This window comes from Oncorhynchus mykiss, chromosome 6, assembly GCF_057628025.1.
Source record: "Oncorhynchus mykiss isolate SJ-2025 chromosome 6, ASM5762802v1, whole genome shotgun sequence".
Lineage (NCBI taxonomy): Eukaryota > Metazoa > Chordata > Actinopteri > Salmoniformes > Salmonidae > Oncorhynchus > Oncorhynchus mykiss.
In genome coordinates, this window is record NC_143027.1 from 66,448,354 (window position 1) to 66,520,442 (window position 72,089).

At 43.5% G+C, this 72,089-nt stretch overlaps 1 protein-coding gene across 1 annotated transcript; it reads left to right on the forward strand.

Moving 5' to 3' along the window:
* Nucleotides 1-321: 321 nt before the first annotated feature.
* LOC110526392 (copine-7) lies at nt 322-42,281 on the forward strand. The gene is made up of 16 exons (XM_021607339.3): nt 322-462; nt 2,172-2,811; nt 12,584-12,766; nt 13,029-13,103; nt 17,164-17,238; nt 21,883-21,966; nt 22,062-22,151; nt 22,305-22,403; nt 22,614-22,700; nt 23,394-23,453; nt 24,570-24,703; nt 30,391-30,445; nt 31,663-31,714; nt 32,038-32,171; nt 36,179-36,415; nt 37,256-42,281. Exons 2-16 carry the CDS (start codon nt 2,638-2,640, stop codon nt 37,427-37,429), a joined length of 1,713 nt encoding a protein of 570 aa, XP_021463014.2. The 5' UTR covers nt 322-462; nt 2,172-2,637; the 3' UTR covers nt 37,430-42,281.
* Nucleotides 42,282-72,089: the final 29,808 nt, after the last annotated feature.

Consider the following 72,089-nt stretch of genomic DNA (forward strand, 5'->3'; position numbering starts at 1 on the left):
TATAATATGTAGCCCATTAGTGTTGAGGAAAACAACATTTGTGGTTGTATATTTGTAATCTGTATGCTTTTAATTGTCTGTTGGTCACTGTATTTTATTTGATCAATAGCAGATTAAATAAAAAGGCTAATCAACAAATGCATAAATGCTCTGGTGGTCAATTTTAGCTAAGGCTCATGTGAAAATGAGCAGAAAGGTGAGATAATTAGTGTGGAACAGCCGCCAAGAGAGTGTTCTTGTATCGCTATTGTGAACCGCTGTCGCACCTCTACGTCTCCCCCTAGCGGATTCTGGTGACATTGCGAGCTTTATCGGTGTCGTTTGGCAGATCCACTCCCTCGCTCTGCTATCACACACCCCTTGCTTCTACCACTTTCCCTCCACTGTTCCTGAGTTTCGGAAAATCAAGCAGTGTGTTGAAGGAAAGGTAACAACAAGTGTAAGTTCAGGGGACCACGTCAGGTAGGAACAAGCAGCAAGTGTTTGGATGTATTATTTTGAAGCATGTGATGCAAGTTTCTGAATGATTGAGGTAATCGAACAAAATAATGTTATTGCAGAGTATTTTTGGAATAGTATACGTTCATGTTGTATTGTTATATCATTCATTGTGAAATGCTTGGATTCATTTAGGGGTTGTGGAGCTGCATTGATAAACGACCAGTTAAGCCAGTAATGTAGATCAGTTTATATATATTATGTGACGATAATTGAATGAATAAGGCAGTCGCGCTTCTCTCTGTCACCCTCAACAAATCATGCTATAGTTATCGTAGGAAATAATTTAGGTTGAGACCAAAGTTGAGAACAAAATCTGTATGAGTTGCTTAGTTGGATAGAAATCATGGCAATTACAATTGGACAAGTCTTGAGTAGTCATTTACCAAGCTTAGCTGTCTATAACTGACTCTCTACCAGATATAAGACCGATATATACTAGATAGACACAGTATATATGAAATTCACGTGCTACGCCCGGTTTAACATGACCAGGGAGGGGTGTGTGCCCATGCAATTGTTGGTTCATTGGTCAGACAACAGGCTGGAGATATATTGCTGTTCAATAATAGGTTATGAGAATCTCATCTCCACATTTTATTTTTTATCTGTAACATTTATAGATCAGCACTCTTATTTTTGGCATTTATGTTCCACCATCATATTATATGTCATTGCAATATATTACAACAAATATAAGAACATGGAACCAACTGAACGTTACAAGTGTTGGGCAGATTATTTCGAACTAATTACAACTCTCGGTTATTGGTTGTTTTATAGTAGCCAATAATCTCAATATGTGTTCTATTTTATGAGTCATATGAACCCTTATCATTTGTTCTTATTGTTTCTAACTACCTCGTCAAACACTTATGATTGCTGCCAAGGGCGCCTGATCTAATGTAACATAATTGCTTCAACCGAGCCTCACCCCACTGGAGAGCAGCAGCTGAATGACTGAAGGTCGCTGTCCATTAGCGGTGGTGCTGAAATAGGGCAATGTGGACTCTTGCGCCTGGGCAGGCTTTGTCAATATTATAATTTTTTACTGAGTAGTAATTCACCTGTTATTATTCAATCACCTTCATAGCCTACCTCATATGCAAACTTCTTCTGGTCTGAACTTGGATTCTGCTACTATTTATTTGGGTATCTGTAATTTGCCCCTTTAAGATTAGGATGATGGTAAGGTTCAATAACATGTTGTTTGTGGATATATGCTATTTTGCAGATATTTAAAAGCCCAGTGCAGTCAAAAACGTGATTTCCCTGTGTTTTATATATATATATTCACACTATGTTGGAATAATACTGTGACATTTTGAAAATGATTATGCCATTTTAGTACAAGAGCTGTTTGACAAGACTGCCTGAAATGTCAACCTGTTTTGTTGGGATTGAGTTTTGGCCTGCCTGGTTACATCACCAGGTGGTAATTAGCCCAATAAGAAAGACAGTTCCAAACCTCTTTGCCAATAATAATCAAGTTTTCAGTTTTCCCCATTCAGACCACTCCCAGAGTCCTAGCAAAATGATTGCTTGAGAAATTACTTTTGACCATTTTAATTGAAAACAATCACAGTAAGGTACTTTATTGTTAGTCAGAAATGATTTGATAATGAGATAAAAACAGCTGCATTGGACCTTTAATTTGTGTTTTCTTTACATAGGTACAGTACCTGTGTGGAATTTGAAGAGAAGGATGATTGGGAGCACACACTTTTTTAACCTGTTTCTGATGCTCATGGACAACTTTTTCATGAAGAACACATGAAAACACACTTTGGCTGGTCCTGAATCGTAAATGACCCTCCACAGCTTTCTGGTCATCTAATCACGACTCCCCAACCTCCATCCAGCTCGGCCCACCCTGTCTGTTATCTCTGCAGACATTAAATTACACCTGCCTTCATCTCAAATACAGACCTCTGCGAGAACTCTTTTCCCTTTTGTAACATTCACTACCAAGTCCAAGGATCCATTCTTCTCTTCTATGTATCTAACTCTGTGAGATTTCAGTGCCTCGCTCGGTTTGAATCCCTTAGCCATCCCTAGTAGTTCCCATTACTCTGAGCTCTCGGCAGCACCCACCCTCTCTTGCTCCTTACTGGTTGACTCCTTGGGTCCTGAGCCAGGATGAATGACGTCCAGGATGCTACCTCTCCAGGGGCCGCTCTAGGTGGCCCTGTCGCCTGCGTCTCCAAAGTGGAACTGCGCGTCGCCTGCAAGGCCCTGCTGGACCGAGACACATTGAACAAGTCTGACCCATGTGTCATACTCATGGTGCAGAACCAGGGACAGTGGACAGAGGTGAGTACCCCCCATCGCCTGTATGTCCCCAACCTACTGGCCTGGTAAAGTCTTAACTAACATGGTTCGCTCCATAATGTACTGATTGTATGAACAATAAGCAATGGATGTTGATGCTAAAACAACTAAGCCTGTGAAGCGCAAACGCCAGTAATGAGCTGCATAAGTATCTCTATGATGTTGACATGTAACATTGGGTAGTATGACCCCAGTTTATTAAAATAACAATGATTCCGTGTCTGACAGAGTTGGATAGCATGAGGTGAACCAGAGTGAGTGCTTGTTTCTACTGAATGGAAGGCATTGTCACCTAGCAGGATATAGCCGGCACAGTGGGAGGGGCAGCCTCTCTCCCCGCCCTCCATTTCTCCATATCAAAGCTGAGCCATATTTAGAGAAAAAAAGTATTATCTGGAACGGCAGCTTGAAGACAGGAGTGAGATTTAAGGAGTGAGCTGTTTGTGTGAACGTGTCAGACTGAGGATGAAATCTTAATCTTGCTCCCATTATCCCAACAGCTGGGCAGTGCACCAGATCACAGAGAACAAAGTAGAGCCAGGGAGAAGTGACATATCTGGTGCTGGCTTGGTGGTATTGTTGCCATCTTCTTTTCTTTTGAAATTGATTCTGATTTATAGAGTAGCTACCTGAAACTGAATTGAAATTCTCAAACAGATCACCGAGAACATTGTTCATAGGAGGAGGGACGGGGACAGGAAATCTTATTTTCCTTTTCACGCTTCTTCCTCTACTCGCCGTATCTCTTTCTCACTATCTCATTCTAAGTTGCGGATCATAGTTTCTTGTCTGCCTTGGAATTACACTGGTACTCTATCTGTAATATGAGCTGGGGGTGTGTGAGTTATGAATAGCATATTTCCCATGATGCAGTACTCCATTATATATGACTGATATTCTGTATATCTATAAGGCAGTTCGAATAAAGGTGGCTGCCAAAGAAATCCATCCATCTTTGTTCCTTCAGCCCATTGCGTTCCCATTTGAGATGGGATGATTTTTGAATGGATGATTTGAGATGGGATTCCAGCCTGGCACTGTTCCAGCCTGGTACTATTTTGAACAGAAATGCAATGGTTCATTGGATCAGTCTAAAACGTTGCCATCTCAGTCTAAAACTCAGTCCTACACTGCTGCCAGAATCTAAACTGTGCCTAGATTCCTAAGTCATATATTGGCCTTTCTCTTGCATTTCAAAGATTGAAAAAAGAAAAAGAAAGAAAACATGTTTTTTCTTTGTAGTATATTTGACCAGCTCTAATGTGTTATATTCTCCTACATTAATTTCACATTTCCACAAATTTCAAAGTGTTTCCTTTCAAATGGTATCAAGAATATGCATATCCTTGCTTCAGGTCCGGAGCTACAGGCAGTTAGATTTGGGTATGTAATTTTAGGCTAAAAAAATGTTTAAAAAGGGTCCGATCCTTAAGAGGGAAGCCCTGTTCTTCCATAACATAGACTGACCAGGTGAATCCAGGTGAAAGCAATGATCCCTTATTGATGTCACTCGTTAAATCCACTTCAATCAGTGTAGATGAAGGGGAGGAGACGGGTTAAAGACAATTGAGACATGGATTGTGTATGTGTGCCATTCAGAGGGTGAATGGGCAAGACAAAATATTTAAGTGCCTTTGAACGGGGTATGGTACTGCAATGCTGCTGGGTTTTTTACGCTCAACAGTTGCCCATGTGTATCAAGAATGGTCCACCACCCCAAAGGACATCCAGCCAACTTAACACAACTTTGGGAAGCATTGGAGTCAACATGGGCCAACATCCTTGTGAATTTGATTTATTTATCCTTATTTTACCAAGGTCTCTTTTAAAGATGACATAAATGACAGAAAATAGACATTAATATAAATATATAATATATAATATAAAGACAAAATGCCGAAAGAAAAACCCAGTCATAAAAAAAACACATACATCAGTAATACGGTCCTCAATCAGCTTTCTGAATCGCCCTAGAGGCACCAGAACATCACATTCATCAGTAATACGGTCCTCAATCAGCTTTCTGAATCGCCCTAGAGGCACCAGAACATCACATTCATCAGTAATACGGTCCTCAATCAGCTTTCTGAATCGCCCTAGAGGCACCAGAACATCACATTCATCAGTAATACGGTCCTCAATCAGCTTTCTGAATCGCCCTAGAGGCACCAGAACATCACATTCATCAGTAATACGGTCCTCAATCAGCTTTCTGAATCGCCCTAGAGGCACCAGAACATCACATTCATCAGTTATACGGTCCTCTATCAGCTTTCTGAATCGCCCTAGAGGCACCAGAACATCACATTCATCAGTAATACGGTCCTCAATCAGCTTTCTGAATCGCCCTAGAGGCACCAGAACATCACATTCATCAGTAATACGGTCCTCAATCAGCTTTCTGAATCGCCCTAGAGGCACCAGAACATCACATTCATCAGTAATACGGTCCTCAATCAGCTTTTTGAATCGCCCTAGAGGCACCAAAACATCACATTTAACAACATTTTGAAGATTGTTCCACAAATAAGGTGCAAGAACTAAAGAACTAAAAGCTGATTTAGCTAAGTCAGTAGAGACCAAAGACATTTCAAGAGTAAACCATCCCTGAGAAACCTTGTAGAGTCCATGCCCTGACAAATTGAGGCTGTTCTGAGGGCAGAAGGGGGTGCAACTCAATATCAGCAAGGTATTCTTAATGTTCTTCATTTTTTTGTACACTCAGTGTATGTTGCAATTAAGCCCCAATGTTTTCGCCTCTCTTCCAGGCATTGCCAGATAATGATTAACAGTGACAATGCCAAATCGTAGTGTGTTGAAATGGGAAGCATTTATTGAGGCCCAGTTAATGTTTATGAATGAGAAATGTGTTCCGAGGCTTTGGCAATAATGACGCTTGGCTGATAGTGTTGAGCACACACTAATCAATTTGTCGCTGTGGTAATGCAATAAAACAACATTTCATGAGGAAATTAACCTGGGTTCTCTGCAAGCTGAGCATTTGAGTAGTTTACATAACTCCCCTAAATTCAGCTTGAGCATTAGGAGGTGATATAATTGATACAACCTAATGCTCCGAATAACCATATCATCCATGTCAGTGGAGAATGCATCTCAAATGGGAACGCAATGGGCTGAAGGTGGGCTGAAGGAACAAAGATGGATTTCTTTGGCAACCATCTATAATTCAAACTGCCTTATAGATATACAGAATATCAGTCATATATGGCAGACTTTCTAATGAGTGAATTCGGCTATTTCAGAGGTATAAAATCATGCACACAGCCATGCAATCTCCATAGACAAACATTGCCAGTCTAATGGCCTTATTGAAGAGCTCAGTGACATTCAATGTGGCATCCTATGACTCATAGGATGCCACCTTTCCAACAGTCAGTTCGTCAAATATCTGCCCTGCTAGAGCTGTCCCGGTCAACTGTAAGTGCTGTTATTGTGAAGTGGAAACTTCACAGCTCAGCCACGATTTGGTAGGCCATACAAGCTCACAGAACGGGACCTTCGAGTGCTGAAGCGTGTAAAGATCGTCTGTCCTCGGTTGACACACTCACTACCAAGTTTCAAACTGCCTCTGGAAGTAACATCAGTACAATAACTGTTCTCTGGGAGTGTCATGAAATGGGTTTCCATAGCTGAGCAGCCGCACACAAGCGTAAGATCACCATGTGCAATGCCAGCGTAGGCTGGAGTGGTGTAAAGCTCGTCGCCATTGGACTCTAGAGCAGTGGAAACACGTTCCCTGGAGTGATGAATCACGCTTCACCATCTGGCAGTCCGATGGACAAATCTGGATTTGGCAGATGCCAGGAGAAAGCTACCTGACCGAATGCATAGTGCCAACTGTAAAGTTTGGTGGAGGAGGAATAATGGTCTATTTTTCATGGTTCATGCTAGGTTCTTTAGTCCATTGAAGGGAAAACTTAATGCTTCAGCATACAATTATATTCAAGACGATTCTATGCTTCCAACTTTGTGGCAACAGTTTGGGGAAGGCCCTTTCCTGTTTCAACATGACAATACCCCCATGCACAAAGCGAGGTCCATACAGAAATGGTTTCTCGAGATCGGTGGGGAAGAACTTGACTTGCCTGCATAGAGCCCTGACCTCAACCCCATTGAACACCTTTGGGATTAATTGGAATGCCCACTGCGAGCCAGGCCTGATCACTCAACATCAGTGCCTGACCTCACTAGCAAGTTCCCAACACGATGTTCCAACATCTAGTGGAAAGCCTTCCCAGAAGAGTGGAGGCTGTTATAGCAGCAGTGTGGGGACCAACTCCATATTATGCCAATGATTTTGGAATGAGATGTTCGACGAGCAGGTGTCCACATACACTGCATGACTAAAAGTATCTTAACCAGAAGCGGTGCGTGGGTAAAATCACTGGGGAAGCCAAGGCAGATAAAAATCCTTATTACAACCTGTGCTGTGATAATTGTGTTGTTCTCTCTATAACCTGTTAGTTTGCTTGCCTTGCAACTGTGATATATAGGCCTATGGCAGAGACAATAAGAAGACACAGTGGCAGGACAAATTCAACCACACCTTTGTTTCACCACAAACCCAGAGAGCAACATCTGTCTGGTGAAGTCCACAGAACATATTGCATGTAACAAACAGTTACATGACCTACAGCATGGTCAAGAAAGTTCATGTTTCTGACATTTTCAGACTACTAAACAACTACAATTTAGAACCACAGAGAGGTACTGCAAGTCGCAAAGAAAACAGGAGCTGCCTCCACTATTCCAGCACCATTTCAACTTCAGCATTTCAACATCATCGAATCACCTATGCATAGTCTAATACAGTGACAACTAAAAGATATCAAAAACGATTTAGTCCAATCCATGTAAGGTACATATGATGTGGCTGTACATGGTTCTGATTTATTTGTGTGTGTGTGTGTGTGTGTGTGTGTGTGTGTGTGTGTGTGTGTGTGTGTGTGTGTGTGTGTGTGTGTGTGTGTGTGTGTGTGTGTGTGAAAGTATTTAATGTTGACCAAGTTGTCTATGACTGTCATACAGTACATTCTTATTTTTTTGTTGTCCTAGTCTACCTGGCTAAAATAATTGGCGCTAGCACAACTTCCTTTCATGGGCAATGTTAGCCTTCTACATTTAGCTACATCTTGAACTTCCATCCTCTCAGTCCAGGGGCACATTGTAGTTTATGGTTGGTTCAGAATTGCCTTTATAGTTATTGGCCAGTACAGAGAACTAAGTAAAACCACAAGTCCAAATCCCTATCTCCATCTAATTTAGGAAAGGGGCAATTTTAGCTAGCTAGCTAGCCACCAGAAGACAACAACAAAACGAGATGCAACAATTCAAGTTGTTTCTATAGATGCCGTATTTCTCTATGATAGGACTGAAGCCAAATCCAGACTGGCTTCCCTTGGCACTTTATTTTGGTACGCCAGGACCATTCACAGTTGAGCTCAATTCTGATTGGCTATTATTTTATACTTTATACTTTTAGACTAAACACTTGCTGGTTTCCCTTGCGTTCAATGCTATGGGCGGCAGCAATATCGTACTCTTTATGACCAGACCACATCAAATAGATGGCCTACACATACAGAGACAGAGGGGCGCTGTTTCTCTCGCTCTGATGCTTTCTCCGGTGAGATACATTCAGCCTCTTGCGAATTGAAGGTCAATTATGAAAACACATAGAGACGAAAGATGCATTATTTTATGTTTTTTTCTTGGTAAATTATTTGGGAAAGCCTGGCTTCCTTTGGCATCCATCAATACATGCCACTGATCTTAACCATATCAGTGCTGTTGATATACAGTGGCTGAAGTCACTTCATGGTTTTACTACAGATAGAATTCAGCAAAACAGAGAGCTGTGTCGAGATAGTTGGGCTGGGGAAGAGGCCTTTGAATGAACACTCCCTTGGGATATGATGTCTTGTACTACTCTGTATTTGAGTCTTTGGTGGCCCACTCCTTTGCTCTCATCCATCTGAACAGGGAAGCAACATTGTCATGCAAATAATTAGCTCATCCTGCCGAAGGCTGAGAGAGAGCGGGTAGCTAAATCCACACAGATCTCGCTTCTCTCTCTCCTGCCGAACGACTGCAGCACATTATTTATACATTTTATTCAATATTCTGCCCATATGAATGAATGTATATACAATATCCTGCCACCAGCCAGCCGTCGTTCCCCAGCCAATCACGCACATGTGGCGGGTGTGTGTTGCAGCGGTGCTTCCATGGACACAAGGGAACAAAAAAAAACTCATACATTTTTAGTTGAAGATGGGATTATACTTATTTTATAAAAGTTAGGTATCAAGAAATCGACTCACATTTTTCCTCTCTGAATCCCCCTCCACCTGTAGCGGTTTTGCATTCTGGTGTTTGTCACTGATACCACCTTCCCTGTATGAAAATGAGTTAATGAGAGTCCTCTGTTCTCAGTTGGGTAAAAAACATGGTCAAATCATGACATCAGTTGACATCTTGACATCTTGACATCTTCAGGTCGGGAAGTCGTAGCTCTAGAAAGATGCCCGAGTTTCCGACTTGGAATACCGAGTTGGATGACCGTTCAAAAAGATTTATCCCAGTTGGAGCTAGTTTTTTTTCTGGAGTTCACAGTTGTTTTGAACACGGCATTACACCCCTACTCTTACGATAAGTGCCAAGGAGTTTTTTTATGCCCACAGAGAGTCAGGACACCCATTTTAAAATCTCATCTGAAAGACCCTACTCAGTGCAATGTCCCCTTCACTGCCCTGGGGCATAGATCCCTACAGTGAGGGTGTCATAATACCCATAAAACCTAGCGGTCAAACAGGGAAGTGGTTCATTTTTCCACCAGACATTTTTCCCGTAGGGAATTTTAGAATAAGGGCTGTGTAGTATAGGCTTACCCTGGGGTGACTTTTTGATAACCATGTAAATCTCTCTCAGACAAGGTGACTTATCAATATAGTTAGTCTCTATTTACTCTCAGATTCGAAAATCCTAATTAGCATGAAAGTAGACGTAATGCAAGACTACAAATACAAGCTCCTGCACATCATCTCTAGCTGACACCTTTGCTAACAGGTATTGTGTCAATTTAAAACTTGCCCAAGACAGTTCACAGAATTGTCAATTTAAAGACATTTTGCTAAGTTATTAATTCCTAAATTTAGCTAACATTAGATATGTGTTTCTTATTTAACCAGGCAAGTCAGTTAAGAACAAATTCTTATTTACAATGACGACCTACCCCTGCCAAACCCTCACGACACTGGGCCAATTGTGCGTCACCTTATGGGACTTCCGATCACGGCCGGTTGTGATACAGCCCAGGATCGTACCCGGGTCTGTAGTGACACCTCTAGTACTGCGATGCAGTGCCTGAGACCGCTGCACCACCCCAAATGATTCTTACATTTACCTCGATCTCGGTCTCGTCCAGATCATCATTGCAGTTGTAGTATTTTATGATAGCCACATTAGCAGCTAAATAGCATTTCATTTTGTGGAGGTAAATACAGGCAAATATATTGATAAAAGTCACCTTGTCCATTTACACGGTTATCAAAACTTCTCGCCAGGGTAATCCTACACCAGACACAGCCCTTATTTCAAGTATTTCTAAAATCACCTATGGGAAAAACAATTGGAACCATTTTCTTGTTTGTCCGCTAGGCTTTACAACTCATACTGTGGTACTCTATTGGGAGCTCCTTTGGCCAGAGTGCCCCCTACTGGCCCTCCAACCTCACTTCCAGCAGCATCTGGTCTCCCATTCAGGACTGACTCTGCTGGCAAGTGGGAGAGAGTGAGGAGAGAGGGAGCTGACTCCCTGGGACCTCAGAGATCCCTCCATACGTCAGACAGTCACATCTCTGTAGACTTTCCCTACCCCCCCAGATGAATGGGCATCACAGGGGTAGGCATCACACAGACACAGCCCTTCCTCTGTGGCTCTAGGTAGATTTCTTCACACACGGAAATGAACTTGTCCGTGTTCACAAATATGTCCAACCAGATAGCACAGGAAGAGATGGAGAGAGAGAAAGACTGAGAGAGATGGAGAGAGAGAATGAGAGAAACAGTGAGAGGAGACCTAGAGAGTCTAATTAAAACATGTCTCAGCTGTTATCTCCTGAGAAATTAACCACTCGTACTGTTTGCAGGGTCAGTAATGAATAACAAGACAACCCACCCCCATTCCTCAGGTCACCTGTATCAGTATACATAATAACATTGTCTTTAACACTCTTGAGGTGTCGTTAATTAGGACTGGCAGACTAGACACTTTATTCCACAGTGATTGTCAGTGAGAAAAGGTGCATGTTGCTTCTGTTGCTTCTCATCAACCATTGTGAGTGTGTGCATATGTGCATGTGTGTGTGTCTGTGTGTGTTCTCGTCAGCTCAAGGCCAACAGCATGAGGCAAAGCAGTAGGATTAACTCCTGAATATCTGAATGTTAACGTGGACGTGCATGTGTGTACTATAGTGTGCCATGTATGTTCATGGAGTTTGGTGTGTGGGGCCCATGTTGACTCTGACTTTAGAGAGCTTTGACAGAGCTGCTGATCAGGGAGCTTCATTCTTGATTTGCGCTCTATGGACAGGTGGGATTTGGCTCTGCTATGGTAAGGTTGTTAGCGAGATTGATGGCTAGGCCTGTATTGAGATTGATGGCAATCTCTAGACTATTTCTTTTTTAGATCAAACTATGGAGATTATGTCAATTTGCCTATCATATTTAACTATCTGTGTTTGACGACTTTCTGACTTTATCGTCTGTTTTACCATCACAACTTTTTCCTCAAATGAAAAGAAATGGAAAATGAGTAAAACATTTATGGCATTTTAAATTTCTACCAGATGCCTTAGGCTTGAATTATTTTTCAATATGCCTTTTCAATACCTCCAGTTTGAAATCCATTGATTCACTTAAACCATGGTTCAAACACAGCTTTTTAGGTCACTTTAATTTACTGATAGCATCTTTAGGGGGAACATACGCTTTTGATGATGAGTTGACTCCACTCAGAATACCTAGCTTGGAGAAAAATGACCAATCATTTATCTGGTACTGGACATAATTGGATGCTGGATGCTACTGGATGGGACATCATTTGTCTGGGTGCTAGATGGGTACACTCTGGCTGCGTTTACATAGGCAGACAAATTCTGATATTTTACCCAATTATTGGCAAAAGAGCTGATCTGATTGGTCAAAGATCAGAATCGGGCTGCCTGCGTAAACGCAGCCTCTGTGCTCCACTGAAAGCAGGTGGCAATGTGGAGAGTTCAGGCATGAACCAGGTGTATTAGATAAACAGGTGTATGTCCAAGCATGGCAATGGATGAGCTGTGTGTTTGCTGAGCTCTCAGCCCTCAGTCCACTAAAATCCTCTCTGCTGTCACTGTCTGAACAAGATCTTCACAAGATTTACATTTTGGTCTAATCAACAGGAAAACAAACAAGAACGCCAACAGTGGCTGTAGCGGTGATCCAGGTGCAGATGGGTATTTGGCTGTAGTTCCTGCATTCCCATGTGCCCATTAATGCATCATCATGTCCCATACATTAATTAGCATTGCAAATGAACTGATACAATGTACATTGCATATAAAACTGCACTTTTCATTTTTAATTGGTAGGAAGCTCTCATTAGAGAGTTGAGTTGGAGGTCCGAGTTTCTCCAGTAATATCCAACAACGTGTCCACATTCTAACCTTTTTCTCCCCTCTTGTCGCTTCAGCTTGACAGGACAGAGGTGATCAAGAGCAACCTGCACCCGGTCTTTGCCAAGGTCTTCACCCTGGACTACTACTTTGAGGAAGTGCAGAAGCTGCGGTTCGAGGTCTACGACATCCATGGCACCCACAGTATTGGCACCCGCGACGACGACTTCCTGGGCGGAGTGGAGTGTACGCTCGGCCAGGTCCTGTACTGAAAGTCTGACCCTTCCACTCAGTTATCCAATGTACCATTTCTTATGTCTAATCAAATCACTCACCACACATAAACTGAATGGAACAGTGTGCCGAGTTGCTGCTCACCAACAACAGAGGTCAGAGGGTAAAGGTTAGAGGTCACCAGTCCTCGTCACACTGCTCTCAAACTGCTTTCGTACTAATTGTCCGGTAATACTTCTCCCTGCTTCACTAGTCACCAGTCCTTCATAGTTTTCCTGTGTTCCACAGATTGTAGCCCAGAAGAAGATGGTGAAGCCTTTATTCCTAAAGTATGCGAAGTACGCTGGGAAATCCACCATCACGGTAGGTTCCCCCTATTCATCACCCTATTGATCTCGCTCACCATTGGCTCAATGTTGCAGTAACAGTGGCAAGCAAAATCAAATGCAATGACTTGTTAAATCAATTCAAGCAAGTAGATGATGTGAATCCTGTGATGTAAGGATGCTTCTCTGTACAAAGAATCATGACTCATATACAATATCTGTCATGACAACGAGAGGGGGACGTTAAAGCACAGAGTGTTGTTTCAGTTGGATGGTCTCAACACCATCTGCCAGGCCAACATTACATTGCCATACAAAAGGGAACAACACAGAGAAACTGTGTTTAACAAGCCTGCAAATCTGACCTTTAGTAGAGTGGGAGGAAGAGTCAGCATTCCTCACTGCTCCTGTTAAGTCAGAGGTGCAGAGTCTGTGATCTCTGTGCCTTCTTATACTGCAGAGATGAGAGGAGAAAAGAGAAGGAGTTTTAACCAAGGAGTGAATCCGATGTCAACAACAGACCTTTGGCCTTATTGAGACCTATCTTTATTGATTTTACCCTAACAAACTACGCATAAATTGCCCTTGGAGAGAAGGGCTGAGAATGAGTTGCTTGTGATGGAAATGGCCAAAGTACAGATGAAATTTGAGGATCTTTCCCTCCGGGCTAGTGTTGCCATTATGGCCATTGATTGGGTGCGATCACATGACGGCAGCTTGCTGGGAGGCGGTTTTGGGGGATATAATGGGTTTGTTTAAGCACGTCCTGTAGCAGTGTGGGCTTAATGCATTCTAGTGAATTAGCGCTAACCTGTGTCATGGTGTTTCTGAAAATGGCTTTTCCTGATATGATAATGGACCTGGGCTTTGTTAGGTCTGTCCGTGAGATGGATCCCAATGACATGGCGTCTGCCTGGAATGTGCCTGCAGGCTAATCTGGAAGGTGGCAGAACAACAGTCAACTGTTTTTGTTTTGTGTGAAAAATCCCTCCCCAGTCTTTGTAACACATCTCTCAGATATGCATATGGGGACATGGGATGTGGAGAACAGTTGATAAAATGGTAGGGATTAAGTTACCGTTGTATGCCGTTAGTCAACAGATGTTGTTCATTATTGTAGTAGTCGTGCATTTTAACACAGATAAAGTCCTGTTAGATAGACAGCACTTGATTCACTGGCTTACCGGCGTATAATTACACTTATTTAGGAGATGAGGGGCAGTAAAGGGCCAATACAATTTGTCCTAATGTGTTGAGATGACTTGTAACCTTCTAATTGTTCGTCAGGAGTGGTTCTGAAGGTGAGCAGCACTCACTGTAATGGGCTCATTGTAGTGATCTGGAACTCTTTGGGCTCTGACCACACCATTAGCTATGCAACACTGTGTCACCTTTTAGTGTCTCCTTTTAGAGTGCTCCCTTCTCCCTAAGTTCCTCTCCCCTCTCATCTCTCCTTTCTCCCCTCTCCCCTCTCATCTCTCCCCTCTCATCTCTCCTTTCTCCCCTCTCCCCTCTCCCCTCTCATCTCTCCATTCAATTCAAATGGGCTTCATTGGCATGGGAAACTTGTTTACATTGCCAAAGCAAGTGAAATAAACAATAAACAAAAGTGAGAAGACACAAAACAACATTAACCAAAAACGATTAGAATTTAACTGAAAATATTGAACTCAAAAAGGTTTAAAAAAGATAGACATTTAAAGTGTTATGTACAGTGTTTTAGCAATGTGCAAATAGTTGTAGCATGAATAGTAGGGGAAGATAAATAAACAGATAAATATTGGTGGTATTTACCATGTTGTTTGTGCTCCACTGGTTGCCCTGTTTTCATGGCAATGGGCCACAAATGTTGCTGATGTGACTGCACACTGCAGTATTTCACCTAACAGATATGGGAGTATATCAATGTGTGATTTGTTTTCAAATTATTTGTGGGTCTGTGTGATATGTGGGAGATATGTATTTCTAATGTGGTCATATGTTTGGCAGAATGTTGGGAAGTGCAGCTCAGTTTCCACTTCATTTTGTGAGTAATGGGAACATAGCCTGTCTTCTCTCGAGAGCCAGGTCTGCCTATGGTGGCCTTTCTCAATAGCAAGGCTATGAGTCTTTACATTGTCAAGGATTTTCTTAATTTTGGGTCAGTCACAGTAGTCAGGTATTTTGCCACTGTGTACTCACTGTTTAGGGACTGATAGCATTACAATTTGCTCTCTTTTTTGGTCACAGCAAAAGTGTGTCAAATAGTTCTCTTAGTGTGTTCTCATAATTTGGTTGGGTCTGATTGTGTTGCTGTCCTGGGGCTCTGTGGGGTCTGTTTGTGTTTGTGAACAGAACCCCAGAACCAGCTGGATGAGCGGACACTTCTCTAGATTCATCTCTCTGTAGGTGAGGGCTTTGTGGTGGAATGTGTGGTCATCACTTCCTTTTAGGTGGTTATAGAATTTAACAGCTCTGCATGCATTGTTTGGGGCTTTGCGTTGTACACAAAGTATATTTTTTGGCAGAATTCTGTATGTAGAGTCTCAAGTGTGTGTTTGTCCCATATTGTGAATTCTTGTTTGGTGAGTCGACCCCAGACCTCACAACCATAGAGAGTAATGGCTTCTATAACTGATTGATGTAGTTTTTGCCAGATCGTAATTGGGATGACTGGTTGTATATTCATTTTGATGGCGTAGAAGGCCCTTCCTGCCTTATCTGTTAGATCCTTCACTGCCTTGTGGAAGGTAACTGTTGTGTTGATGTTTAGGCCGAGGTAGGTATAGTTCTTTGTGTGCTCTAGAGCAACGGTGTCTAGATTTCATTTATATTTGTTGTCCTGGTAACAGGAGCTTTTTTTGGAACACCATTATTTTTCTCTTTACTGAGATTCATGGGGGCCCAAGTTTCACATAATCTGTGCAGAAGATCTAGGTGCTGCTGTTGGGCCCTGCTTGGTTGGGGACAGAAGCACCAGATCATCTGCAAACAGTAGACATTTGATTGAGTCCAGAAGGATGTGGCCGGATGCTGCAGACTGTTCCACTGCCCTCGCCAATTCATTGATATATTGTACACTGATTGTACAAAACATTTCCTGGATAGAGACTGACCAGGTGAAAGGTATGATCACTTATTGATGTCACTTGTTAAGTCCTCTCCAATCAGTGTAGATGAAGGGCAGGAGACAGGTTAAAGAAGGATTTTGAAGCCTTGAGACAATTAAGACATTGACTGTGTATGTGTGCCATATATAGGGTAAATGGGAAAGACAAAATATTTAAGTGACTTTGAAAGGGATATGGTAGTAAGTGCCAGGTGCACCGGTTTGAGTGAACTACAACACTGATGGGTTTGTCATGCTCAACAGTTTCCTCTGTGTATCAAGAATGGTTCAGCCAACTTGACACAACTGTGGGAAGCATTGGAGTCAACATTGGCCAGCAACCCTGTGGAATGCTTTCAACACCTTGTAGAGTCCATGCCCCGATGAATTTAGACTGTTCTGAAGGTAAAATGGAGTGCAACTCAATATTAGGAAGGCATTCCTAATATTTTGTACACTCAGTGTATATGTTGAATAGGGTGGGGCTCAAGCTGCATCCCTGTCTCACCCCATGGCCCTGAGGAAGGAAATCTGTGTGTTTATTAACAATTTTCAACTGAACACTTGTTGTTTGTGTACATGGATTATATGATCTCTCTCTCCCTTTCTCTCCCTCTCTCTCTCCCTCTCTCTCTCTCCCTCTCTCTCCCTCTCTCTCTCTCTCTCTCTCTCTCTCTCTTTCTTTTTCACAAAATGTAGCATGTCTGTAATATTCCTTTAAATATGCAGAATAATACACTTTTTAGCTATTAGTGCATTCCTTTTGGGGGCCAACCAAACAGTCTTGTGGTCTAACTTTGGACCCAGCTGCCATGCAGTCGTTTGGCCAGCTCTGCATTACAGTAATGGGACCACATCCGTTTCTGGGCTTGAGTGAGCTTTCTGTTGAAGTTTTAAAATAATAACACTCTTGGTCCTGTCCACATGTCATACAACAGGCTGTCTGCCTGCGGAAAATAAAATATTCTCATTGGCAAAAATGGGACTTACTAAAAAAAACTTTTTTCAGGTACACGCTGAAGAAATTTCTGGCAACAATGGATATGTTGAACTGTTCTTCTGTGCCAAGAAACTGGATGATAAGGTAAGGGATTAGGGGCCTTCTCCTGATGGAAATGTCAATATAGTTCATGGGTGAATTTGTGTTTATTGCTGGCTGTTGAACCTCTTTCCTGTAATTGTGATTTCAAGATTGGATCTCTCTTTTTGACATAATCAGTCATTAACAAGACAAAAAAGATATACAATGATGATATGGATTTTCTACACTTATAAATGTAACATTTATTTAGATCCATATGCTTTACACTGTATTTACTGGAGGATATGACATATAGGCATCCAACATACAGTGGGGAGAACAAGTATTTGATACACTGCCGATTTTGCAGGTTTTCCTACTTACAAAGCATGTAGAGGTCTGTAATTTTTATCATAGGTACACTTCAACTGTGAGAGACGGAATCTAAAACAAAAATCAAGAAAATCACATTGTATGATTTTTAAGTAATTAATTTGCATTTTATTGCATGACATAAGTATTTGATACATCAGAAAAGCAGAACTTAATATTTGGTACAAAAACCTTTGTTTGCTATTACAGAGATCATACGTTTCCTGTAGTTCTTGACCAGGTTTGCACACACTGCAGCAGGGATTTTGGCCCACTCCTCCATACAGACCTTCTCCAGATCCTTCAGGTTTCGGGGCTGTCGCTGGGCAATACGGACTTGTAGCTCCCTCCAAAGATTTTCTATTGGGTTCAGGTCTGGAGACTGGCAAGGCCACTCCAGGACCTTGAGATGCTTCTTACGGAGCCACTCCTTAGTTGCCCTGGCTGTGTGTTTCGGGTCGTTGTCATGCTGGAAGACCCAGCCACGACCCATCTTCAATGCTCTTACCGAGGGAAGGAGGTTGTTGGCCAAGATCTAGCATCCTCCCCTCAATACGGTGCAGTCGCCCTGTTCCCTTTGCAGAAAAGCATCCCCAAAGAATGATGTTTCCACCTCCATGCTTCACAGTTGGGATGGTGTTCTTGGGGTTGTACTCATCCTTCTTCTTCCTCCAAACACGGCGAGTGGAGTTTAGACCAAAAAGCTTTTTGTCTCATCAGACCACATATCCTTCTCCCATTCCTCCTCTGGATCATCCAGATGGTCATTGGCAAACTTCAAACGGGTCTGGACATGCGCTGGCTTGAGCAGGGGGACCTTGCGTGCGTTGCAGGATTTTAATCCATGACGGCGTTGTGTTACTAATGGTTTTCTTTGAGATTGTGGTCCCAGCTCTCTTAAGGTCATTGACCAGGTCCTGCCGTGTAGTTCTGGGCTGATCCCTCACCTTCCTCATAATCATTGATGCCCCACGAGGTGAGATCTTGCATGGAGCCCCAGTCCGAGGGTGATTGACCGTCAACTTGAACTTCTTCCATTTTATAATAATTGCGCCAACAGTTGTTGACTTCTCATCAAGCTGCTTGCCTATTGTCCTGTAGCCCATCCCAGCCTTGTGCAGGTCTACAATTGTATCCCTGATGTCCTTACACAGCTCTCTGGTCTTGGCCATTGTGGAGAGGTTGTAGTCTGTTGATTGAGTGTGTGGACAGGTGTCTTTTATACAGGTAACGAGTTCAAACAGGTGCAGTTAATACAGGTAATGAGTGGAGAACAGGAGGGCTTCTTAAAGAAAAACTAACAGGTCTGTGAGAGCCGGAATTCTTACTGGTTGGTAGGTGATCAAATACTTATGTCATGCAATAAAATGCAAATTAATTACTTACAAATCATACAATGTGATTTTTTGGATTTTTGTTTTAGATTCCGTCTCTCACAGTTGAAGTGTACCTACGATAAAAATTACAGACCTCTACATGCTTTGTAAGTAGGAAAACCTGCAAAATCGGCAGTGTATCAAATACTTGTTCTCCCCACTGTACATTTCAGCGTTTATTCTATTAAGTCTGAATTGAACTTGGCTTTCTGTAAATGCTGGTTCCCCGTTGAGACAAGCATTGTGAGAATGGTGTGTCATGGACCTTTGACAGATAGCCAGAGGAAGATGAGGGTGAGATCAGTGTGTGCGTGTGTGTGTGCGTGTGCGCGTGTGAGTGTGTGTGTGTGCGGTGTGGTTCTCTGTTTGCGAACAGCCCCTCCACACAAAGCATCCCACAATGGACCACTGGCCCTGAAGCTCTGCAGGTGTCTGTTCTTCCTACAGTAGCAACAAGCCGTACCTGAACACCTCCACACTTACCCTCTCTCTCTCTCCTTGTCTCTCAACTAATATCTCCGCCTTTCTACTTCTATTCCTCCTTTACTCAGCATATCTCTCAGGGTCTTCCTCCTTTTCTCTGCATATCTCTCAAGGTCTTCCTCCCTCACTTTCTCTGCCTCAGGCTAAAACATACTCTTAGTGATTATCTGCAAAATACTGTTTCCCCCCATTTTTTCCTAACATTCCATTTTTTGTCTGTAATTTAGGAATTTATACATTTCAAGTATCCTGGCTCTGAAAGGCTACCCTGTAATATCCAAAGGACATGATCGACCTGTCCTTTTCAACTCTAAATTCCTGTGCCCTAACACAAGATGAGGAAATCAATCCAACATAGGGCTGGCTCTCTGTGCAAAGACAGCACAGAAAGCAGTAGTTTTTCAAGAAATGGCTTGATGGAGAAAAGCTATGGAAAATGCATGGTGAGCTCAGTAAGAGGGAGTTTGTTGTCGGTAGAGCATTTAGGAGGGTTACGAAAGATATTTGGCAGCAGATTTTGGGAGCTGGAGCACTGAGGCACCTACAGTAGAGCTGGCACACCCACACAAGGCTCAAGGCAGAAGGTTCATATCTCAGTCAACAAGACTGGAATAACTCTCTGACATCAATGATCATAGCAGAAATCTTCTTCCTGCCTCTCTATGCTCTCAGAATGCTACCAAGCAAAGGGTGCAATTGGCCTCTGACTCTAAGCAGTGTTGGAGTAAGTTAACAGGGAGTGGAGGTAATGTTTTGTTTAGTGGTTATTCATCAGAGCAGAGCCCAGGCTCCTTTGTAAGGCATGTATTAGAGTTAGCAAGTTACAGTCTTTTTGATTGGCTGATTGGACCTAACCCAGTAGAAATAGGGTCATGATGAGCAATTTCATGTGGAAATAAAAACAGATTTCCAATTGCACTGTTTGTGATTTAGAGACAAACAATAAAGGCTAATGAACTCTTCAGTGTACATTGGAGGCAGGGAAACTTATCAATGGTGGTATGGTGTGCTTTAAAACTTTCTCTTTCCTTTTCTTATTGACATAATTACATTTCAGTTGCCCAACCCTGTCAGCAAACTGCTTTAACTTCCAAAAAGGTTATTTGGCTGTCCCCATAGGAGAACCCTTTTTAGGTTTCAGGTAAAAGCTGTGTAAAGGGTTCTACATGAAACCCCAAACAGTTCTATTTGTAACAAAAATGATTCTAACTGGAACCTAAAAGGGTTATTCAAAGGGTTCTCCTATGGGGAAAGCCGAATAACCCTTTTAGGGCGGGATAAAAATAGTCAGAGAGCTGGAGATGGAGATGGAGGGGGGGGGGGGGGGTGGCCACATGCTCAGGCAGATTAATTACCAGGTTACTATCTTTGTATGGAATCTGTCCGTTCCAATGACTTTGAGGATCCCATTACACTGAGAAATATTACTCCAGTAGACTATGCACATGATCTATACCACTCAAGCTATAAATACTGCCTGCTTCACGGTGGTGATCAGATGATGATGAGGCACTTTAGTATTGTAGTTGATTTACCAGCACAATGGTTGATGGCTCGGACAAAGTACCTTTTCAAAGGTTTGCATTTAAACTTCTTGAATGTTTAACCTTTTGTTTTCAAAGTACTCGAGAAGTGAGATACGTAGAAAATATATATAATTGTAGATGGAAAGAGTTGCTGTGACAACCACAGTATGAGCAACATGGATCAGGCAATGAAATATCACCCATTTATTTCTAATACTGTAATGCCGCCTGAAACGCTATCCAAGGCACTGAACAAACTGCTGGAGGACATTATGGAACTTGTAACATTATGTAACTCAGTAGACCGTGCTGGTCAAAGGTAACTTAATTAATGGTGCTGATTATATAAGTGGTGAGAGCTGTTATTGCTGGACAGGGATTAAATGTTGAATGCACGTCAGTCCACAGTGACGCCACTGGCAAGGGGTTGCCGTGGCAACGATATTGGGGCCTACCTCCCTGGCTGTCCCTGTGGAGCTGTATCAGGCTAATGCAGCGAGAAACGGGGACATTAAATATCTTGTTTTGTGCCCCCCTCTCACTCTCTCACACACTCGTTCTTTCTCCCTCCATTCCTTTCTCTAACACTCTCACACACTTACACTACACGATGTACAGAAATAATGTCTGTTGAGCCCTAAACAATCAATTGACCCAAACAAGCTGTAGTTGCACTCAGCCTTACCTTGAGACTCAATGTAAAATGACTCTTTCACACCCTTTTCCTGATTTGATTTGTTACAGCAGTGAACAATACACCACATGCACAGGCAGGTGACAAGCTGTGTCAAATTTAGCACCAGGAGGACCAAGCTAACATGATGACATCTGTGTGTGTGTGTGATTTCAACAACTTGTTTTGTTATTTGATTGTCTGAGATAAATGACTGTACATTAATGTCTCAACCAGAATTAGTGTTTTATGTTTGATTGGTTTGTGTATTTGGCAGGATCTCTTCAGTAAGTCAGACCCCTTTTTGGAAATATATCGAATTAACGATGATGGGACGGAACAGCTCGTTCACAGAACTGAGGTAATAGACACATTTATTCCTCCTCTCTGTATCTACCTCTCCTTCTCCATGTGTGGTGAAAGTTACTCATGTCTAATGTGCTCTTGCTGTTGCAGGTAATCAAAAACAACCTGAACCCCGTGTGGGAGCCCTTTAAAGTGTCTCTCAGCTCTCTGTGTAGCTGTGATGAGGACAGGAAGCTCAAGGTAAGAAACACAGGAAGTCATAGTGTGATGGTTTAACGTTGCTGCTGTGGTGTTGATGAATGAATGAACGGAACTGGTGAATGAAGTAACTTACTGGTGAATGAACAGTCAATATCAGAGGGTTCTGTCTGTCACTGTCTGGTTGTGTCACAGTGCCTAGTCTGGGATTCTGACTCCAGGGGAAAACACGACTTCATCGGGGAGTTTTATGCCACCTTCCGAGAAATGCAGAAAATTGGCGGTGGAAGCAAGGTCAGTCGAACGGAGAGAGAGTGCTGTCAGTCACTGTGGAATGTTTGATGTGTGTCACGGATGTGTCAATTATCTCTGACAAAGACAGAAACAGGTGAGAGGAACGTCGCGCTGCTCTTCTATGTTCTGCAAGTCGTACCGCAGGTCTGCAGCAGACGTCACGACTCGTAACTGTGTCTCTGTATGTGTTGTCTACCTCTTGTGTTGAAGGTCACATGGGATTGCATGAATCCAAAGTACAAACTGAAGAAAAAGAACTACAAGAACTCTGGGGTGGTCATCCTCAGTGATCTCAAGGTTAGAGCCAACATTTACAGCTCCTGCTCAGCAACTCTCCACTATTGAATACATAGAGAATCATCCCCATCTCTTTGCTATACGGTTCTACTCTCTCAGAACATGTACACATAGTGCTGATGAATTAGTACTGCTCGTTTCAGAAAGGCGATCATCCTCAGTTTACTGTCCACCCCCACAACCCAAATCTGTAAATGACTACATCTGTGGGTGGCTGTCACCGTGCTTTTCCCCCTATGTTTTCAGTTCGCAGGTCTTTTAAAGTGTAGTTGTTTTGGTGTCTCTCAGGCCTATTGCCTCTCATTTGGATGATTTCATTTGGATTCATTAGTTTACTGCGCCCCAGCTCATGTGATTGCTGCTGTGTCTCAGTTTGAATCCTCTGCCGCCCCCACTGGGTGTGTGATCTCTAACTGGCATGGAGAGAACACACTGCACATCACAGAGCTGCTGCCCTCAGACTAAATGAAATCATCACCATTCTCCATGTTCATGCTTACTACATAATACTTGTTTTCTAAACACTGATTGCTACTGAGTAGTGGTTTAATAATAGTTTTAAAATACATACTTTTGTAAATGGAACAGCCATTGGTTAAAACTAGAACTCATCTAAAAACATTGAGTACTCCACCAAGTCCGAACCCCCCAACCTCTGGGGTTTAGTTTAAAAGCTTCCTCTCTGTTCTGCAGCTTCACAGAGTGTATTCCTTCCTCGACTACATCATGGGAGGATGCCAAATCCACTTTACAGTAAGTTGAGCAGCCGATGCATGCACTAGCAGATCATCATCACTTAGCAGCATGGTACAACGCTATGCTAACCTTCAAAACGTGTACGATCCACTGACTGCCTACACATTCTATACATTTTAATGGTTGCTTGCCTTCGTTAAGGTGTTGGAATAGACAATAGGCGTAGTATTTTAACCTGCCTTTTAAATGTAAACCAGTGTTCCATTTCCAGGTTAAGTGCTGTCATCAAGGCCAGTGTTTTGATTAAATGCTACGTTCTCTAAGTGTGAAACATTACATTCTGCATTTTTTAAAACTAATTAAACATTACCCTGCTGACTAGCATTTTCCGTTGTTTCCGGAGAATTCTCTCACTGAAGGCTAGCTCCTTAGAAGGATAACTGAGGCAATAATGAATATTTATTTAGGGGAACGGCTATGTTAGGAGCACTGCTTCATTGTTGCATAGACAGCCTTAGGTATCACCTTCCACAAATTAAGAACACTATAGAAGTCCTTTGATAATGCACTCATGATTAAAAAAAATACCTGCAGAATATTTACATGATAATTTCCCTTTTGAGAAGCTGCAGTTCTCCCTGTGCCCGTATCTTTAGCACTGCTGACGTCAAAGAAGTGAAATATCTCTGTCCCTTTGTCACTCCTTTTTGACATGCCCTCAACGCATCCTGCACACATGTTGGTCGTATAAATTGCTCTGAGAACATCTGCGCAATGACTGGACATAAAAATAGAAATTTAACAGACGGCTTCAGCAATGTTCATTTACGTATCTTAGATATTTATGTTTTCACCATATATTATACAGATTCACTTGCGTAAGCAGTTATGCAATTATGCTTGAGGTCATGATTGCGATGATATTACAGTATTTAAGACCTTGTGAGGGCGCTCCCGGGTTGAAATGTCACTCAATGGCGCAGGCTCCAGACACTTACACAATGGATGTCAATTGATTTGTCATAATCTTCCTCTAATAGAAACACAAGTTTGACAGAGCACTGTACAGCGTAGCCTGCTTCAACACAATCTGCATGGACAGGTAGACCCTAGGTCTAGTGTTTATGGTGTTTGGTTTGTTTACAGTCTTCTATGAATCTGTCATTGCTCTAGGTGGCCATTGACTTCACAGCCTCCAACGGAGACCCACGGAACAGCTGCTCCCTACACTACATCAACCCGTACCAGCCCAATGAGTATCTGAAGGCTTTGATAGCAGTGGGGGAGATCTGTCAGGATTATGACAGGTTAGTCAGCACCACGCCTCTCTGCCCAGCCTTATCTTGATCTCTATCTGTGGGGCTGCTCTCTGTATGTCTATCATTGGGAAATTTAACTTTAACCGAGACAGTGGTTCTTTCTACTCCATCTAATTTCCAGCTATGAGGAGGTAATGGAATTCGTGGAATGCTGAAATAGAATAGAATTCAGAGGATCCTTTTTACTACTCACTGAAGCATGAGTTGGAAAATGAATGACAGAGTTGAACAATTATTACAATGATAAGGCCTCGATTCAATCAGATCGAGTGATAACTCACGTTGTTTTGCCGGTGTTGAAGGTGTAACTGCGGTATGAGCCCGCAAATCGGCAAATGGCTGTTCTTGTGTGTTACAAATCACTCCCTTCCTATTATCCCTACCGCGTTAGAAGTTCAAAACTGCAATAGAAAGTGTGCATGTTTTCATTTTCATTTGGATGGGGATAGGCTATCAGTCTAATCGAGGTGTAGACAATATAACATCACACATTCGAGTGCCTGAACTTGTAATGTGACTGCATGAACTTCTAACACGGCTGCATGGGATTTGTCCCATATAAAGGTGGGTGTGGTTTTGCTGCATCCAATGGCAGTGTCTGAGATAAGGTAACGCAAGGAGCCGCTTGTGGATTTGACACCGCCAAAACAAAAAAAACAGTCATTTTCATGCATTAATTAAATTAAGGTCCACCTGCAATTCTCATGCCCACTGCCGACACTTTCATTAAATCCCTATAGTTCCACCTTACTAGGAGGAAATTAGAGCAAACAAATTGCCTTTACACAGACATTACAAATGCATGAGGAGGCCCTGGGGAAATCTCAGATGAAGTTGCTTGGAGGCAGAATCAGTGTTTGAGATGAGGCTAGTCTGCTTAGATTTACTGCTGCCTCTGCTGTTTCTGCTGCTGTTGTTGGAATGGGCACAAAGCGAAGCAGTAGACAGCAGGTCTTGTTCCATCCGTGGTGGCGGATGCAGCATTTCCTCTGTCCTGTGGTGCTCACTGCACCCTGTGACATCCTATTCTGTCTCAGCCTGGCAAAGACTGCCTGTGCCTGGCGGAGCGGCCAGATCCCCCTCCACGGCTGGCAAGGGATCATTACCCCGATCCAGAGGAGAGGACACCCAGCCTGGCGCAGTGGCACAGCAGGATTAGCAGAGGCAGGGAGGGACAGTAGCAGGATGGGCAGAGACAGGGGTAGAGAGGGACAGAGGGCAGAGGGCAGAGGAGAGGTAACAGCAGAGCCATAGGTAGAAGTGGAGAGATGGCAGAAGAAGGGTGCACAGGGCTCTTAAGGGTTTGGGGAGATAATGGTTTCAATGGCTGGGGAGAGTTGGAGAGACAGTCTGTATTTTTTAATTTGTGTGTGTTGTCACATGACTTTCCTTATACTGTATTTGTTAAGGATATGTCATTGACTGGTTATTATATTATTGTTACACTCCTCATTTATAAATGACTAATTCAATATTTATTCAATATACACCAGGGCTATCGGAGACAGTCTTGTCAGACACTGGTTAATTAGAAACAAATTATTTCAAATTGGGTCTATTTTAGAGGAAAGATCCTCTTGTCTGTCGGCACAGAGCCAAATGAGGATTTACACTGTGAGTCATGCCAGTGTTGGCTCCTCCTCTTGAATGTGTGGAGAACGTTGGCTGCCAAATTAAAGAATGCAAGAGATAACTCTAGAACAGCAGAAGACCTGTTGGAGAGACACAAACTCTAGCTACCTGGAAAAGAGATGTGTAGGTAGCTAACTCAGTTTGGTGTTGGGTGTCACAAACATGCCTTTAGGTGTTGCGCCTACGTTACATATTGTGGGTTATCTCCTCCCACGCCAGGCTGTTATTCAGGTGCACAACGTGGGCATGCAGGCCTCTTGTGGTGAACATCAGGTGATGTTTGATCACTTTTACACAGTAGGAGCTGGATTAGGAGCCGGGCACCTTTTGCTCTGAGTGGGAAGTGGCTGGTTCTCCTACTGAGAGGGGAACAGGGCTCAGTGAAGACACCCGCCTGCAAGATCCGCTCTCACACCATGTCACGTGGAAGTGAAAAAGAGGTGCCAACATGGAGCCCACACATTGGTGCCATCCTCATTAACAGGCCTGTGAACAGCCTCACATTTGGCTCTCCCACTCTTCTTATTGGTGTCACGTTGAAATATGGCTGTCTACCGGGGTGGTAGTCCTCCACAGCATAGCAGTCTGTGAGCCATAATTAGTTCTCTACTTGGGACTTATCACTTAGTACAGCCATGTGCTGCTTAAGAAAAGACGCAGAGGTGGACTACTACTCCACACACACTGAACCAACCTGAAGGTTGTGATGTTTAATCCAGGCTCAATTGGAAAAAGGCATAAGAATCCTAAAACGCACAATCAAAGAGAACATGTATACCACTACACAGAAAGGCCACTTCCCAGAGAATGTCTATTTTATCTGGGGGAACCATAGTCAGACTTGAAAGCCAGTTTCTTTCACTCTCGGGAACTTGTGGCACCTCTACATTTTCTCAAACACCAGGTTCTATTCCCACAACGTATTAAACTGACTGATAGAACAGAGAAGCACCAAGCATCAGAACTAAGTAGCAGTAGCTCCAGTGGAAGTATTTGTACAGCCTCTTCTCTTGATACTACAGGAGCTCTGGAACATATTGACTGCATTTGCGTCAGAGGAGAAAGGTAAGATAAATCGCTGAGGAAACTTTGAGAAGTTGTTTCAGGTCGATCTCGCCGTTATGTTAAAATTATAAGTCGGATGTATTGTAATGAGCTTTCTGTTTGGACAAAACACCACCGACTAGATAGAATAGAAAGATACAAGACAAACAACAACAGCAGTATGTCAAAGATAGCTATTGAAGGCAGCGATATCAGACATCAGTGGTTGAGTAGTTTGAATTGTATTATAAAACTTGAAACTGGCTTTGCCACCGCAGAGAGTATGTTGTAGGCCCATTTCTCATTCGCCCGTTGTGATGGATCTCCCTTGCATTACAGACAATAATTAACAAAACTATCCGTCCAATTTGACCCTGCATGCAGTTTATTCACTCATTTGTCATGATTTGCTGTCAGAGAAAATGTGTTTTCGGCACGTTGTGTTGCAGCCAATTTTGTTCTCGTACACCTCCATTCCTCCTGCAGGTTATTCCTGTCCTTTCTCCTGGATAGCGCTGTCCTGTGGGATTCATTAAACGCAGGATTAGCCATTGACAGAATCTGCTTAAATCTCCCCACGGAGGGTGGAGGGAGAGAGGAGGTCCACTTTCCCCTCTTTCTTCATCTGAGGATTAAGGAGTTGAGGATTAAGGAGATTAAGGACCAAAGTGTTGATGGAGGGAACAAAAAGAGAGCATTTCTATAACTCGACTGGGGGCAGAGAGAGAAATCATGTCTGCTGCTTTCCTTCATTGATCCAAGATGTTTTACCAGCTCTCTTTTCCCTGGGTTGATAGAAAGGGAAGGGGATACCTAGTCAGTTATACAATTGAATGCATTCAACTGAAATGTGTCTTCCGCATTTAAACCAACCCCTCTGAATCAGAGAGATGGGGCCTTGAGTTTCTGTGCTTAGAGGGCAGTCTGAGCATCTTCCTCTAATGGACAGAACGGAGTCTGTGTGTCTGTGCGTGTGTCTGTGCGTGTGTCTGTGCGTGTGTCTGTGCGTGTGTCTGTGCGTGTGTCTGTGCCTGTGTCGGTGTGTGTGTCTGTGTGTGTGTGTGTCTGTGCGTCTGTCTGTGCCTGTGTCTGTGTCGGTGTGTGTGTCTGTGTCGGTGCGTGTGTCGGTGCGTGTGTCTGTGCGTGTGTCTGTGCGTGTGTCTGTGCGTGTGTCTGTGCGTGTGTCTGTGTCGGTGCCTGTGTCGGTGCCTGTGTCTGTTTGTGCGTGTGTCTGTGTCTGTGCGTGTGTCTGTGCGTGTGTCTGTGTGTGTGTCTGTGCCTGTGCCTGTGCCTGTGCCTGTGTCTGTGTCTGTGTCTGTGTCTGTGTCTGTGTCTGTGTCTGTGTCTGTGTCTGCGTCTGTGTCTGTGTCTGTGTCTGTGTGTGTGTGTGAGTCTGTGTCTGTGTCTGTGTCTGTGTCTGTGTCTGTGTCTGTGTCTGTGTGTCTGTGTCTGTGCGTGTGTCTGTGAGTGCCCTTATGTATTACTAGGCCTGCTAGAGAAAAGGACCATGGTTTTGGGGATGACGTTCCACATGTGTTGTACTATACATCCACCAAGCCCAATTTGATTTGAAAAAATAAATATATTTTTGATTGGCTTGCTTGTTAGATGCTCCCCTGTCAGTCTTTAGAGAGAAAAGAATGAGCAGCTGTAAGCAAACTGTGAATATCGGGGATGGCACAGCAACCTTTGTGCATTTGGAAACCAGTTGCCTTTGTAGTGGCCTTGGTTGTTCGGACAGCTTCTCTCTTTCTCATGAGAGAGCGGCATCCTGAGAGAGTATACCATCTCCTGAGACAGAGGAAGCCCAATTGAAGATTACTATGTTTAGCACAGAGATGATCATTCTTAATTCCCAAGGGTGGATGATGAGACCAGAAGGGTTTCATCATCTGTTTTTCCATTAACGTATCACGTATCAATCAGCCAGAGATGGGATATTAAAGTTTAGAGTCCTTTAGTTGTCTCTAATGAGGGCTTTACAGGCAAATCTTCAATTGAATGCTTATTACTTCCTGCTTTAGTGTTCCCAGCCCATGTCACCACTCTCTCCCCTTCCTGCTGCAGTAAATAAATTAAAACAGCTCCTTTCAAATGCTGATGACTGAAACCAAGATGTTATTATGGAGATGTTCATTCAGATTGCCACGGTGCTCGAGACTCCACTTTTTTTCTGCATGAAAGCAATGTCCTGATAGCAGAGATAAAATCATGTATTTAGGCAGAACTACTAATGTGATGGAAAAGAAGCTAGCACAGCCCAGCACACATGTTCACAGTGCCATGGATTGGAGAGTGATAGATACACACATTCCCTGTCAGAGAGAGAGAGAGAGCTGTAACTCACTAATCATTCCATCTCATATTTGAATCCTTTCTTCAACCCTCTCTTTTTGCCGTTTGCACTAAGATGACTCGTGTTTTGTTTCTTGTCTCGGCTCGCATACTGCTCAGTGAGCCCCACAGCTCACCGTGTGATCAGATCTACTGTATGTCTAGTGGTATTTCCCAGCAGGCATTGCTTCTGTCCTACTGTGTCTTACACTCTCATTCTCCCCCACAGTTCCTGCTTTCATTCCTCTAGTGCAGTGCTCTCCTGCCCTCCTGACAAAGAGTAATGCATTCAATATGGCAGAGCATATAGTAGTACTGCATCAGCTCAGCATATTAGAATGATACCGATAATGATGTGGGGAATACAGCAATTGTGACCGCACAATTACCACTTGTTGGCGGGGAGTAACATAATCTCACCCCATAGGTGCAAACTGACAGCTGGAACAAAGAAGCAAATCTTACATTGCCATTTGAGTGTCCTAACTGGTTAAATTGTAAACAAGTCTTAAAAGGAGGGATTTGCAGTGTAGTTTTTTCTGTGTGAAAGAGATAAATTACAGTAATGTTCTCAACAAGTATCTTCCATTTGATCAGTGACCGTGTAACCCTACTGTAACAGCGACAACAGTATTATTTTATGATTGATTTACTTTACATTTTAGTGACAAAAGATTTTCCGCCTTGGGATTTGGTGCCAGAATTCCACCCAATTATGAGGTGAGTATTATCTTGTTTAGTTGTTATAATATTTCCCCACACTGTTTATTTTCCCTCCATCCTCTCCCCTCTTGGTATTTGCCCATGCCCTGAGTCTATATATTGAACGGGCTGATTGCCCTATATCCTGACACCATTCATCACTCTGTCAAAATCTCACATTTCAAATTCATAATTGAGTTTATTTTTATTCACAAGCCCCTGGAAATACCAACCTGTCCCCGAGAAAATAACATGTTCTGAGGAATTAGAATAATGGCAAGCATGGCTCCTTGGTGTTGATGGCCACTTGTCAGAAGGTTTCAGGAGCGAGACAGGGGCGTTGTTTTAGCAGATTTGGCATGGAGAACAGAGATCTGGCTGTTGTTTTAACTAGCACCCTGGGGAGAGGGTTTGAAGTGCCGCGCGCACACACACACACACACACACACACACACACACACACACACATCGCTTTCAGAGACACGCACACACACACACACACACACACACACACACACACACACACACACACACACACACACACACACACACACACACACACACATCGCTTTCAGACACACAGACTGCTTCCAGAGATGGAGAATCACAGGCACACTGAAGTACTGGCAGGTCAACAGACCGAGAAAAGATCAAATAAGGCTATCAGACTCTGCTTCTGTTCTGTGCTGTGCATTGGCTTATAAATAGTCTTATCTACTGTAAGTTCTGTAATTATGGCTTAATGACGTCTGTCTTGTCAAAGGTACATACACTGGACCAAAAAGACGGTTGTTTTGATTGGATAGAAAAATGGCACGTCTGAAAACTTTCTGAACCCCAGGCTGCTAAAATGCTATAAAACCAAATCTGTCAATTCTGTATTGTTGCTGTCACTTAGAATAGTCCAAGAGCCCAAAGCTGTTGTATTTACCCAAAATAGTAAAAGTTCTCAAAAGGCTGTGTGGCTGTGGCTTTGTTCAGTAAGATAACTGGAACATTTTGTATCAGGAACAGGGTCATTCTCATACTCAAAGTAAGCTTTATGTGGACTTATGGTCCTATATTTTCATTTATTCCACCGCTACTCCAGACATTCAAATGATCGTAAAATGTGGACTGAAATAAATGAGTGTCCTTGAAGACCCCAGTTGTATTTCGAATGAGGCATAGGGATTTTGTCTACACTCATTTCCAGTACAACAGTGTCTGACCTTGTTTTATTTCCCAACAAACAGGTGTCCCATGACTTTGCCATCAATTTCAACCCAGAGGACGATGAATGTGAAGGTAACAGAGATGAAGCCTCCTCTGGGTACCTTATACTTGTGAACATCTCAGCAGCTCTGCCCGACCCTCCATCAATCTAAATCCGCTGACATTTTACAATGGAAAATGCGCATACTGGATAGCATGTGGAGCTTGAGAGTGCTTTCCCCGCTCTCAGAATCCACCTTTAATGGACACAGAGCACTACAAATGTACATTTCCAGTAATACTTTGTCCCTTAGTTATTTTACTCTAGCCCACCTGTCTCCCTCCTTTCCTTCCTCAATGTGCCACTTTAAGGCGTGTACCCACAGTAGAACGCCTGTGTTTGTGTGTGTGATCAGAGATTCAGGGGGTGGTGGAGGCCTACCAGAACTGCCTGCCTAAGATCCAGCTGTATGGTCCCACCAACGTCTCTCCCATCATCAGCAGGATAGCCAAGCTGTCAGCAGGAGAGGAGACCATCAAAGATGCCTCAGTAAGTGTCTCTTTACTGCTGTAATGGAGTGCTGTACAGTACAGGCCTGCATGATATGGAGAAAAGTAAAAATGTCCATAACTGATATCCCACCCATTGAGCCTCCTTGGATGAGCTGTCCCAGGCTCAGCTCAGCTTTTACACAATTAATACCAGTCAGCCAATACAGACCATGTAGGTGTATGATTGTGTAGAAATGAAAAACATGATAGTGATGTCATTCACTATTAAATGTTTTTTTTCTAATTAAGTGACAATGCCCGAGAAGCCGTGTTTGGAGGATATTGGCACGGGTGTTAGTCTCGGGCCTGCAAACGGTGCCAATATATCCGCCAAACACCGTGTTTGAGGGAATTATCACTTTTATGCAATGGGATACCAGCAATTTCAAATAATGAGACATATTTCCATTAAACATGCTAATTTATTCATACTATTTCGTCCTTCCACAAGATAGTCCCGACACAAATCTAGGATTGCTACCCAAGCCGGCTGGCTCAGTTGCTGGAGACACGACCCAGTCTTTATTCTATAGACATTTGTTCTAAATGTTCTGTTGTCATGCTGACTGTGGCAACGTTCTTATCCCCTTATTGCTAGCTAGCCATCTTGGTCTAACAGTCACAAACAGTGCAGCCAGAATGACAAAAGTAGCTGCATTTGTTTATTTAAACTGTTTTCTAGTGACATTTGGATACAGCCATACCAATGAGCGATTTCGCCTGGCATAGAACATTTGCTCTCTCACCAGTACACTGTTTGGAAGAGCTAGCCAATGACACAGCTAGCACAATTACTTCAAACTGAAGCTGGAAAGAGAAATGTAAACGATGTACGCTGAGAGTCGGGAAGCAAGTTCAGGGAGTGAATACATTTAATAAATGACAATACAGCGCACCGACATGGAACAGGAACAATGACAACTGGGGAGGAAAGCGAAGGGAGTGACATATGTAGGGCAGGTAATCAGGGAGGTGATGGAGTCCAGGTGAGTGTCATTATGCGCAGATGCGCATAACGCTGGTGACAGGTGTGCGCCATAACGAGCACCCTGGTGACCACAGACAGCAAGGTTTATACAAATCTCTGCTGTTGAAAACCAAATACTAGTCTAAAAGAAATGGGAGATAATGTCTAGATGCTTTTTACAGTGGAGATTAAGTTTATAAATTGTCTGGCTGGGCTGATGAGACAGCACAGTGAGATGGAACAGTAAATAGGCATTTCCCAGCTTTAGCCGGTGGTAACTTGTGAAATAGACACCGGCAGGAACTCGATTTTAACCAATCAGCATCCAGGATTAGACCAACCCATTGTATAAATCTGTTATAATTTATTGATGTTCTGCAAAAGCACCTTTAATATCTCCATGAAACGTGATAAGGATTGAGTTAACAAGAATGCCCAAGGCCTTTAATATCAATGTGTTCCTACATTAGTTAGCCCTCTGGCTATTCCCATTACATTTGAAACACTTTTTCATCATTCTGTCCGTTTCTTCTCCTTCGTCCTTGTACTGATCTATTATTCAATCATCCCTTCTTCTTCTGATCAGTAAATGAGAACAAAGGATCAATGCAAAAATAATTCAGGACATGAGTTAAAACTGCAGCCGGGGCACTTTAATGCCTAAGGACTCATGGGGCATCTGAGAGGAGAATACATAGGAATATGATGATAGTTTTGGGACACTGTAAAGTCCATGGAGAATAGGAGCACCTCCTCCCAGCTGCCCACTGCACTGAGGATAGGAGACACTGTCACCACCGATAAATCTACGATAATCGACTATGTCAATAAGCATTTTTCTATGGCTGGCCATGCTTTCCACCTGGCTACCATTACCCCGGCCAACATCTCAACACCCACTGCAGCAACTTGCCCAAGACCCCCCCCCCCCCACGCTTCTCCTTCACCCAAATCCAGACAGCTGATGTTCTGAAAGAGCTGCAAAATCTGGATCCCTACAAATCAGCTGGGGTAGACAATCTGCAACCTCTGTTACTAGCCTATTCAACCTTTCTTTTGTATCATCTGAGATCCCCAAAGATTGGAAAGCTGCCATGGTCATCCCCCTCTTCAAAGGGGGAGACACTCTAGACCCAAACTGTTACAGACCTATATCCATCCTGCCCTGCCTTTCTAAAATCTTTGAAAGCCAAGTTAATAAACAGATCACTGAACATTTAGAATCCCATCGTACCTTCTCCACTATCCAATCTGGTTTCCAAGCTGGTCAGAGGTGCACCTCAGACACGCTCATGGTCCTAAACGATATAAGACAGTACTGTGCAGTCGTCTTCATCGACCTGCATTTTTATCTTCAGACTCAATAGCCTTGGCTTCTCAAATGACTGCCTCACCTGGTTCACCAACTACTTCTCAGATAGAGTTCAGTGTGTCAAATCGGAGGGCATGTTGTCTGTCTCTACTGGGGTGCCACAGGGTTCAATTCTCGGGCCAACTCTTTTCTCTGTATATATCAATGATGTCGCTCTTGCTGCTGGTGATTCTCTGATCCACCTCTACACAGACGACACCATTCTGCATACATCTGGCCCTTCTTTGGACACTGTGCTAACAAACCTTCAAATGAGCTTTTAAACCTTCAACTGCTTTTAAATGCTAGTAAAACTAAGTGCATGCTCTTCAACCGATTGCTGCCCGCACCCTCCCGCCCGACTAGCATCACTACTCTGTACGGTTCTGACTTAGAATATGTGGACAATTACAAATACCTAGGTGTCTGGTTAGACTGTAAACTCTCCTTCCAGACTCACATTAAGCATCTCCAAAATAAAATCTAGAATCGGCTTCCTATTTTGCAACAAAGCCTCCTCCACTCATGCTGCCAAACATACCCTCGTAAAACTGACTATCCTACCGATCCTTGACTTCGGCAATGTAATTTACAAAATAGCCCCCAACACTCTACTCAGCAAACTGGATGCAGTCTATCACAGTGCCATCCATTTTGTCACCAAAGCCCCATATACTACCCACCACTGCGACCTGTATGCTCTCGTTGGCTGGCCCGCACTACATATTCTTCGCCAAACCCACTGGCTCCAGGTCATCTATAAGTATTTGCTAGGTGAAGCCCCGCCTTATCTCAACTCACTGGTCACCATAGCAACACCCACCCGTAGCACGCGCTCCAGCAGGTATATTTCACTGGTCATCCCCAAAGGCAACACTTACTTTGCCCACCTTTCCTTCCAGTTCTCTGCTGCCAGTGACTGGAACGAATTGCAAAAATCACTGAAGCTGGAGTCTTATATCTCCCTCTCTAACTTTAAGTATCAGCTGTCAGAGCAGCTTACCGATCACTGTACCTGTACACAGCCAATCTGTAAATAGCACACCCAACTTTCTCATCCCCATATTACTACTTACCCTCTTGCTCTTTTGCACCCCAGTATCTCTACTTGCACATCATCATCTGCACATCTATCACTCCAGTGTTAATGCTAAATTGTAATTATTTCACCTCCATGGCCTATTTATTGCCTATCTCCCTACTCTTCTACATTTTCACACACTGTACATAGATTTTTAATATTTTTTTTTCTATTGTGTTATTGACCCTACGTTTGTTTGTTTGTAACTCTGTGTCGTTGTTTTTGTCACACTGCTTTGCCTTATCTTGGCCAGGTCGCAGTTGTAAATGAGAACATGTTCTCAACTGGCCTACCTGGTTAAATAAAGGTGAAATAAAAAATACAAATAAATAAAAAATACACTTATAGACCTCATATGTAAAATTCTTAGGCAAATGTAGGGTATCTGTAGATGTTGAGGATTTTCTCATTCGTATTGATATCCTGCAGGGAGAGAGAGAGGTATTGATGGGACTAGAGATGAATGCATCATTACTTTTCTCAGTGGGAGCAGTCAGATTTCAGAGGATGACGTGTTACACACAGACAAACCAAGGGCACTGAAGTGTGTGGTGACAAAAGGTCAACAGGCAACCGCAACCCTCTCCTCTTTCCTCTCACCTCCAGCGTTACCACATCCTGCTGATCCTCACAGACGGCGTGGTGACAGACATGGCAGACACACGCGAGGCCATCGTGCGTGCCTCCTACCAGCCCCTGTCCATCATCATCGTTGGCGTGGGCAATGCAGACTTCACAGACATGCAGATCCTGGACGGGGATGACGGGGTGCTGCGCTCACCCAAAGGAGAGCCCGTCCTCAGGGACATTGTGCAGTTTGTGCCCTTCAGAGACTTCAAAACGGTCAGTATTGCCTTCCTTCCCTTCCTCATTCTGTACCTCCATCCTTCCCTACCTCCCTCTACTATGCTATGCCGCAGTCATATTCCAACCAAGCCAAAAGAACAGAGAGCTGTGGGTCTCCAAGTTCTCAGAAACTGCAGTACTTTTTATAATAGCGATGCTGGCGGCCATTAAGTCTCACAGTGTGACCTCCAAAGCCCCTTCAGTAATAGCATTACCCTCCAATGGGGCTTTGAAGACATGCTAACAGCCAGGCAGCCTCTCCTCTGCTGGCCTTGCCAGTGCTGCAGATGGAGGAGCTTCAGAAAACCCTCCTAAAAAAATAATTTTTCGTCACCAGGAAAGAAAATCCATTAATTTAGAAAAGTAATGATGAAAAATGCAAAAATGCCTTGATGTGATTTGTCTGTGTGCTCCCCAAAGCCCTCTTTCCTTTTGACCGCTGCCCAAACAACGGAAAACACAAAGCCCTCTTTCCTTTTGACCGCTGCCCAAACAACGGAAAACACAAAGCCCTCTTTCCTTTTGACCGCTGCCCAAACAACGGAAAACACAAAGCCCTCTTTCCTTTTGACCGCTGCCCAAACAACGGAAAACACAAAGCCCTCTTTCCTTTTGACCGCTGCCCAAACAACGGAAAACACAAAGCCCTCTTTCCTTTTGACCGCTGCCCAAACAACGGAAAACACAAATCACTCTTTCCATTCTTCCTTTGTTAGGTTAAAAAACAATTTGCCCAGAGTTTCATTGGATTTAGGTGCCACTGAAAATGATTGCTTTAACCCTTTGGGGTCTTGTGCCAGAACTGTCCAGACTAAAGCTGTGTTCTATTTTTCACAGGCCTCGCCTGCTGCCTTGGCCAAATGTGTCCTTGCGGAGGTGCCCAACCAGGTGGTGGAGTACTACAGTCACAAGGCCATCTGCCCCATGCCGCCCATCCCATCATGTGACTCTCCCACCTCCCTTGCCAACACCCCTACAGAATCACTGCCAGCAGTGGGGACCACGGCCTGACCACATCTCAGTCCAGAGAGAGAGAGGGTGCAGATCGCTGCTCTGGACCAAGAACCATGGTCATTAATATTATTGTTGTTATCATTCCTTTTTCATTCGTACAGTGTTCACACACAGACTGGAACAGAAACCTTTGGATTGTTTTCTCTCTCCGTTCGGATCATGTCCCTCTGCCTGGCTGTGCATCCATCTGCCTGTTCAGCATGATGCTGGAGGATGCATGCAGGTGAATCCCTCCCAAAGTTGATCAACTATGGTCACAGGCTCTCTGTCCCCTTCTGCCCTGATACTGGCATCTTGGCCCTCAGCTGATTTTTTTATGACTTTCAAGGCTCTCCAAGGCTTCAGTCTGCTTCTCTTCTGTGTCCATTTTGCTCTGCTGTGTCTCTCTGTCTTACTGCCCATCACTGGTATTGTCTGAAGAGCCTGTCAACTGAAGGATTGAGGGAGGGGGAATCTAAACATATCAAACCACATGAGTCTTTCAATTATGAGGAAAGAGATTTAGGTAACACTTTCTTTTACTTTTCCTAAATGATGCCTGCACAGAAAAGGTAGTCATATACAGTACGGGTCAAAAATTTGGACACACCTGCTCATTCAAGGGTTTTTCTTTATTTTTACTATTTTCTACATTGTAGAATAATAGCAAAGACATCAAAACTTTGAAATAACACATGGAATCATGAAATAACCAAAAAAGTGTTAAAAAAATCTAATCAAAATATATTTAATATGTTATATTGTTCAAAGTAGCCACCCTTTGCCTTGATGATAGCTTAGCACACTCTTGGCATTATCTCAACCAGCTTCATGAGGTAGTCACCTGGAATGCATTTCAATTAACAGGTGTGCCTTTCTTTCCTTCTTAATGCGTTTGAGTCAATAAGTTGTGTTGTGACAAGGTAGGGGGGTATACAGAAGATAGCCCTATTTGGTAAAAGACCAAGTCCATATTATTACAAGAACAACTCAAATAATCAAATAGAAATGACATTCCATCATTACTTTAAGACATGAAGGTCAGTCAATCTGGTAAAATTGCAGTCGCAAAAACCATCAAGAGTTAACTGCACTTCAGATTGTAGCCCAAATAAATGCTTCACAGAGTTCAAGTAACAGACATCTCAAAAACCACTGTTCAGAGGAGACGGTGTAAACCAGGACTTCATGGTCGAATTGCTGTAAAGAAACCACTACAACAGGACACCAATAATAAGAAGAGACTTGCTTGGGCCAAGAAACACTAGCTATGGACATCAGAATCTGGCATTTGAGATTTTTGGTTCCAACCGCTCTGTATTTGTGAGAAGCAGAGTAGGTGAACCGATGATCTCTGCATGTGTGGTTCCCACCATGAAGCATGGAGGAGGAGGTGTGATGGTGTGGGGGTGCTTTGCTGGTGACACTGGCAGTGAATTATTTAGTATTCAAGGCACACTTAACCAGCATGGCGACCACAGCATTCTACAGCGATACGCCATCCTATCTGTGTTGCGCTTAGGGGGACTATCATTTGTTTTTCAACAGGAGAATGACCCAAAACACACCTCCAGGTTGTGTAAGGGCTATTTGACAAAGGAGTGTGATGGAGTGCTGCATCAGATGACCTGGCCCCCACAATCACCCGACCTCAACCTAATTGAGATGGTTTTGGATGAGTTGGACTGCAGAGTCAAGGCAAAAGCAGCCAACAAGTGCTCAGCATGTGTGGAAACTCCTTCAAAAGCATTCCTCATGACAGTAAAGCTGTCATCAAGGCAAAGGGTGGCTACTTTGAAGAATCTAAAATCTATTTTGATTTGTTTAATACTTTTTGGGTTACTACATGATTCCATATGTGTTATTTCATAGTTTTGATGAAAAACCCTTGAATGAGTAGGTGTGTCCAAATTTGACGGGTACTGTACAAGCCAACTTGACATTTTGTAACATGACTCACAATAATATTACGTTACAGTACAACGTTTTAAAGCTTAGTGATTTATTACAGATTAAGCAATGTGACTTACACACATGTTATGTCAATCTCAGGTTTATAGTGACCTTATGCAGGCATGATGGCAGAGCATTCAAATGAAATGTTACAGAAGTGTATACATGATAAAGAAGTCAACAAGTACAAACAAATATATGTACAGTGTAAATGAATGATAAAGTTCGACATCAAGATAAATCAGATCTTTATCAACTGTTATGCCCATTACCTCCATATGAAGCATACCTTAGGGATTTATCTTTTTCTCAACCTGACCTATCTGGAGCCTTAGCCAGTTACTTTTCTTAACTGAATTAACGAGGAACATTTTAAATGGGGCTCTTCGTGGTGTTTGTGTCACAAGGCTGTGAACAATATTGTAGGTCTTTCAAAAACGAAATCTTATTCCAATGCGAAAACCCTGCCATCGCTCATGTGAAAGACCTCACTGCACTGTCTAGTAAATCATCTAAATACGGTGGAATTGATATGATTTCTATTGTTTGACGAGTGCAAATGTCACAGGAGTACACTGACATTAATAAGAAACCAGAGAGTGGGATCATGGCCTTGTATTCACATTGACTTGTTTGGATGAGATGCGGCTGACTTATGGTAAGCAGCTTTACATGCACATCCCTCCATGATTAATATGTCCCGTAACCATTATTTGTTCTCTCTGTTGACACTTTGACTTGTTGATTGTATAAATCATGGGTAAGAAGTCTTGCACGTAGTTCCATAAACTTCTTCTGCTAAAAATTCTACTGACGTAGTTTAGGTGCATCAGGTATCTACTTCAGATATGATGCAAACAGAGGTAACCTGAATCACTGAAATCGTATTATTTTGTCTGCCCATATTTTTTACATACACTAAGAATAACACCTAAAAACAGGTTGCATTCAGTATAAAGATTGCAAATGTTTGCTCATAATGGAGAAATACGAGGAAGATTACATCACAGTTGTCTGGGATATTGTAAAACTGTCTCTAATCCTTATCAATACCTTTCTCTGGACAGTGACAACCACATGTAGGCTGGAATTCAGTTGAACCCGCCATAGATGGTCAATTAGCATAATATGGGTTTTTAGATTTTGATGCCAGTCCGTGCCATTGCCTCTGTCTCCTTTGTTGATGCGACTTTGTAATTATCAAGTTCACTTTGGCTTCTCCCTCAATGCTTGCATCTCTCCCAGGTGGCCCATGTGCTCTTATGTACATAACTGTGGCTAAACTCCCCCGGTACAGTGCTCCTGTGTGCTGTGGTCTGAGCTCCTTTGAAGAACAGTGAGTGTGTATCTGTCACTAAGGACCACAAGCTTCGGCCTATTGATTCAGGACTCCCAGATCTGGAGTCCTCCTTGATCAGCTGAATGTAAATAACCCTGGATGGACTTTCATCTCCACACTGGGGCTCTGCAGTGGGACGTGTAGGATGGGGAAATGGATGTAGAACATTTGCCAATGTTCTGTTGGACTGAGTTCTGACATCAATGGTAATATATTGAAGTACTTTATATTTATTAAATTAATGATTTGTTTGTTTTTGTTTGGATATCTACTATGTGTTTGTTTGAATATGATGACACCATTTCTCAAGATGGCATAATGCCATGGATTTATTCATCACATGAATGGATATCTCATTTTTAGGATTACTGTTGTGCAATGGCAGGAAACCTTATCTATCAGATCTATATTGAGAAATGTATGAATCATTGGCAAGATGATGGGGTACACTGTTATCTGTTACAGCCCCTTGGTCCATATCTTTATTGCACAAGCTAAAACAGTGTGCATTTTCATAAAATTGGCTTGTGTGCAGCCCAACATATGCTCACACTAAGACCATACATACATTACACACTCCGAGCAACAGCAAGTGATATCATGCTGATATGAATCAGTATTCCTGTTCCTGAGGGGGAACGGGATTTGAATACCATATGCTCAAGTCACGCACCTTCCTGTTGTTTCTTTGCTGTGCTGTACTGTTGTTCCCACCCTGGACAACATGGCCCTGGACAACATGGCCCTGGACAACATGGCCCTGGACAACATGACCCTGGACAACATGACCCTGGACAACATGGCCCTGGACAACATGGCCCTGGACAACATGGCCCTGGACAACATGGCCCTGGACAACATGGCCCTGGACAACATGGCCCTGGACAACATGGCCGTGGACACCATGGTTCATGATTTAATGTTGCCCTCAGGCACAAGCCAAAGCACTCTCCATCAACTCAAATCATCCTTTGCTTAGTTCATTTTCAGAATAAACCCTTTAGACCAAATGCACAGTCAGTTGCAGGTATTGCTAACCCTGATGCATACTGTATCTAGCGGTATTGATTTCAATGGTGGATGTCTCCTTTAAAATATTTATGCAGGGAGAATGACTGGTTTTAAATGAGCACTGCAAAGAGTGCATAATCTGAGGTATTTATTTTGCATTCACCACTGACAAACATGGGCTTTAAACACTACTGTACTATGGGTGGAAGGTAATGCAGGCTAGTCTATTGCCCTGCTGTGTATTCCCTAAACCACTGGATGATTTTGAGGTCATAGATATATTTTATTTCTAAAAAGAGAATTCATTGCATGCTTACTTCTGTTGTTAAGATGTGTTGTACATTCCTTTGGAGTACGTTATGCTGATAGGCAAGCCTGCATTTGCACAAACCTCTGCTCATGTTGTGGATGCTCTCTTTATCTTGCATTTAGGCCAATAAATCCAGTCAACTGCATGATAGTGTCTGTGATGTCTCATCCTTGTGAAAAAAAAAGTGGAAATATTCGCCCCTATTCTTCTTCCATGTTTTTGAAAAAAACTAAATAAAGCTTTAGTATTTATTGCCATTTGATTTGATCGTTATTCTTTCATTCGATTCAGGTTGTGAGAAATTACAGCGTACCATTTGGGGGTGGTAAGACAATATCGGATAATATGTTGCTACAATAGGAATTTATCACAGATTTCCATTACATCGGCCCCTGTGAGTCCCACATCTGACTCAAAGCACTTACTGATGATGCCTTTAAACCACCAGAGAGATGGAGTGACATCCCCTGTTCATTTTCTGTGACCTATAACATGTTTTTTGCCTTGTGGTTCAATTTAAATGGGAAAGATGAATACAATTGAGAGAGGAATGCAGCAGTCTTTTGAGAGACGCAATCTCTGCTCTCGTATGATTTCCCCGGTGTGGCGTAAGCTTTGGACGGGATACTCCATGCACACGCTCACCGTGGCCGGGTCAGTGAGGATGAGGCTGTATAGCGTCAGTACATGTAATGGGGGTGAAGACTGCTCCTTCAGACAGTTCCTTTCATTCAACGGCTATTGTGCAAGAGCGCTGCATAGCGGCTGTTTCCATGGTGACAGGGATTTGTGAGAATACCTATGTTTGGAGGAAACCAGGGACAGAGGGACAGAGTGGAGGGGGTGAGGGGGGGGGGTCGATGGCTCGGTCCGGAATAGAGGGAAGTTTTCCTTTAAAGACTTTTATTTTTCTAAACAGAAGCCTTGACTGACTGTTGTTCAATGCCCTCACAAGGCCAGATAGAATCCACAAGCCACCCCAGCTGAGCTCTATGCTTGAGGCTAAGGCTTTGCTGGCTAAAGATGCTTCTTAAAGTCTTACTGTAAAAACCCTACTCCTTCCATCACATGGTTGTAAAGAAGTTTATTTTTAAACCTCATAACTGCCGGGCAAAGTAGTGGTAACATTGATAAAACATAATGTTGGGGTTGAAGTGGTGTCCTGGAAAACGAATATCCCACAATCCTGATGCTGCTCTGCCCACCATTTGAGAGGTATTGGATTCCTCCAGCAGGCATGGCTGTAGGGAAGAGTGGGGTAAATTGAGCATTATTTTATATTCTGCATCACTCCGTCAAGGGAAATATAATATTCTTTCCCACAAAGATATATAAATAGATTTCAGGATCCTGTGTTCCTATACAGAAAGTAATACAGTGCATTCGGAAAGTATTCAGACCCCTTGATATTTTCCACATTTTGTTACGTTACAACCTTTTTTTCCCTCATCAATCTACACACAAAAACAAAACACTTACAATTGACCAGGGCAGCTCTAGCAGGGCTGAAATTTGACAAACTGACTTGTTGGAAAGGTGGCATCCTATGACAGTGCCACATTGAAAGTTACTGAGTGTTTGGGGTAAGATGAGCCGCCTACCTAACAAACACATTGTTTTTTTTTACACTTTTAACATTACCTCATATATCAGCGATACTGCCTTGCATTACAGCTGTAAGAAAACACTTACATTTGCTCAACTTGCCATTGGCTCAACCATTGGCTCAACTTACACCAAGGCAAACAATTTGACTATATTAGCTCAGACAGCTACTAGGATACACTTTCATGCTAAGTTTAGGACCTCATATTGAAGCTTATAGAGACTCAACCTTATGTATAGAACAATCTTAAAAGTATATATTTGGTTTAGATACAAGCATCATGATACCTCTAACACAATAAATTCATTTGACTTGGTTATTTTTTTATACCTAACTTGATTACCACTTTTTCCATGTGGTTTCTATCGTCTCGGACTCCATGAAATGATGAGCTCTTCCTAAATATCTGGTCAAATTATACATTTTGTGTATGGCTTCCTAGAAACAACGGTGGCTGAACTTACCCCTTTGGCTCAACTTACCCCACTCTCCCTTACTGTTCTCCTGTCTATATTAGCAAGGATAATGAAGCTGAGTGGACCTATTCCTCTGTAATGGGGAAACACTCTCTTCTCTCTGCAGACCCTTTGTGCCCTGATTTACAGCCCCAGATTCTTGAAAGTAGGGTGGCTTTGCCTTGATGACAGCTTTACACACTCTTGGCATTCTCTCAACCAGCTTCATGAGGTAGTCACCTGGAATGCATTTAAATTAACAGGTGTGCCTTGTTAATTTGAGGAATTTATTTCCTTCTAATGTGTTCGATCCAATCAGTTGTGTTGTGAAAAGGTAGGGGGGGTTTACAGAAGATAAAATATCAAGTCCATATTATGGCAAGAACAGCTCAAATTATCAAAAAGAAATTACATTCCATCATTACTTAAAACAATGTCAAGAACTTGTTACGTTTCTTCAAGTCAAATTGAAGAAACTTTCTCTCGTGAGGACCGCCACAGGAAAGGAAGACCCAGAGTTACCTCTGCTGCAGAGGACAAGTTCATTAGAGTTACCAGACTCAGAAATCAGAAATTCCGGCGCCGACAGAGATGGCCGCTTCGCTTCGCGTTCCCAGGAAACTATGCAGCATTTTGTTTTTTTTATGTGTTATTTCTTACATTGTTACCCCAGGAAATATTTAGTTTGATTGGATATAAGAGCAACGTCAACCCACCAACATTACGACCAGGAATACGACTTTCCCGAAGCGGATCCCCTGTTTGGTCCACCACCCAGGACAATGGATCGAATCCCAGCCGGCGACCCAAAACAACGGCACCGCAGAAGGGGCAGACGGAGCGGTCTTCTGGTCAGGCTTCATAGACGGGCACATCACACACCGCTGAGCATACTACTCGCCAATGTCCAGTCTCTTAATATCAAGGTAGACGAAATCTGAGCAAGCGTGGCCTTCCAGAGAGACATCAGAGATTGTAACGTTCTTTGTTTCACGGAAACATGGCTCACTCGGGATATGTCATCAGACTCGGTACAGCCACCTAGCTTCTTCACGCATCGCACCGACTGAAACTAACATCTCTCTGGTAAGAAGACGGACGAGGGTGAATGGATTATGATTAACGAGACATGGTGTGATCATAACAACATGCAGGAACTCATACAGGAACTCAACTCCTTTTGTTCACCTGACCTAGAATTCCTTACAATCAAATGCCGACTGCATTAACTACCAAGAGAATTCTCTTCGATCATAATCACAGTCGAGTAAATCCCCCTCCAAGCAAACCCATCGACGACCCTGAAAGAACTTCATTTGACTCTATGTAAACTGGAAACCACATATCCTGAGGCTGCATTTACTGTAACTGGGGATTTTAACAAGGCTAATCTGAAAAAAAGGCCCCCTAAATTTTATCAGCATATCGAATGCGTGACCCAGGCTGGCAAAACCCTGGATCATTGTTATTCTAACTTCCACGACGCATATAAATCTGACCACGACTCTTTTGTTGCTCCCAGCCTATAGACAGAAACTAAAACAGGAAGCGCCCGTGCTCAGGTCTGTTCAACGCTGGTCCGACCAATCGGATTCCACGCTTCAAGATTGCTTCGTTTACGTGGACTGGGATATGTTCCGCATAGCGTTGGACAATAACATTGATGAATACGCTGATCCGGTGAGCGAGTTTATTAGCAAGTGCATCGGTGATGTTTTATCCACAGCGTCTATTAAAACATTCCCCAACCAGAATCCGTGGATTGATGGCAGCATTCGCGCAAAACTGAAAGCGTGAACCACTGCTTTTAATCAAGACAAGGTGACCAGAACATGACCCAATACAAACAGTGTAGCTATTCCCTCCGCAAGGCAATCAAACAAGCTAAGCGTCAGTATAGAGGCAAAGTAGAGACGCAATACAATGGTTCAGATACGAGAGGTATGTGGCAGGGTCTACAGTCAATCACGGACTACAAAAGGAAAACCAGCCCCGTCGCGGACCACGATGTCTTGCTCCCAGACAAACTAAACAACTTCTTTGCTCGCTTTGAGGACAATACAGTGCCACTGACACGGCCCGCTACCAAAACCTGCGGGCTCTCCTTCACTGCAGCCAATGTGAGTAAAATATTTAAACGTGTTAACCCTCGTAAGGCTGCCGGCCCAGACGGCATCCCCAGCCGCGTCCTCAGAGCATGTGCAGACTAGCTGTGCATGTCTGCTGTTACCACATGCTTCAAGAGGGCCACCATTGTTCCTGTTTCCAAGAAAGCAAAGGTAACTGAGCTAAATGACTATCGCCCCGTAGCACTCACTTCCGTCATCATGAAGTGCTTTGAGAGACTAGTCAAGGACCATATCACCTCCACCCTACCTGACACCCTAGACCCACTCCAATTTGCTTACGGCCCCAATAGGTCCACAGACGACGCAATCGCAATCACACTGCACACTGCCCTAACCCATCTGGACAAGAGGAATACCTATGTAAGAATGCTGTTCATACAGCATTTAACACCATAGTACCCTCCAAACTCGTCACTTAGCTCTAGACCTTGGGTCTCGACCCCGCCCTGTGCAAGGCGCAGCAGCACCTCTTCAACCTCAGGAAGTTGAAGAAATTCGGCTTGTCACCAAAAACACTCACAAAATTTTGTGTCACAACCGAAACAAACAGCAAATGCATCCAACAAGTTTGCAGAGTCCCAAACTTGATGTAATCATACTAAACTTTTGATTACTTGAATACACATATCAATTAATTTGTACCAACAACTTTGGTCCCCTAAAATGTGGGGACTACAGTATGCACAAAAAGTGCTGTAATTTATTAATGGTCCAGCCGATATAGATTAAAGTTGACAAGCTGAGTCTGCACTTTAACCTCATACTCATTGTATCATTTAACATCTAAAGGGCTAGAGTACAGAGTCAAAACAACAACAACATTTTCACTGTCCCAATACTTTTGGAGCTCACCGTACGTACAGAGAACTTAAAACATCACTCTCTCCCTATCTCTTACACACAGACGCACGCACGCACACACACACACCTCCACTAGCATCCCTTGGCTATCAAGACTTGCTGAGATTGCAACTCAAAGGTATAGTAGTTTGAATATGATGGGAGTGAAGATATACAGAATCTCTATAATGTAGGCCCTATGTTTTATTTTCTCATTCCAATGCATACTGTAGTTATTTTATATTCTAGTGACAAATGGTACGGGCAGTATTCCAAAACGTTATCCGTGATCTGAAAGGAGCAGCAATTGCATGCTATATAACTTTGACTGCCACCAGTCTTTGGCAGACAATTTCTGTTAGAGTCAGTTGGCAGTCATCAAAGTAGAGTGATGAGAGAGTATAGTTTACAGAGCGAAGACAGCTCCGCGGGAACAACCCTGACGACAGGAGATACATCAGTTTGTCTCCTATCTAACGGATATGGCGCATAGACTTTTAGTTGAGGCAAATAAACCCACAGGAATAAAGAATTGTCAAACCTATACTGTCTGAAATCTTTCTTTTTAATTGAGGCTAATAGACCCACAGGAATATAAAGCATTATCAACATATACTGTCTGAAATCTTTCTTTTTACTTGAGGCAAATAGACCCACAGGAAACTAAAGCATTATTAACATGTACTGTCTGAAATGTTTATTTTTACTTGAGGCAAATAGACCCACAGGAATATAAAGCATTATCAACATATACTGTCTGAATCCTCTCTCTATCTCCCTCTCTCAATCACTCTCTTTCCAAGCAGACCACCATAGTCCACGACCCGTGCCCAAGATTTCCAAGGTAACCTGCCAAAATGACTATGGCCCTGATGCACTCACATCTATAGCCATAAAAGGCTTTGAAAGGCTGGTCATATCCTTCGTAGCTCAGTTGGTAGAGCGTGGCGCTTGTAACGCCAGGATAGTGTGATTCCTGGGACCACCAATAAGTAAAATGTTCGGACGCATGACCGTAAGTCGCTTTGTATAAAAGTGTCTGCTGAATGGCAAATATTATATCATTCTGAACCCACTCCAATTAGCATACCAGATCTACAGATGATGCTATCTCTATTGCACTAGACACCTCCCTCAACCATCTGGACAAAAGGAATACCTCAGTGCCTTCGGAAAGTATTCAGACCCCTTGACTTTTTCCACATTTTGTTACGTTACAAGCTTATTCTAAAATTGATAAAATAGAACATTTTCCTCAGCAATCTACACACAATACCCGATAATGACAAAGCGTAAACAGGGTTTTAGAACTGTTTGCTAATTTATTAAAAATAAAATCAAAAACAGAAATACCTCATTTACATAAGTATTCAGGTTGAGGTTATAGTATAGAGGTTGTATAGAGGTTGTCTTTGGAAAATAGACGTATGAGTGCTGCCAGCATTGCTGCAGAGGTTGAAGGGGTGGGGGGTCAGCCTGTCAGTGCTCAGACCATACGCTGTACACTGGATCAAATTGGTCTGCATGGCTGTAGTCCCAGAAGGAAGCCTCTTCTAAACATGATGCACAAGAAAGCCCGCAAACAGTTTGCTGAAGACAAGCAGACTAAGGACATGGATTACTGGAACCATGTCCTGTGGTCTGATGAGACCAAGATAAACTTATTTGGTTCAGATGGTGTCAAGCGTGTGTGGCGGCAACCAGGTGAGGAGTACAAAGACAAGTGTGTCTTGCCTACAGTCAAGCATGGTGGTGGGAGTGTCATGGTCTGGGGCTGCATGAGTGCTGCCGGCACTGGAGAGCAACAGTTCATTGAGGGAACCATGAATGCCAACTTGTGCTGTGACATACTGAAGCAGAGCATGATCCCCCTCCCTTCGGAGACTGGGCCGCAGGGCAGTATTCCAAAATCATAACGACCTCAAACACACCTCCAAGACAACCACTGCCTTGCTAAAGAAGCTGAGGATAAAGGTGATGGACTGGCCAAGCATGTCTCCAGACCTAAACCCTATTGAGCATCTGTGGGGCATCCTCAAACGGAAGGTGGAGGAGTGCAAGGTCTCTAACATCCACCAGCTCCGTGATGTCGTCATGGAGGAGTGAGGACTCAAGAGGACTCCAGTGGTAACCTGTGAAGCTCTGGTGAACTCCATGCCCAAGAGGGTTAAGGCAGTGCTGGAAAATGATGGTGGCCATACAAAATATTGACACTTTGGGCCCAATTTGGACATTTTCACTTAGGGGTGTACTCACTTTTGTTGCCAGCGGTTTAGACATTAATGGCTGTGTGTTGAGTTATTTTGAGGGGACAGCAGATTTACACTGTTATACAAGCTGTACACTCACTACTTTACATTGTAGCAAAGTGTAATTTCTTCAGTGTTGTCACATGAAAAGATGTACTCAAATATTTACATAAATGTGACGGGTGTACTCTTGTGATAATGTATATATATTTATAAAAACTGTTTTTGATTTGTTCGTTATGGGGTATTGTGTGTAAATTGATGAGGGAAAAAAACATTCAATTCATTTTAGAGTAAGGCTGTAATGTAACAAAATGTGGAAAAAGTAAAGCACTCTGAAAACTTTCCAAATGCTCTGTATGTAAGAACGCTGTTCATTGACTACAGCTCAGCATCCAACAGCATCGACCCTGGGACTGAACACCTCCCTCTGGATCCTAGACTTCCTGACAGGCCGCCCCAGGCGTTGAGGGTAGGCAACAACACATCCTCCACGCTGACCATCAACATGGGGGCCCCTCAAGAGGGTGTACTCATTCCCCTCCTGTAATCTCTGATGTGTTGGGGGATTATTCAGATATGGATCATGTTTCAATATTGTGGGTTGTCTTATCACAAAATGGTATTCTGTTGGCTATTGCGTCATTTCATTGGGGATGTTTTACAAAAAATCTGATAAGGTCTGATAAACTCCCAATATTAAAACCAATTTAAATTCATATTTGAATGACCAACCTCATTTAACATTTCAGGAGCAGGCGTATTTGCCCATAAAAAATAAAATGGTGGCGCATCTTTGTTGCTTTATCTTCTAAACTGACTTAACCTTCCCTTTCAAATGCCAGAGCAGCAATCAGCCATGGACAAGATAGAAAGACATATTAGTGTGGGGTCTTAGATAAGCGCTTTGAAAGGTTCATTTTATTTCCCATCTTAAAAGTTCAGGGTATTCATTTCTTAATCAGGGGGCTGAATCCCGGGACATATAATTAGCTCTATTAACCAAGCCAACCAGCTATGGCTTCAATAGAAATTACTACAGTGCCGTGGAGGTTAGTTATTAGACCATCACTAGATAGCAGTGTTCAAAGAGAGAAAGACTGGCTCTATTCCAATCAGTAAAGCACAACCTGAATTCATAATGTTGTAAATACAGTACACTTGTCTGAACTCTCTCCATCGATCTCCTTCCTGTTGGCAGCTCAATACTGGCAATCATTATGTACAGAACAAAAATATAAACGCAACATGTAAAGTGCTGGTCCCATGTTTCATGAGCTGAAATAAAATATTTCTGAAATGTTTCATTTAATGCACAATTTGTTTACATCCCTGTTAGTGAGCATTTCTCCTTTGCCACGATAATCCATCTACCTGACAGGTGTGGCATATCAAGAAGATGATTAAACAGAATGATCATTACATAGGTGGACCTTGTGCTGGAGATAATAAAAGGTCACTCTAAAATGTGAAGTTTTGTCACAAAGCACAATGCCACAGATGTCTCAAGTTTTGAAGGAGCATGCAATTGGCATGCTGACTGCAGGACTGTCCACCAGAGCTGTTGCCAGATAATTTAATGTTCATTTCTCTACCATAAACCGCCTCCAGTGTTGTTTTAGAGAATTTGGAAGTACGTCCAACTCACAACTGCAGGCCACGTGTAACCATGCCAGCCCAGGATCTCCACATCCAGCTTCTTCAGCTATGGGACCGTCTGAGACCAGCCACCTAGACAGCTGATGAAACTGAGGAGTATTTCTGTCTGTAATAAAGCCCTTTAGTGGGGAAAAACTCGTTCTGATTGGCTGGGCCTGGCTCCCCAGTGGGTGGGTCTGGCTCCCTAATGAGTGGGCCTGTGCCCTCCCAGGCCCACTCATGGCTGCACCTCTGCCCAGTCATGTAAAATCCATAGATTAGGGCCTCATTTATTTATTTTAATTGAATTATTTCTTTATATGAACTGTAACTCAGTAGAAATGATTGAAATTGTTGCACGTTGGATTTATATTTTTGTTCAGTATATTTGTTCAGAAGCAAATATAGACCTTTCTGTGGTCTGCAGTTAGGTGGGATAGAGGGCGGGTCGTGGGTTAGACAGAGGGATTTTTAAAAGTTTTTGGGCTAGTCATTACAGCTATTGCATTCGTGTGGCTGTAAATAGTGGATATTGAGAAGAAAAATGGAGGGTATACTTTTCCCACAGCACATGGTGCATAAGGGAGAGAGATGAACCGGTCACAAGAAAGTACTAATGTGTTGTAACGCGACCATTCTGTCTTTTTGTGAATAAATAATCTAATTGAGGTACCAAATGAGATTCACCTCCAATGGTTTTCTGTCTCTGTTGCTTATAAATGGGCTTAATTTTGTCTGTCCTGGTCCTATTCTCTCACCAGATGACTAACACTACTGGATGCGTAACGTGGGCAGGCATTGGAAAAATAATTTGTTGTAATCAACAATAAACAATAGTATTCGCATAGGTAACTTGAGAACCAATGTTCTGAGCTTCTTGTTGGTCCCTCAGCACAGATAGTTGTCATAGTGTTGTAAATATTAGGAGAAAAACTCACCTTTCAATCAAATAAATGAATGCAATTCAAGGTTGCTGCTGCTGTAGGTTTGTTACATGGAAGCAATTTACAATCAGAAAAAGAAAGCCACTTTAAGGTGGATTTATAGTCTACAGTAACTGTATGTATAGTATGCATGTAGGCTTGTTGTATGTATGATTGGGCTGATCTGATTTTTAGAACTGTAGTAATTGGGCCTTGACTTGTGTGATGGACATATAGGATACATCTTTCTCTCAGTTGACTCACCACATGCTTCTGATATTCATTGATTTGCAACTGCAGCACAATGCTCCCTGTTTTCAATACATGGATGTTCACCTTGTCTTTTTTTGTGTGTGTTTTTTTGTTGTTGAATTTTACCCCGTTTTCTCCCCAATTTCGTGGTGTCCAATTGTTTAGTAGCTACTATCTTGTCTCATCGCTACAACTCCCGTACGGGCTCGGGAGAGACGAAGGTTGAAAGTCATGCGGTCTCCGATACACAACCCAACCAAGCCGCACTGCTTCTTAACACAGCGTGCATCCAACCCGGAAGCCAACCGCACCAATGTGTCGGAGGAAACCCGGACAACACTAGGCCAATTGTGTGTCGCCCCACGGACCTCCCGGTCGCTGCCGGTTACGACAGAGCCTGGGCGGGAACCCAGAGTCTCTGGTGGCACAGCTGGCGCTGCAGTACAGCAGCTACTCTTCCTGGGGTCCACACAAAACATGAAATATGGCATAATAAAGAAATCAATAGACAAGAACAGCTCAAGGGCAGAACTACATATATTTAAATGATTAACAATGATTATGCATTCTATCTGCTGAGTATACAGCGCATGGTTATAGTCCTACTGGAATTGGTTCATTTACAGTATGCTGTGGAAGGCTACATGTGATGTGTAGACCAGTATTGTCAGTGTGCATCTCCCTTGGATTGCAGAAAAGCCCTGACCAGTAGCAGATCCCTCCCTGAAGAGACAACATTAATCAATGACCATATAACCTTAGCCAATTACAGTCTCACCTCTGCCCTTAGACTAGCCTCATCCCCCCCATCAGCTCTTACTGTGACCTAAATGAAGGCCAATCCTGACCTGTGACAGAATTTTAAATGAAGGTACTGCACTCACATTAAATTAGCATTTCTGGTTGGTTACAATATGCTGCAGTATGTGTAGTAATGCATCCCAGAATAAGCCACAGTTTCACTATGCTTAGTTGGGAAGAGGTATTACGTATTTTTTGTTGAACAATCCTATCATAATCAAATGATGAGAGTATTGAGCAAATGTAGGTAGTCCCAGAATCCATTGTGTCCACATGACAGCATTCAATGTAATATTTTTCTCATGGTCAAATGTGTTTTGTGGCAAAGGGAAGGATTGGGGAATAGTCATGGTTATTACAGCAAACAGATCCTGTGGTAGTGATAAAGCGTCAGGCGAATATCCCAAAATGTCAGGCACATCATGAGACGCGTGGGTGCAGGTCTGTTGGAACCAGAGGGAGGCAGCCTTGCTGCGATAAGCCTGAGGGGCTGCCATTCTCACTACTGTAAGGGACATCAAACTGCCTTTTTAACACTCAGGTTTGGCCTGGCTTCTCATAAAAGGAGACAGAGTGGACTGGAGAGAGGTACAATTAGAATTTAGTAAACGGCAAGAACGTCACTCAGAAACGAGGGGGTTATTATTCCTTAGCATTTCAGAGGGATATGCTGTAGGAGTTACAATTCCTGTATTGTTTGATATTGAGACCATTTTCAAGTGTTATATTCATTCCCCACAAATCCCATTACCGTCTGTACTGTTGATGACGGTTTACATTCAAATGATGTGCGGTATAATTCTGCATGTCCTTTATTGTTTTTTTTATGAGTAATAGAGAGCTTCAAATAAATGGCAACATGCAGGCATGGACACCTTTTGTGTGCCTACTGTACACTTGACGTGTCCAATCTGTCTTTCAATTGTCACCTGACAGGAGTTATGAATAATATTACATCAAGTAATATTACATCTATTTACTTTGTTATGTCATTTAAAACAGTTCTAAAGATCTTCCAATGGTAAATCACTTTGTCTGAAAAGGAACTCTTTGAGAAACTTCCCAAAGTGAAAAGCCTAATTATTCACAGAGGGAGGTAGCAACAGTATGAGCATTTTGTGATATCTTGACAATCGCCCAACAGTCCCCAGCTGGCTGCCTCCATGTCACACCTGACCCCTTCCTTGACCTCCACACAGGCTACCTGTCAGAACACAAACTGCACAGAGGTATACAATTGAGCATACAAGATAATAGGTCCTGCTGGCTTCATGTCCCAAATAAGACTTATTTTCCTGTTATGAAACTGTCTTCTCCTGTTACCCCTGAACCACTCCTCTTTTTCCTGTCTTGTTTTAACCACTTTACCTACTAAACAGAACTACATTCTAATGCGTGGGTCAGGTTTGTTTCTTTTTTGGTTGTCATTAAGCAGACGCTCTTATCCAGAGTTACTTCCATAAATGTTTTATTTCTTTAGTTGTTTATTCACATGCTGTATTTCTGCCACTGTTCTACATTGTTGTTTTTGATGACACAGTTGTCCTTTATCTTGTGTTCAGTATTCATGACTCACCCCAGACACTTATACACACAGGTCAGATTCAGGATTCACCTTTAACGCATCATTGCATTGTCCTCAAGTGGTTGCTGTCAAACGGCAGACATGCCCTCAGGTACTGGGACACAAGCAAACTATTCAGGAGTCAATTTGACCCTGCAAAACAATTGACACTGCTATTATGTTGTGTTCTGCGTGAAGAAGTGGCTTCAAGCCCAAGCTATGTGTAGAACGTACTCCCAAGCGGGCCCTTGTTTTCAAGATTGACCCCCAGGCAGTGAGCTGTGGAGGGAGGCAATTGACTCACTGAGACCGTGGAGGTAACTGGGCTACATAAGCACTGGCATAGAAATCATGTTCTCCTGCCAGAGCAATCACAATGCTCCTGCTCCAAATCACTTGTTTTGTCTTGTTACCGTGGTGAAGCTGTATGACCTGCAGGCCGGTCCACTGGAGTCACAATCATTGGCTTTACCCCTGTGCTGAATATTCCCCCAGCAGCCCAGTAGGTACTTAGAGACTGACAGTGTAGAAAAGCCATCCAACGACTAATGATGAAAGCCATAATTCGCTCTAATTCTCTGCCTGTGTATCTATGTATGCACGTGTGGGTATGTGCGCACGAACGTTTTTGTGTGTGTCTAAAATAAAGGTAAATGCTTTGCTTCCCAAGTGTTGCTCATTGACAATTGCCCCCCTCCCCATTCTGTGATTTTGTGTTTCAGACTATTGTTGACATGTTTGCAAATATCTGAACAATATTACAAAGCTAACTGAATGTATGGTAGAATATCTTACTAGACAACTCCATTTGGCTGTGGTTTTGCCTCACTTTCACAGGAGCCAGGAATTTCAAGGCTGTTTGTCCACTAACCTTGAAACAATCTGCAGGCCTGTGGTCAATGTAGCAGGCCGATAGGGACACCAGTGATGACGCAGGCAGGCAGGAAGAGGCGTTGGAGCCGGGTCCACATCTGATCTCCTCCACACCACAGTGGACCTGTAGAGGATCAATGGTAATTAATTGCAGCCTACATTGTAGTATAGACAAGAGATTCTGGATGGGAGTCAACAATGGAGCATCATCCAATTAATGGAATGGCAAGAAAACTAAGGTATTTTACTCTTCAGTAGCTATAATGTTCGTTTTTTCCAAGGACATCAAAAAACATCATCGGCATGCCACTTAGGCTCAACATGGCTCTACATTTCCAGTAGTGGGCTGTCCTTAGTGTTCACTGTGATGGGTGGTACCTTTGCAGGGTTATGGAGTTTATCGATGTTGATACCATAACCGAAAATATCTTAAGATTCTGTATCAGACTAGTCACACAAGGTGTAGACATACAGTACGTATCTCAATGGTGTAGACTGCCTGTCGTGACGTATTTCTCTGTCATTCAGCCAAAATCAGAAAATAATGATTACACCTAACTGAGACCTCAGATTACTACAGTCTGAAGATCTGCATCCGAGTCAACCTCCGTCCCACTGCAGTTCCACCAGAAGATCTATAAAACGACAGGAACACTTGTTCTTATTTATGTTTGTTCGCTTCTTAAGCTTCCCTGGAGTAAGACTCCTCTGTATAGTTTATGTGAAAGTTTCCCTCCCATGACAGCATATGGCCCTGGTCCATGAGCTGAGGTTGCATTACACTAGAGCTGCAGTGTCAGCGGTAATACTCTCACTAACTTTAATTCCCTCATTTGATATTCAGACAGCAGGGTTGGGTGGGTTACTTTATAAATGTACTCCATTTCAGTTACTAGTTACCTGTCCAAAATTGCAATCAGTAATGTAACTTTTGGATTACTCAAACTCAGTAACCTAATCTGATTACAGATTACATTTAGATTACTTTCCCCTTAAGAAGCATTAGAAGACAAAAATGTATGTTACCAATTGAACGACATCTATTGCGGGATAAATCAATGTTAAAGTTTACATAGCTGGCCATATATGGATGTTACATTTTACTTTATGGGTTGATTATGTAGGCTTTTTCTAACCCATCACTTTATACTACATGTAATAATACGATTAAATGATATCTTTGGGGAAAGGGAAAGGGGGATACCTAGTCAGTTGTACAACTGAATGCATTCAACGGAAATGTGTTTTCCGCATGTAACCCAACCCCTCTGAATCAGAGAGGTGCGGGGGGCTGCCATAGTCGACATCCATGTCTTCGGTGCCCGGGGAAAAGTGGGTTAACTGACTTAATCAAGGGCAAAACGACAGATTTTATCCTTGTCAGCTCAGTGATTCGATCCAGCAAATTTTCAGAAACTGTCCCAACGCTCTAACCACTAGGCTACCTGCCGCCCCAGCTTTACATTAAAAACCAAAGTCTATCAGTATTCCAGTCATTCCAATAAATGTTATACCCGTTGATCTTCAAGAATAGGACTTGGAAATATGGAAGTATAGATTAGCCAAATTGTTTAACATGAGCATAACCCAAAAACGAAGGACTTATTCGCCAGCCCTACTCTGTTGTTTATGATTTTGTTGTCATGGAGGACTGATTGGGCTCATTGATTTGAAAAATAAATGCTGCGCTCATGGAATGGCTTGCTTTGATCACTACTGAAAAGTGCTATTTACATGTGGAAAATGAATGCCATATGCTGCATTTGCTATAGGCCTATTGTTTATCTTTTTGTTGGTGACACTTTGATATCTTGACAATGTGCAGCTGTTTAAAGGGTTAAATCCACAGATGAAACAATAACAAAACGGCCGCCCAGCCTCTGTTTTGGTAAAAAGCTGAGGGATGGGCCTGGAGAAATATAACCACTCTCAGATTAATAGACAGAGCTATGGGTGCAAGGACTGACCATCCATGATATCCAAATGATTATTTTAACCATGTTATGAGGCTATACAGTGTGTGTTTACATTTACAAACATTGGGGAATAACAAGCTTATATTTTAGGTTCTCATGGAGTGTGAGGCATTTATCTCATGAGGCATTTATAAGTTATATTCTTCAAGAATCAATGGATATACAGTACCAGTCAAAGGTTTGGACACACCTACTCATTCAAGAGTTTTTCTATATATTTATTGTTTTCTACATTGTAGAATAATAGTGAAGTCATCAAAACTATGAAATAACCCACATGGAATCATGTAGTAACGAAAAAAGTGTTAAACAAATAAAAATATATTTTAGATTCTTCAAAGTAGCCACCCTTTGCCTTGATGACAGCTTTGCACACTCTTGGCATTCTCTCAACCAGCTTCATGAGGTAGCCACCTGGAATGTATTTCAATTAACAAGTGTGCCTTCCGCACCATTGGAAGAAATAGCTTGGACTGCAGCCTACAAAAGCCTATTCCTGCTCTTAACCCAAACCCATTTGGCGTGTCATCATAGTTGTCTCTTACTTTTGGTCAGACTCACTCAGGTGGAACAAACTTAAATTTGCACCTTTTTCAATGCTGATTTGAATGGTATTGTGAAAAGTGTCCACATTTTTTCTCTCACAAACATCCTTTCTGAATTTAAAAGTCAGTAATCATCTAGTTTATCAAAAGTATCTGTAATCTGATCACAATATTTTTGCTGGTAATGTAACTTATTACAGTGACCGTTTTTTGTAATCCCTTACATTACATGTAATCTGTTACTCCCCAACCCTGATAGACAGCAGTTGTCATATATATTAGTCGACGTGAGTAATGTGCTGCAGATGCAACAGTCCGCAGCAACACCACATTGACAAGTAATAATTCAAACCATCCTGTATTTAATTCAGTGTGCGGCTAATTATTTCCTGTTTAAAACGTGTGAGAGTGTGAAAGATTAAGAAACATTTGGAACAGACCATGAGGGAAGTAGGCTTAAGTGAGAGTAGCTGGAAGACTGCTGGCTATAATGTGCTCATTGGATTTTGATTAAAACAGTTTGGATGGCAGAACCCCTATCAACATCTGCCAGGTGTTTGCACACAGATTAGACAAGTTCTCATTTCTCTGCCAACAATCCCCGCCTGGTCAAATCTGTCTCCCCTGGTTCCCCAGTCTCTTAGCTATCCCTATGGACTACCTCCCTTGCAACATTCAGTACTCTCTCTGAGTAGGCCTACGTAATGCTGCTGTCTTTGACTATATGGGCAGTTTTTGGTCTGGAGTTTAGAGTTTTCACTGTGGTCAAAAACACAGATGCTCTCACAGGTCCTATTGTCAGCTCAGACAATGTGTGTGTGTGTGTGTTTGTGTGTACACGCGTTTCTGTTTGTGCGTGCATGTGTGCGAATGAGCGTGTTTGTGTTTGTGCGTTTGTGTGTTCCCTACTGACCAGACTGACACACCCCTTGTGGCAACAGGACAACGATAATAATTATAAATCAAGATTCATTGCACACTCCATCACAAAGGGGTAATGAGAAAGTAGCATTGTTATCCAGCGCACAGCCCATTCTGTTCTCCCTACAGCAGTGAGGATAAAACTGTCATTAAAATGAAATTTTCCTCATAAAATCAAGGGCATCATTTCCTATTTGTAAAACAAGCATGAGTTGAAAATGTTAGTAAATCAAATGGCCAGGAGGACTTAGCGGTGAGTAGTGTAGACAGGCAGATGCGTGGATGACAGAGATATTGAATCACAGTCTCAAGTGAAACGGAAACAAACAGTAAAGTAAACAATACAGAGTGCCCAGGGCTGATGGGGAGATTGGGAATTACAGGCCTGTAATCAGACCAAATCTATTACACGACACACAGAACTCAGCTGGAACACCAGTGCTGGAACAGGATCCAGAACCTCTCAGTTCAGGACTGTTTTGTTCTGGAACCTATTTCCCAGATCTGGTAACTCTCCTGGCATGAAGCAAAATGTTCACTGTTTGCAATGTAAAAATGCCAATAAAAGCGATCAATGTTCATTTGAGTTGCCTCCTCTGTAAAACTCCTGCCCCCTAAAAAACTTAATGTGAAAATGTGCCCAATATTCTAAGAAATTATTTGTGTTGGGCCGGCGTGTGGCAATTGCGGTGGTGAGAGAGAGAAGAGCACCTGAATCTTTCACATAACTAGAGTGAGATTCACTGAAATTACAGTACATCATTCAGAATGCTACACCACGGAGTAGGCCTATAATTTAGCCCCAGAGGATCAATAGTTTATATAAAAAAATTGCAAAGTTGTAGTTTGTTTGTAGCCTAATCACGAGGTACAGCCTACAGTCGGGAACGAGTGGCAATCTGTCAGTGAACAGCATGCAGCCTAAACAGGCCTTTCTGTCACACCTGCTCCCGCTCTCCTCTCTGAAGCTCGAGGATGGCAGGCTGCCCTTCATTACGCACACCTGCCACCATCATTACACGCAGCTGCGCAATATTGGACTCACCTGGACTCCATTACTTTGGACTCCATTACCCCCTCTCTTTGTCTTCTCCTCAGTTTGTTCCCTGTGTCAGCATTGTTATCGTTATTTTTCCCCTGTCCAGACGCTGTTCCTGTTCTGTTTCATGTCCGTTGTTGATTAAACGTGTACTTGCTTCTCGTCTCCAGTGTCAAACCTCACGGAATGCAGACAAACACTAAAGGAAGCATCAGGGAGTTTTGGTGTTTTGTTTTGGTTGGTGACGTCAGGTCCGGGTGCTGTCGCCGATGGAACAGCGGGTGCCTCAGCTAGTTCATTGGGCTTCCACACCTTAGCTGGCTCGAGAGGTCTTCTTGCCTCGATAAGCTTGACAGTCACCCACCCCACGTCATGCTTCAGCCGGCCCATCAGGCTCCCACGCCTCAACTGGTTCGTCAGGCTCGCACGCCTCAGCGGGATCATCAGGTTTTCACGCCTCAGCCGGCTCATCGGGCTTTTAAGCCTCAGCCAGCTTGTCCAGCGCCCATGTTTATTAAATGTTCACTCCCTGTACCTGCTTCTCATCTCCACCGTCAATCCTTACACTTTCGCAATATTTCAAATACAAGCATGGGAAAACACAGGTTGGAAAGCAAATGGCTCTATCACGTTTGAGGTATGACCCAGATACAGACAGATTTGAAGAAACAAAAGTTTATTCCTAACAACGGGGACAGGCAAACAACAGGTCAAGGCAGGCAGGGGTCAATAATCCAGTGAGGGCATAAAGGGAACAGAACGGCAGGCAGTCTCAGGGTCAGGACAGGCAGGGGTCAATAATCCAGTTAGGTGGGGTAAGGTACAAAAACGGCAGGCAGGCTCAGAGTCAGAGCTGGCAGAACAGTCAAAACCGGGAAAGACTAGAAAACAGGAAAACAGACAGGAGCAGGGAAACAAACGTTGGTAGGTTTTACAGACAAAAGAAACTGGCAACAAACAAACGAAGAACACAGGTATAAATACACAGGGGATAATGGGGAAGATGGGCGACACCTGGAGTGGGGTGGAGACAATCACAAAGACAGGTGAAACAGATCAGGGTGGAAACAGGAGACAAAGGGCTGTGAGACATGGGTTTGACTCTGGACACATGAAAGGTGGGATGTATACAAGGGTACAGGGCAACAGAAGACGAACAGCAGAGGGGCTAATAATTTAAGAGATGGGAAACGGACTGATAAACCAGGGGAAGAGTTTGCGGGATTCCACCCGGAGGGGCAGATCCTGGGTGGATAGCCATGCCTTCTGCCTGAGACAATACCGGGGAGCTGGGGTCCACTGATGATCTGCTTGTCGTCGATACCTCCAGGTACGACGACAGCGGCGGTCAAACAGGTATCTGGGCAGAAGGTATGCCGACCTCTTCTTTCTACTCGAGGAAGAGCAGGGAACACTTCGCCTTTGGGAACACTCAAATGGCGACAGGCCCGTGGCAGAGCAGGGAAGGGTGTTGCAGGCGTATTCCACCCACACAAGCTGCTGGCTCCAGGTGGTGGGGTTGGTGGAGACCAGGCAGCGCAGAGTAGTCTCGAGGTCCTGGTTGGCTCGCTCTGACTGGCCGTTGGACTGGGGGTGGAACCTGGAGGAAAGGCTGGCTGATGACTCAATGAGGGTGCAGATCGCCTTTGAGAACTGAGGACCCCGGTTGGAGACCATGTCCACGGGCAGTCCATGGATCTGGAAGACATGCTGCACCATGAGCCTGGCCGTCTCCTTGGCAGTGGGTAGCTTGGGGAGAGGAATGAAGTGGGCGGCTTTGGAAAAGCGATCCACCACAGTCAGGATGCCGGTTTTGCCATCAGACTGGGCGAAGACCCGTGATAAAGTCCAGGGAAATGTGAGACAAGGTATGGTGAGGGACAAGCAGAGGTTGGAGGAGACCAGCTGGAGCTTGCCGATGCGTCTTGTTTTGTGCACAAACTGTGCAAATGGCGATGAATGGGGAGAAGTCAGGGACCATGGTAGGCCACCAAAAGCATTTTCGCACAAAATCCAGGGTCTGACGGGAGCCTGGGTGGCAGGCAAGTCTGAAGGAGTGAGCCTACTCCAGGACAGCGGAGCGGACCACGTCAGGCACGAACATCCGGTTATCTGGACCTCGCAGGGTTCGGCTGGAAACGCTGTGCCTCCCAAACCTGCTTCCCCACTCCCTAGCTGAGTGTCATCACCAGGCATGCAACTTGAGGTCAAGGGCAGACCGCTGGGACAGGACAGTCCCCACTCCAACATCAGAAGCATTGGCCTCCACCACAAACTGGCGGGACGGGTCAGGATGAATCAAGATGGGAGCTGTGGTGAAGCGGTGTTTGAGATCCCGGAATGCTTGATCAGCAGCTGGAGACCATGTGAACGGAACCTTGGGAGAGGTGAGTGCAGATAGGGGGGAGCCAGGGTGCTGTAGCTCCGAATAAAGCGGCGATAAAAGTTGGCGAAGCCCAGGAACCGCTGCAGCTGGATTCTGGACGTGGGCTGGGGCCAATTCACCACCTCTCTCACCTTCCCAGGATCCATCTGTACGCTCCCTGCAATGATGATGTAACCCAGAAAGGGGATGATGGAGTGATGGAATTCGCACTTCTCAGCTTTTACAAAAAGATGGTTCTCCGAAGGTGTTGAAGAAACTGTCAGACGTGGAGAATGTGTTCTTGGGTGGAGCGGGAGAAGATAAGGATGTCATCGAGGTAGACGAAGACAAACCAGTTGAACATGTCCCGGAGAACATCATTAACTAGAGCCTGGAACACACCAGGGGTGTTGGTAAGGACAAAGGGCATGACCAGGTACTCATAGTGGCCGCTGGCCATGTTGAAGGCTATCTTCCACTCATCCTCGACCTGTATCCGCACCAGGTCGATGCACGGACGCAGGGTTTTGTCCTTCTTCTTCACAAAGATGACCCTGCGCAGGCGGGGGAGGCAGAAGGACGGATGAACCCGGTGGCTAGGGAGTCCACAATGTACACAACAGTTCAAAAGTTTGGGGTCACTTAGAAATGTCCTTGATTTCCAAGAAAACATATATGAAATGAGTTGCAAAATGAAAAGGAAATATAGTCAAGATGTTGACAAGGTTATAAATAATTATTTTTAATTGAAATAATAATTGTGTCCTTTAAACTTTGCTTTCGTCAAAGAATCCTTCATTTGCAGCAATTACAGCCTTGCAGACCTTTGGCATTCTAGTTGTCAATTTGTTTAGGTAAACTGAAGCGATTTCTACCCATGCTTCCTGAAGCACCTCCCACAAGTTGGATTGGCTTGATGGGCACTTTTAACGTACCATACAGTCAAGCTGCTCCCACAACAGCTCAATAGAGTTGAGATCCGGTGACTGTGCTGGCCACTCCATTATAGGCAGAATACCAGCTGACTGCTTCTTCCCTAAATAGTTATTGCATAGTTTGGAGCTGTGCTTTGGGTCGTTGTGTTGTTTTAGGAAGACATTGGCTCCATTTAAGGGCCGTCCTCAGGGTATGGCATGGTGTTGCAAAATGAAGTAACAGCCTTCCTTCTTTAAGATCCATTTTACCTTGTACAAATCTCCCACTTTACCACCACCAAAGCACCCCCAGACCATCACAATGCCTCCACCATGCTTGACAGATGGCGTTACACATTCCTCCAGCATCTTTTCACATTTTTCTGTGTCTCACAAATGTTCTTCTTTGTGATCTGAACACCTCAAACTTAGATTTGTCTGTCCATAACACTTTTTTCCAATCTTCCTCTGTCCAGTGTCTGTGTCCTTTTGCCCATCTTAAACTTTTCTTTGCTGCGACATCCTGGAACAGGCTGCGCTGACTTCAGGCAGTGGGCGTGGCATAACGGGCTCCAGCCCATGATGGCACTGGCAGACCAGTCAATGAGGCGATTGTGTCGCTGGAGCCAGGAGAAACACGGGAACCTGAGGAGACTTAATGAGCAGGAACTGGATCATCTCGCTGTGGTTTCCTGACACAAGTAGGTTGATGGGGATGGTATTGTGGGTGACCCGGCCAATAGAGTGCCCGTCCAGTGCTCTAATATCCATGGGAATGGAGAGGGGCTGAGTGGGGATATCCAGATCGGAAGCCAGGGTAGCGTCCATAAAGCTCTCATCAGCCCCAGAGTCGACGAGTACCTGGAGAGATTTTGACTGGTCCCCCCACAGCAACATGGCATGGAAAGGAATGTGAGTAAGGGGAGAGGAAAAGTTATCCGTATGGCCCACCAGACTACTCGCTCCTACTGGTGACCCTGGTCTTTTGATGGACAGGTAGAGACCAAATGACAGTATTGCAGTAGTCCAGCAATACAGTGTGAAGCCTGTATAGCCATTCAGAGGAGACAGTCTAGCTCTGCCTAGTTGCATGGGCTCCGGAAGAGGTGCATCGTCAGTCTTCAGAGGCTCTCATGAGAACTCGGGTAGCCTCGTGTTCTCTCAGCAATGGAGCCATCAGGAACTTCCGGGATACCCCGGGGGAGTAGTGGAATCAACTCGCCTCTCCTTTCTTCCTTCCCGTAGTCGTCCATCGATCTGAATGGTCAAGGCGATGAGCGAGTCGAAATCCATCGGTAGTTCCCGTGATGCAAGCTTGTCTTTAACTTCCTCTGATACTCTGTGTAGGAACGTGTCATACAGCGCTTCCAGGTTCCAAGCACTCTCAGCTGCTGAAGTGCAGAAATCCACCGCGTAGTCTACCACACTACGGGAGTCTTGGCGTAGCTGGAGCAGCTTGCGAGCGGCCTCTCGGACGGACAACTGAGGATAAAACACCTTCCAAACTTCCTCCACGAACACCTCCAAACTGAGGCAGACGGCAGAATGTTGCTCCCACACCGCCGTGGCCCAGGCGAGTGCCCACCCGGGCATCAGCTTTAGAAGCTTCTAATAGGCTAATTGACGTAATTTCAGTCAATTGGAGGTGTACCTGTGGATGTACAGTGCCTTGCGAAAGTATTCGGCCCCCTTGAACTTTGCGACCGTTTGCCACATTTCAGGCATTTCAAACATAAAGATATAAAACTGTATTTTTTTTGTGAAGAATCAACAACAAGTGGGACACAATCATGAAGTGGAACGACATTTATTGGATATTTCAAACTTTTTTAACAAATCAAAAACTGAAAAATTGGGCGTGCAAAATTATTCAGCCCCCTTAAGTTAATACTTTGTAGCGCCACCTTTTGCTGCGATTACAGCTGTAAGTCGCTTGGGGTATGTCTCTATCAGTTTTTCACATCGAGGGACTGACATTTTTTCCCATTCCTCCTTGCAAAACAGCTCGAGCTCAGTGAGGTTGGATGGAGAGCATTTGTGAACAACAGTTTTCAGTTCTTTCCACAGATTCTCGATTGGATTCAGGTGTGGACTTTGACTTGGCCATTCTAACACCTGGATATGTTTATTTTTGAACCATTCCATTGTAGATTTTGCTTTATGTTTTGGATCATTGTCTTGTTGGAAGACAAATCTCCGTCCCAGTCTCAGGTCTTTTGCAGACTCCATCAGGTTTTCTTCCAGAATGGTCCTGCATTTGGCTCCATCCATCTTCCCATCAATTTTAACCATCTTCCCTGTCCCTGCTGAAGAAAAGCAGGCCCAAACCATGATGCTGCCACCACCATGTTTGACAGTGGGGATGGTGTGTTCAGCTGTGTTGCTTTTACGCCAAACATAACGTTTTGCATTGTTGCCAAAAAGTTCAATTTTGGTTTCATCTGACCAGAGCACCTTCTTCCACATGTTTGGTGTGTCTCCCAGGTGGCTTGTGGCAAACTTTAAACGACACTTTTTATGGATATCTTTAAGAAATGGCTTTCTTCTTGCCACTCTTCCATAAAGGCCAGATTTGTGCAATATACGACTGATTGTTGTCCTATGGACAGAGTCTCCCACCTCAGCTGTAGATCTCTGCAGTTCATCCAGAGTGATCATGGGCCTCTTGGCTGCATCTCTGATCAGTCTTCTCCTTGTATGAGCTGAAAGTTTAGAGGGACGGCCAGGTCTTGGTAGATTTGCAGTGGTCTGATACTCCTTCCATTTCAATATTATCGCTTGCACAGTGCTCCTTGGGATGTTTAAAGCTTAGGAAATCTTTTTGTATCCAAATCCGGCTTTAAACTTCTTCACAACAGTATCTCGGACCTGCCTGGTGTGTTCCTTGTTCTTCATGATGCTCTCTGCGCTTTTACCGGACCTCTGAGACTATCACAGTGCAGGTGCATTTATACGGAGACTTGATTACACACAGGTGGATTGTATTTATCCTCATTAGTCATTTAGGTCAACATTGGATCATTCAGAGATCCTCACTGAACTTCTGGAGAGAGTTTGCTGCACTGAAAGTAAAAGGGGCTGAATAATTTTGCACACCCAATTTTTCCATTTTTGATTTGTTAAAAAAGTTTGAAATATCCAATAAATGTTGTTCCACTTCCTGATTGTGTCCCACTTGTTGTTGATTCTTCACAAAAAAATACAGTTTTATATCTTTATGTTTGAAGCCTGAAATGTGGCAAAAGGTCGCAAAGTTCAAGGGGGCCGAATACTTTCGCAAGGCACTGTATTTCAAGGCCTACCTTCAAACTCAGTTTCTCTTTGCTTGACATCATGGGAAAATCAAAAGAAATCAGCCAAGACCTCAGAAAAAAAATTGTAGACCTCCACAAGTCTGGTTCATCCTTGGGAGCAATTTCCAAATGAATGAAGGTTCCACATTATCTGTACAAAAATAGTCTGCAAGTATAAACACTATGGGACCATGCAGCAGTCATATCGCTTAGAAAGGAGAGATGAACATACTTTGGTGCGAATGTGCAAATCAATCCGAGAACAACAGCAAAGGACCTTGTGAAGATGCTGGTAGAAACAGGTACAAAAGTAAAAGGGACAAATATTGTACTTTTTGGAGAAATGTCCTCTCGTCTGATCAAATAAAAATAGAACTGCTTGGCCATAATGACCATTGTTAAGTTTGGAGGAAAAAGGGGGAGGCTTACAAGCCGAAGAACACCATCCCAACCATGAAGCACGGGGGTGGTTTGCTGCAGGAGGGACTGGTGCACTTCACAAAATAGATGGCATCATGAGGGAGAAAAATCATGTGGATATATTGAAGTAACATCTCAAGACATCAGTCAGGAAGTTAAAGCTTGGTTGCAAATGGGTCTTCCAAATGGACAATGACACCAAGCATACTTCCAAAGTTGTGGCAAAATGGCTTAAGGACAGCAAAGTCAAGGTATTGGAGTGGCCATCACAAAGCCCTGACCTCAATCCTATAGAGCATTTTTTGCCAGTACTGAAAAAGTGTGTGCGAGCAAGGAGGCCTACAAACCTGGCTCAGTTACACCAGCTCTGTCAGGAGGAGTGGGCCAAAATTCACCCAACTTATTGTGGGAAGCTTGTGGAAGGCTACCCAAAATGCTTGATCCAAATAATTTAAAGGCAATGCTACCAAATACTAATTGAGTGTATGTAAACTTCTGACCCACTGGGAATGTGATGAAATAAATACAATTTGAAATAAATAATTCTCTCTACTATTATTCTGACATTTCACATTCTTAAAGTAAAGTGGTGATCCTAACTGATCTACGACAGGACATTTTTACTAGGATTAAATGTCATGAATTGTGAAAAACTGAGTTTAAACGTATTTGGCTAAGGTGTGTGTAATCTTCCGACTTCAACTGTAATTGCTGAGAATCCACACTGAAATAACATATAAGCGCAACATGCAACAATTTCAAATATTTTACTCAGTTACACTTCATATAAGGAAATCAGTCAATTGAAATAAATGAATTTGGCCCTAATCTATGGACTTCACACATGACTGGGAGTAAAGTCATGCATCTGTTGGTCACAGATATCTTAAAACAAATAACTAGGGGTGTGGATCAGGAAACCAGTCAATATCTGGTGTGCCTACCATTTGCCTCATGCAGCTCGACACATCAGTTGATGAGGTTGTTGATTGTGGCCTGTGGAATGTTGTCCCACTCCTCTTCAATGGCTGTACGAAGTTGCTGGATATTGGCGGGAACTGGAACATGCTGTCGTTCACGTCGATCCAAAGCATCCCAACATACTCAGTGGTGACATGTCTGGTGAGTATGCAGGCCATGGAACTTGGACAATTTCAGCGTCCAGGAATTGTGCACAGATCCTTGCGACATGGGACCTTGCATTATCATGCTGAAACATGAGGTGATGGCGGCTGATGAATGGCACGACAATGGGCTCGGGATCTCATCACGGTATCTCTGTGCATTCAAATTACCATCAATAAAATGCAATTGGTTCACTTTCCATAGCTTTTGCCTGCCCATACCATAACCCCACCACCACCATGGGGCACTCTGTTCACAACGTTGACATCAGTGAAGTGCACACTTCTCCAGCGTGCCAGTGGACATGGAAGGTGAGCATTTGCCCACTGATGACGGTTACAAGGCCGAATTGCTATCATGTCAGGACCCTGGTGAGGACAACGAGCACGCAGAGGACCTTCCCCGAGACTGGTTCTGACAGTTTGTGCAAAAATTCTTTAGTTGTGCAAATCCACATTTTCATCAGCTGTCCAGGTGGCTGGTCTCAGATGATCCTACAGGTATATGGAGATGTGGAAGTCTTCGGCTGGTGTGGTTACTCTCGGTCTGCGGTTGTGAGGCCAGTTGGACGTACTACCAAACTCTCTAAAATGACATTGGAGGCGGCCTATGGTAGAGAAATTAACATTAAATATCTAACAACAGTTCTGGTGGACATCCCTGCAGTCAGCATACCCATTGCACACCCCCTCAAAACTTGAGACATCTGTGACATTGTGTTGTGTGACAAAAGTGCACATTTTAGAGTGGACTTTCATTGCCTCCAGCACAAGGTGCACCTGTGATCATGCTGTTTAATCATCTTCTTGATATTCCAAAACAAATTTGTGCACAACATTTTAGAGAAATACGTTTTTTTGTGGGTATGGAACATTTCTGGGATCTTTTATTTCAGCTCATGAAACATTGGACCAACAATTTACAAGTTGTGCTTATGTTTTTGTTCAGTGTACTTATCTTTCCCATGGAAATACTCTCCTTCAGAAAATATAAAGGACAAGAGCCAGGCTCTGCACGTTGGAAGTTGATATTACCTCTACTGCTTCAGTCAATGACTGAAACACACGATCTCATCCACTGATGGACAGGTCAGTAGCTTCTACAGCTTAAACACCCCTCCATTGACTGAGACATACGTAAATGTTTCATACATCTACAGCAAGTGGATACCCACAAAAAAGTCAAACATATTGGTTTTGTTGACCACGCTTTTTCTTTTGTGTTGTTTGGGGTTCAGGTAACACATTTCATCTCATGTTCAAACCTTCTCTTTCGTGAATGATAAGTGGCCACTATAGATTTATGTGAAATGTGGACGTGAAATCCGTAAGCAGGAAATTGTATTTTTCATAGGCAATCTGTTAGGTTTACTGTGCCAGAGACTGATGCTATGATATAGTTTCAATGTCATGGAACCCTGGCTTGTGACAGACACCAAATGAGCAGCCATTAACCCAAAATGTATTTTGTTGCATACTGCCATCAAGCATTGCAGGGAGAAACAGTGATGAATATGTTTGGTATACAAAATCCCATCTATAGTGAAGGGGCTAGGCAATGACAGTGCTTCCTATCTTGCTGAGCAAGAGCTGAGTAATTACCCTCACAGTTCTAGTAGGGACATTTTGTCTGCTGAACATTACAACAGCTTCCATTAGACATGTCATTCAGAGCAGTTTGTAAGGCAGAGCAAGAGTGTTCATAGAGTCCAATGACGTTCAGAGATTCATCAATGATCCTTTTTCCTCTCTCTTTGTCTGTCTCTCCTGTTCTCTCGCTCTCTCTCAGATTCAGAGAAGCTTTATAAGCATGAATGACAAGGCCACTGTTGCTATAGGGAAGTGAGATAATGACAACAATAACAGTAAACAAAATAGTAATGGTGATTAGAGAAAGGGGAATACATATACAGTGGGACAAAAAAGTACGTATTTAGTTAGCCACCAATTGTGCAAGTTCTCCCACTTAAAAAGATGAGAGAGGCCTGTAATTTTCATCATAGGTACACTTCAACTATGACAGACAAAATGAGGGGGAAAAATACAGAAAATCACATTGTAGGATTTTTTATGAATTTATTTGCAAATGATGGTGGAAAATAAGTATTTGGTCACCTACAAACAAGCAAGATTTCTGGCTCTCACAGACCTGTAACTTCTTCTTTAAGAGGCTCCTCTGTCCTCCACTTGTTACCTGTATTAATGGCACCCGTTTGAACTTGTTATCAGTATAAAAGACACCTGTCCACAACCTCAAACAGTCACACTCCAAACTCCACTATGGCCAAGACCAAAGAGCTGTCAAAGGACACCAGAAACAAAATTGTAGACCTGCACCAGGCTGGGAAGACTGAATCTGCAATAGGTAAGCAGCTTGGTTTGAAGAAATCAACTGTGGGAGCAATTATTAGGAAATGGAAGACATACAAGACCACTGATAATCTCCCTCGATCTGGGGCTCCACGCAAGATCTCACGCCGTGGTGTCAAAATGATCACAAGAACGGTGAGCAAAAATCCCAGAACTACACGGGGGGACCTAGTGAATGACCTGCAGAGAGCTGGGACCAAAGTAACAAAGCCTACCATCAGTAACACACTACACCGCCAGGGACTCAAATCCTGCAGTGCCAGACGTGTCCCCCTGCCAGTACATGTCCAGGCCCGTCTGAAGTTTGCTAGAGAGCATTTGGATGATCCAGAAGAAGATTGGGAGAATGTCATATGGTCAGGTGAATCCAAAATAGAACTTTTTGGTAAACACTCAACTCGTCGTGTTTGGAGGACAAAGAATGCTGAGTTGCATCCAAAGAACACCATACCTATTGTGAAGCATGGGGGTGGAAACATCATGCTTTGGGGCTGTTTTTCTGCAAAGGGACCAGGACGACTGATCCGTGTAAAGGAAAGAATGAATGGGGCCATGTATCGTGAGATTTTGAGTGAAAACCTCCTTCCATCAGCAAGGGCATTGAAGATTAAACGTGGCTGGGTCTTTCAGCATGACAATGATCCCAAACACACCGCCCGGGCAACGAAGGAGTGGCTTCGTAAGAAGCATTTCAAGGTCCTGGAGTGGACTAGCCAGTCTCCAGATCTCAACCCCATAGAAAATCTTTGGAGGGAGTTGAAAGTCCGTGTTGCCCAGCAACAGCTGTTACGGTGAGTGAATGAGGACCCAAAAGCGAATTAACTTAAACAGAGCTTCTTTAATTACCAAACATAGGTAGGCTCAGATGGACCGGCAGATTCCGACAGGACAGGACAAGGTTACAGCAAACATGACGACAGTCTGGTTCAGGCATGAATGACACAAACAAACAAGAATCCGACAAGGACAGGAGCAGAAACAGAGAGAGATATAGGGACCTAATCAGAGGGAAAAAAGGGAACAGGTGGGGAACGGGGTGAATGGGTAGTTAGAGGAGACAAGGGACAGCTGGGGGAAAGCGGGGGAGAAAAGGTAACCTAACACGACCAGCAGAGGGAGACAGGGTGAAGGGAAAGGACAGAGACAAGACAACATGACAGTACCCCCCCACTCACCGAGCGCCTCCTGGCGCACTCGAGGAGGAAACCTGGCGGCCACGGAGGAAATCATCAATCAGCGCACGGTCCAGCACGTCCCGAGAGGGAACCCAACTCCTCTCCTCAGGACCGTACCCCTCCCAGTCAACTAGGTACTGATGACCACGGCCCCGAGGACGCATGTCCAAGATCTTACGGACCCTGTAGATAGGTGCGCCCTCGACAAGGATGGGGGGGGGGGGGGGGAAGACGAGCGGGGGCGCGAAGAACGGGCTTAACACAGGAGACATGGAAGACCGGGTGGACGCGACGAAGATATCGCGGAAGAAGAAGTCGCACTGCGACAGGATTAATGACCTGAGAGATACGGAATGGACCAATGAACCGCGGGGTCAACTTGCGAGAAGCCGTCTTAAGGGGAAGGTTCTGAGTGGAGAGCCAAACTCTCTGACCGCGACAATACCTAGGGCTCTTAGTTCTACGCTTATTAGCAGCTCTCACAGTCTGCGCCCTATAACGGCAAAGTGCAGACCTGACCCTCTTCCAGGTGCGCTCGCAACGTTGGACAAAAGCCTGAGCGGAGGGGACGCTGGACTCGGCGAACTGAGATG

What these genes read in the sequence shown, in the direction of transcription:
- LOC110526392 (XM_021607339.3), top strand. Translation starts at nt 2,638, where the DNA reads ATGAATGACGTCCAGGATGCTACCTCTCCAGGGGCCGCTCTAGGTGGC. An exon ending in AGCTCGTTCACAGAACTGAG is followed by an intron (nt 21,967 to 22,061) that starts GTAATAGACACA and finishes TTGCTGTTGCAG; the next exon opens with GTAATCAAAAACAACCTGAA. An exon ending in CCTTCAGAGACTTCAAAACG is followed by an intron (nt 36,416 to 37,255) that starts GTCAGTATTGCC and finishes TATTTTTCACAG; the next exon opens with GCCTCGCCTGCTGCCTTGGC.